This window comes from Benincasa hispida, chromosome 5, assembly GCF_009727055.1.
Source record: "Benincasa hispida cultivar B227 chromosome 5, ASM972705v1, whole genome shotgun sequence".
NCBI lineage: Eukaryota > Viridiplantae > Streptophyta > Magnoliopsida > Cucurbitales > Cucurbitaceae > Benincasa > Benincasa hispida.
Genome location: NC_052353.1, coordinates 4,652,359 through 4,724,447, shown reverse-complemented (window position 1 = coordinate 4,724,447; position 72,089 = coordinate 4,652,359). Strand labels below are relative to the sequence as shown.

The following is a 72,089-nucleotide window of genomic DNA, read 5'->3' as shown; positions in this document are numbered from 1 at the left end:
TGAGGAATGAGTGAATTTCTTCTTGTGTAGCTGAGTTCCCAGCTCCCCAATCAGACGAATCTCCAAAGTGGTAGGTTTGAGTCGACAATCTGGCCACTTTACCCATGCAAATCAAAGGATCGCCCTCATAGGTAGACCTTCCCAACTCACTCAGGATTAAGGTCATGTTACCTATGTTCATCCTAGTGAAACGAAAGTTTCTATCATGAACAGCGTTATATAACGAGACTAAACATTTTGTGATCCAGTATTATACAAAATCCTTTGTATAGGATACCCCCGCTCGCATGTCTCCACATGAATGATCAGGATCAGACCATATGTAACACTTTACAACACTTGTAACATCTACAAAGTGGACCATATCCGTAGTGTCACAAGGATAAAGTTTCCCTCCTTTATCCATATACTACAGACCATTTAGGTTATCACTTAAGGCATGATCCACTTGTATGTCTCCACATACATGCTTAAGTTACAACGATAATCAGGGATCTTAGTTTATTGGGTTCGTGGTTAATGAAACTAAACTATTTCATATTCATAGACAACAGTGAAGAAAATATCTCATATTATTACATCACAAATGTTTGTTCATACACGTGTTTACAAACTACAGGACCGACCCTACGAGATTTAGGGCATCAACCCCACATTACTGAATACAGGTAAGAACTTGCTAGCGATGCAATTTCAAATAAAAGATTTGGGAGAGGTTCAGTTTGTTTTTGGTATTCAGATCTTTCGAGATCGAAAGAACAAAATGCTAGCACTGTCTCAGGCATCGTATATTGACATGATGTTTGTTAAGTATTCGATGCAGAACTCCAAGAAAGGCCTATTGCCTTTTAGACACGAAGTTACTTTGTCTAGGAACAGTGTCTTAAGACACCTCAAGAGGTTGAGGATATGAGACGAAACCCCTATGCATCTGTCGTGGACAGTTTGATGTATGCGATGTTATGTACTAGACCTGACATCTGTTATGCAGTGGAGATAGTTAGTAGATATCAATCTAATCTAGGATTAGATCATTGGACAGCCGTTAAGAACATCCTCAAGTATCTACAGAGAACGGGGGACTACATGCTTGTGTATGGTTCTAAGGATTTGATCCTTACGGGATACACGAACTCTGATTTTTAGACTGATAGGGATTCTCGGAAATCCACATCAGGATCAATGTTCACTCTTAAAAGAGGGGCAGTAATATGGCGAAGCACCAAGCAAGGGTGCATCACGGACTCCACCATGGAGGCTGAATATGTAGTGGCTTGTGAAGCTGCTAAGGAGGTCGTTTGGCTCAAGAAATTTTTTATTGATCTAGAAGTTGTTCCAGACATGTCAAAGCCCATCACACTTTATTGTGATAATATTGGTGTTGTGGCTAATTCAAGAGAGCCTAGGAGTCATAAGCGTGATAAGCAATAGAGTAGAAATATCATCTCATCAGAGAGATTGTGCATCAAAGGGACGTGATTGTCACGAAGATAGATTCGAAGCACAACGTTGCTGATCCATTTACGAAGGCTCTCACAGCTACAGTGTTTGAGGGTCACCTACAGAGTATGGATCTATAGAACAGACCACGATTGGATTAGAGCAAGTGGGAGATCTTGTACTGGTCGTGTTATGCCCTAGTTTATTGTTTTGTGTACTTGTATCTTTATTATCTTTTACACCACACTAGCTTTAGGACAAGTGGGAGATTGTTCGGGTTGATGCCCTAAATCTCGTACGTGAAGGAAATCGGACATGGGGAAATTGAACAACAACAATTACAATTAATGATCAAAAACTAACTGGTCATGCAACAATACGAAATTACAGCATGCTTTCAACAAGATCAAGGGAAAGATTATCATACCTTTGAAGACTTATCTTCAAACTCCCTCGATCACGAATGCTCGTTCAATCTCCAATATTGCAACACACAAATGCTCGAACTCAGCGATCGCAACACAGCACGATCATAGCGACCACCACACGAACACTACGAACACAACGAACGGCCACCAAACACCTCAACCTCAGTTGAGTTGAGTACGATACCACCACAATGGCTACCTTGGTATTCTCAATGTGAGAATCCAAAAGTGTGGGCTCTGTGTGGACTTGATTAGAGGAAGAGATCGGAGGAATAACAATCGTATAAACGATTGAGCAAGTGGGAAAAGACAGAAGTCTATCATATAGACGATGCCCAATCGTTTAACAAATGCTATGCAATAATTTAGCAAAAGATCCGCGATTGTTTAGCTAATGGCCAGCTGGGTGAACTATCATGTAGTGTCACTCCAAGATTGTTTAGTCTCTCTTCAGCAATTGTTTAGTGAATCCTATTCACTTGATAGCATCTACGTGAGATCTTTCCCAGAATGGTAATTCTCACAACAACTCCTAAAAATAGGAAAACATTTTTCCTTTTATCTCACGATCATGAAACCACCAATAACCTCCCACTCAATTTGTTATTAGAGAAAACATATATAATTATCCAATAATTAATATTATTATAAATATATATGATAACCAACTTACCATATTATATTTATAACCTATAGCAAGAAACATATAAACCATAGTTCTTTTTCTATTTCGTGGTACTTAATGTAAATCTCATTTACATAAATCCTCCACTTGATGTATGTCATACATCTCACCGATCATATCATATATAATTGAATTTCCTCTCGTAAATTTGAACATTTCAAATCAACACCAAGAACTGATTCTCAACTTGAATCCATTGAGCTACCAAGGGGACCTTATAGACCTATAGCTCGAAGCTCTAACGGTACGTGAATAACTGACTAAACTCTTTAGTCACAGGATCCACCATCTGTTAACCGCCAGGCACTCCATTAAAGACCAACAGTTGAACTCTCCTTACTATAGATATATTATGTGTCCATATCAACCAATCAACAGTGCGATAACCCTTCAAAGATCGCTCGTAAGTACAATTGGGCCAATAACCATTATGCCCCTGTAGTTACATCTAATTTCTTAAGTACCACTGATCCCTCTAATGAACATAAGTCATAGTCCTACTATGACTGAGTCCTCTCTTCCAAAGAGAAGCTGTGACCACTATGTTCAAGACACAAAATCAGGCTTTAAGGGAGCAATGTGTCTACTTACCCTTGCTTCGGGAAATGAGTGAATTCCATCTTGTGTAACTGAGTTCTCAGCTCCCAAATCAAACAAGTCCCAAAAAAGGTAGGCATATTGAGTAGGTAATCTGACCACTCTCACCCATACTAATCAAAGGACCGCCCTCAAAAGCGGGAGTTCCCAAAACATTCAGGATTAAGTTCATGTCACCTATGGTTGTTTAGGTGAGATGTAAGTCTCCAGTATCAACGGTGTTATATATAGAGACTAGTCATTTCGTGGTCTGGTCTTATACAAACTCTTTGTATAGGACACCTCTGCTCGTATGTCTCCACATGAATGGCCATGATTTACCATCTATAGTAGTTCACAACACTTGTCAACCTCTACAAAATGGGTCGTATCCGTAGTGTCACCAAGATCAGGTATCCCTCCTTGATCCTTATACTACAGACCTATTTAGGTTATCACTTAAGGCATGATCTACTTGTATATCTCATATACATGCTTAAGTTTACATACAATAATCATGGAGCTTTGTTTATTGGATATGATTAAATTCCAGATAAAATAACTCTTATTTTATTCATAACAATATGTACAAATTACAAACTATGAGACTCCGAAAGAATTAGGACACCAATCCCAACAATCTCCCACTTGTCCTAATGCCTCGAGAGACTAATGTACAATACAAGATAAAGATAAATACAATATACAATAAACTAGGGCATGCCCCAGTATCATCTCCCACTCGCCTCAGACAAGATGCCGCATGTCTCGCAGACTCAGACTCTCTAGGTGACCCTCGAACACTTCAGACGTGAGAGCCTGTGTAAATGGATCAGCAACGTTGTGCCCCGATGCGATCTTTGTGACTAACACATCACCGCGATGCACAATCTCTCTGATCAAGTGGTATTTTTATTCTATATGCTTACCTCGACGATGACTCTGAGGTTCCTTCGAATTTGCCACAACCCTGCTGTTATCACAATAAAGAGTGATCGACAAATCCATACTTAGAACAACTTCCACATCTGTAAGGAATTTCCTCAACCAAACAACCTCTTTAGCTACTTCACAAGCGACTACGTGTTCGGCTTCCATAGTGGAGTCTGTGATGCATCCTTGCTTGATGCTTTGCCATACTACAACCCCTCCATTCAGAGTAAACAATAATCCCGATGTCGATTTATAAGAATCTCTATCGATCTAAAAGTCAGAGTTTGTGTATCCTGTGAGGATCAGATCCTTATCTCCATACACGAGCATGTAGTCCCTCGTTCTCCGAAGATACTTGAGGATCGTCTTGACTATCGTCCAGTGATTAAATCCTGAATTGGACTGATAACGACTGACAATCCCTACTTATAGCAAATGTCGGGTCTGATACACATTATTGCATACATTAAGCTCCCCACAGCTAAAGCATAGGGAATCTGTCTCATCTCCTCAACCTCTTGAGGTGTCTTAGAACATTGATCCTTAGACAAAACGATTCCATGCCTAAAGGGTAACAAACCCCTCTTGGAATCCTGCATCTTGTACCTGATCAATATTTTATCGATGTACGATGCTTGAGACAAGGCTAACCTCTTGTTCTTACGATCTCGAATTATTTGGATCCCTAGAACATACTGTGCCTCACCCCAAATCTTTCATTTGGAATTGGGCAACTAGCCACTTTTTAATGTCAGTCAGAAATCCTACATCATTCCTAATGAGTAGGATATCATCTACATACAGTACCAGGAAAGCTACTGAGATGTTGATGATCTTCTTGTAAACGCAAAACTCATCAACGTTATGATCAAAGGTAAATAATTTGACCGCACTGTCAAATCTAATGTTCCACGACCTATGAAGCTTGCAAACACTTTGCTCTTGATCTGGAACTACGAACCCCTCTGGTTGAGCCATATAGATGGTCTCCTCAAGATTACCATTAAGAAAGGCAGTTTTGACGTCCATTTGTCATATCTCATAATCATAAAATGTGGCTATGGACAGGAGCATCCTGATAGACTTGAGCATGACAACAGGTGAGAAAGTTTTCTCATAGTCCACTCCCTTAACCCAGGTATAACCCTTTGCTACGAGTCTAGCCTTAAAGATTTGCACCTTTCCATCTACACCTCGCTTTCGCTTGTAGATCCACTTACACCCTATAGGTCTTACCCCATCAGGCTGATCCACAAGCTCCCAAACTTGATTGAAGTACATAGAATCCATCTTTTGGTTCATGGCCTTAATCCACTCATCCTTATCAACATCCTCCATTACTTGCTTAAAAGACAATGGATCCTCAACCCCATCTTTAAAAATGGCGTTATGGGCTTCAGTTAAATCCATGTAGCGATCCAGTGAGTTTATAACCCTCCCACTACGTTGAGACAGTCTCAACTCTTGAGCGTGTTGACTAGATGTAACGACATCAATAACTCTTGTTGATCTATCAGCTTGTTCAACAACTCTTGTTAAACCCTCAGTAGTCTCAGTCTCACTAGAAATCTCACGTAAAACAAGCTTACTTCGTGGTTTATGATCCTTGATGTGGTCTTCTTCCAAGAAGGTAGTATTTGTAGAAACAAACACTTTGTTTTTACTCAGATCATAGAAGTATCCACCCCTCGTTTCCCTGGGGTAGCCTACAAAAAGGCAAACTTTCGAACGCGGTTCCAACTTCTTCGAGTTAGTCACAAGCACATGGGCTAGACGTCCCCAAATCCTGAAGTGGCGTAAACTACCTTTACGACCTCTCCATAATTCAAAAGGTTTTTCAAAAACACTTTTCGATGGAATGTTGTTCAAAATATAACATGCAATCTCCACTGCAAAACCTCAAAACGAGTCTAGAAGATGAGCATAACTCATCATAGATCGAACCATGTTCAACAAGGTTCTATTTCTCCTTTATGATACGTCATTCTCTTGAGGTGTACCTGGGGCCGAGAGTTAGGTCGCAATCCCATGTTCTAACATATAGTTCTAGAATTGGAGGTTCATATACTCTCCACCACGATCAGATCGTAGTGTTTTTATCTTCTTACCTAACAAGTTTTCAACTTCAGCTTTGTACTCCTTGAACTTGTCAAGGGCTTCAGGTTATGTTGCATTAGGTAGAGATACTCGTACCTTGAATAATCATCTATGAAAGAGATGAAATATTCATACCCACCTCAAGCCCTGACACTCGTCGGACCACAGAGGTCGGAATGTACAAGCTCCAAGGCTTCCTTGGCTCTGTAACCTTTTCCAGTAAAAGGTTTTTTGGTCATCTTGCCTTCGAGGCATGATTCACACACCGGCAAGAAGTTTTCTTCTAAATTCTTTAGAAGTCCACTATTCACCAATTGTTCAATCCTATTGAGGTTGATGTGACCAAACCTTAGATGCCAAAGATGGGCGTTTTCCTTAGGAGAAACCTTTGGTATTTTAGCTATTGTTGTCGTATTGAACATTTCAGTATTAAACAAGGCTTTTATGACTAACAACCTTAGTACATATAAGTTACTTTCCATTGAACCAAAACCAATTTCCATTCCATTCTTGAAAATAAACACTTTACTCTTAGAAAAGAAGATGATATAACCTTGTTTAATGAGACAAGAAACCGAGATTAAGTTCCTCTTGATATGAGAAACTACGAAAACATTATCCAATAACAGATAACATTTCTTGTTCAAAAATAACTTCAGCCTGCCTACACAACAACTGAAACAACCTCACTAGTACCGACTCCAAGAGTCATCTCTCCCTGTGGCAACGTTTGCCATGAACTAAATCCTTGGTAAGAGAAACTGGCGTGATTAGTAGCAACCGAATTAAGGATCCAGACAGAATCATCATTCTCTAAGACCAATAAATCATATTTACTATCTTTAGACATCCTCCTCTTTTGAAGAGTAGTGGGATCAGTATCAGAACCTAAATAAGCTCCAAGTTTCATGTCAGAGAACACTTCTCGTCCATGAACTTCAACAGAGTCAGCAACACTTGCTTTCTCTTCCTGGAGTTTAACTTGGGAACTATCACTACTGGTATTGTCATCCATCCCTTTGTGCTCGAAAAGTAAGAACTAATGTTCAAACAAATCTTGCAATGAGTCCATGATCTTACGTGCAATGACCATGTTCTCAATCCTTTTGGCCAAAGCATCAGGTATGCTAGCCAATATGTGAAGTCAGGCCAATGAATTAGCCTTCATCCACACCTCATATGCATTACGAACACTTCGCGGTGCATCAAAGGTTGGGACTTGAGGACACTCCTCAACCATAACAAACTCGAGATCATTTACCACGAAATACGTTTTACAAGACTCTTTCCACTGTATGTAATCGGTCAAATTAGAGGCATTAAACGGAAAAAAAAACATGTTGTTGAAAACAAAAACACATTAACCTACGTTAGGTTTTAAGCAGATACCCATTGAAAAACATACAACATCCAATACGGTTTAGCAAAACTAACATGAATCTCGTGTGACATCGAGTTTCGCAATAACACTTCAAAGGTTTAGGACAAAAGCCGCCGAAGGGAGGTCAATTTATCCCTCCTTTGAATTGAGACATTCTCAACCAGCCATTAATACCAAAACAACTCTTGTTCCTATAACGACTAGCCATCATTGATTTGATCAAGAAATCATTAACTTACTTAACAATTTTCCATAAGTGTGACCCGCCATTTTAAGCTCTAGAGTTCCACCCCAAGCAGCCAATCCGAAGGGAAAAATCCAATTGGGGCAAAAAATAAAGTGACCCAATCCATTTTTGGAGTTCACCTTGATATTGACCAACTGCACAAAACCCATCCGAAGGGGGACGCTCCCAAGGCGCCACGAGAGAGTACAGAATGATCTTATGGTGTGAACCAATGACAGAGACCGTGGGACGTGTTGACACACACCCTTCACCCACTTACTATAAACACTCTCTCTGTCCACCTTGATATTGACTCATGCAAACACCATCCGAAAGGGAATGCTCCCAGGGCACCACGAGGCCAAGCATGAATCTCACAGTGTGAACATTCAGAGAGAAACATGAGTGGAATCATTGACATATCACATACATCTCTTCCTCCCACTGGGTATTTTATAACCTAGGGTTTAGTTAACTTAGAAAAAACACGGCTAAGAATTTTAAGTGACTTTTTAGGTTTGCCCAAGAGGACTCTTTTACCTTGGATAGTTAAACAACTTTTGATCATTATCCATTTAACTCTTTAGCAGAGTCTTTGACCAACTGTCGCATGTTTGTAGAAAATCTATCTAATTCACCTTTCCAGGTAGGTTCCCAGGTAGGGGTGTTCCATTTCTGTCAGCTTAAGTATCCCATCCTAGACAGAACCCGTCTTAGACAAAAGGTCCCTTATAGATAGATTTAATACAATTTTAATCTTTTATGCCAATCAATTTAATCCTATTAAACCGATTTAAAAAGATTAAACTAGATCGCTAATCCCACTAGAATCTTTGAACTTAGGTTTATCTCAATCCAATTTTAAAACCTTTTTAAAACATGAGTTCACCCTAAGTCCGCAAGCAACTCTTTCTTATTGATTTTAATTCTAATATCTATTATAACTCTTATAACATAAACAACCAAAACCATTCACAATGCTAAGCAAACACATACAAGGCATTCATATTGCTTATAAACAGCCTAAGTGTCATGCTCCATGCACTATTCATTCATTGCTACTTTTTATATAACACTAATACAAACAAGCAACGAACCAAGCAAAACTGCTTCCATTCACCCTTATACTATAACGCTTATAATATAAAGATGATGCATGAAAATGCTTACTACATGCATAAATATAACTCTTATATTTCATAATGCATGTGCATGCTCTCTTGTAATTTCATCATGTCATATTATAACACTTATAATACATGATGCATGAATAATTGCACAACCTAAGATGGGTTTCAAATCTATATGCCATACACTATGCCATATAAACCACAAACATCTCATGTATAATAAGCAAAAGTTGATGAACCGAGAAAAATTGCCTCAAATCTTCAAAAACTAAAGCTAACTATTACAAAAGAAAAAAGTCTCTGATTCAAACAGGCGAACCGGGTCTTAAACTGTCTGGTCAAAGTCTGCATCTCCACTAATCGTGTACCAAACCCCAAGTGATCGTCTACACGAAAAAATAAATGCTTTACTCAATCGTTTACCTACGCTTCCAGAGCTAAATGATCGTGTACCTTTTACTATGAGATGAAGCATGAGGTACATGATCATGCAGTGTGCAATGCCTTACGCAAGCATTATATGATCGTCTAAACAACAATGATGCGGTGAAGCACAATCGTCTAAAAAATCGTTGAGCAAGCGCCTAAGTATCGTATACCGCATGATTGTGTAGGCAATGACTATGCGATGAGCATGCTAACTACACGATCATTTATCGTGCGCCTTTTTCTAAACGATGAGCATCATATACTCTCACTCGATCGTTTACCTCCAGCGTCTACTCGATCGGGCAACCAACACTACGTGATAAACTTTACCCCATCGTTTAGCATTAGCTAAATGACCGTTTAGAAAATGCTATACGATCGCATAGAAAAATCTACACGACCATTTAGCCAAATCCCAACGATCGTTTACCTAAGGCTACATGACATGACCAACCCTTGGTCTTCTTCTTTGTTGAGAACCGCATCTCCATGCTTCGAAACTTCATCATGAACAACTCGACAAACTCAAACACTTTGAATTACAGACTCGATTGCATGTTAATTATGCCTAAAAATACAGAGACCCTTTCAAATTAATACTTTGTAATTTAAAGAAAGCTTTAAACAGAAGCAATTAAACCCATAAACATTCATCAATGCCATCTACAAACGCATTTAACACTTAAACCAAACGCAGAAAAACCACCAAGACTGTAAAACAAGTTCAAAATAGAAGTGAAATTTGGAATATCATAACAAACTGGCTTTGATACCAATTGAAGGAAATCGGACATGAGGATTTCCATGAGCAGCGGAATGATCATTCCAAATTCCATTCGAAATTGAACAACAACAATTACAATCAAGAAACAAAAACTAACTGGTCATGCAACAATACAAAATTATAGCATGCTTTCAATAAGATCAAAGGAAAGATTATCATACCTTTGAAGACTCATCTTCAAACTCCCTCGATCATGAACTCTCGTTCAATCTCCAAGACTGCAACACACGAACTCTCGAACTCAGCGACCGCAACACAGCATGATCACAATGACCACAATGCGAACACAATGAACGGCCTCCAAACACCTCGACCTCAGTGGAGTTGAGTACGACACCACCACAATGGCTATTCTCATGTGAAAATCCAAAAGTGTAGGTTCTGTGTGGACTTGGTTAGAGGAAGAGACCGGAGGAATAACAACCGTGTAAACGATTGAGCAAGTGGGAGATGACAGAAGTCTATCGTATAGACGATGTCCAATCACTTCACAAATGCTATGCAATCGTTTAGCCAAAGCTCCACGATCGTTTAGGTCATGGCCAGCTGAGTGAACTATCGTGTATTGTCACTCCACGATCGTTTAGTCTCTCTTCAGCTATCGTTTAGTGAATCGTATTCACTTGACAGCGTTTGCATGAGATCTTTCCGAGAATGGTAATTCTCACAACAACTCCTAAAAATAGGAAAACATTTTTTCTTTTATCTCATGGTTACTATGAAACCACCAATAAACTCCCACCCAATTGGTTATTAGAGAAAAAGATATAATTATCCAATAATTAATATTATTATAAATATATATGATAACCAACTTACCATATTATATTTATAACCTATAATTTTAATATTTCATCTGAAACATATAAACCATAGTTCTTTTTCTATTTCATGGTACTTAATGTAAATCTTATTTATATTAATCCTCCACTTGATGTATCTCATACATCCCACAAATCATATCATATATAATCGAATTTTCTCTTATTAATTTGAAATTTTCAAATCAACACCAAAAACTAATTCTCAACTTGAATCCATTAAGCTACCAAAGGGACCTTATGGACCTGTAGCTCAAGCTCCAATGGTATGTGAATAACTGACTAAACTCTTTAGTCATGGGATCCATCATCCGTTAACTGCCAGGCACTCCAATAAAGATCGATAGCTAAACTCTCCTTACTACAGATATATTATGTGTCCATATCAACCAATCAATAATGTGATAACTCTTCACAGACCGCTCGTAAGTACAGTTGGACCAATAACCGTTATGCCCCTGCAGTTACATCTAACTCCTTAAGTACCATTGATCCCTCTAATGAACATAATTCATAGTCCTACTATGGCCGAGTCCTCTCTTCCAAAGAGAAGTTGTGGCCACTATGTTCAAGACCCGGAATCAACCCTTAAGGGAGCAATCTATCTACTTACCCTTACTTCGGGGAAGGAGTGAATTTCATCTCGTGTAATTGAGTTCTCAGCTCTCAAATCAGACAAGCCCCCAAAAAGGTAGGCACGTTAAGTTGGCAATCTAGCCACTCTCACCCATACTAATCAAAGGACCGCCCTTAAAAGCAGGAGTTCCCAAAACACTCAGGATTGAGGTCATGTCACCTATGGTCGTTTAGGTGAGATGTAAGTCTCCAGTATCAACGGCGTTATATACAGAGACTAGTCATCTCGTGACCTGGTCATATATAAACTCTTTGTATAGGACACTCTCGCTCGCATCTCTCCACGTGAATGGTCAGGATCTACCATCTGTAGTAGTTCACAACACTTGTAAACCTCTACAAAGCGAGTCGTATCTGTAGTGTCACTAAGATCAGGTATGCTTCCTTAATCCTTATACTATAGACCTATTTAGGTTATAACTTAAGGCATGATCCACTTGTATATCTCATATGCATGTTTAAGTTTACATACAATAACCATGGAGCTTTGTTTATTGGATATGAGTAAATGCCAGATAAAATAACTCTTATTTTATTTATAACAATGTGTACAGATTACAAACTACGACAAGGATACCAATCCCAACAGTAGGGTCCTATAGTTTGTAAACTTTGTATGAACAAACTCTTATGTGATTAATAATATATGATATTTTTATTCACTTTGTCTATAAATTTTGTGATATTTTAGTTGCATTAACCACAAACCAATAAGCTAACATCCAAGGTTATCGTTGTAACTTAAACATGTATATGGAGACATACAGGTGAATCATGTTTAAGTGATAACCTAAATGGTCTGTAGTAGATGGATAAGGCTAGGTACCTTATCCTTGTGACAATACGAGTATGGCCCGCTTTGTAAGTGTTACAATTGTTGTAAAGTACTACAAATGATCTGATCCTGATCATTCATGTATTACACATGCGAGCGGGGATATTCTATACAAAGAAATTTGTATAAGACCGGACCATAAAATCTTTAGTCTCATTTTATAACACCGTTTATAATAGAGATTTTCATTTCACCAGGATGACCATAGGTAACATGACCTTAATCCTAAGTGAGTTGAGAACTGCCTATGAGGGCAATCCTTTGATTTGTATGGGTGAGAGTGGTCAGATCGCCGACTCAACAAGCCTACCATTTTGGGGATTCATCTGATTGAGGAGCTAAGAATACAACTACACAAGATGGAATTCACTCTTTCCCGGAGCAGTGATAAGTAGATAAACTGCTCCCTTAAGGGCTGATTCTGGGTCTTGAACAATGTGGCTCCACACCCTCTCCTGGACCAAGAGGGGTTTAGTCATAGTGTGACTATTATCTGTTGTTCATTAGAGGGATCAGTGGTACTTAAGGAGTTAGATGTAACTACAGAGGTAAAATGGTAATTTGGCCTACGATTGGTTATATCCAATGGACACAGAAATATATCTGTAGTGTGAAGAGTGCAGTTGCCAGTCTTTAGTGGAGTGTCCGACAGTTAACGGATGGTAGATAATGTGATTAAAGAGTTTAATTAATTATTCACGTATCGTTGGAGCTTCAAGCTACAAGTCCATAAGGTCCCTTTGGTAGCTCAAAAAGATTTAGTTGAGAATCAATTTTTAGTTTAATTTGAATTGTTCAAATTAATAAGAGGAAATTTAATTATATATGATATAATTAAATTGATTCATTTATATATGATATAATTGTTATAATGTTTTGATATATTATAGTTTAATTGGAGGAAATAAATATTTCAATAAGATTCAAATATATTTTCTATGAATGTGATTCATAGTTGTAAAATTTAATATAAATATGATTTATATTAAATGTCATAAAATAGAAAAAAAAAACTATAGTTTATATTGTATGACACAATATCAAAACTATATGTTATGTGATATATTCGATATAACATATAGTTTAATATAAATAAGATATGATAAGTTAGTGATCATATTTATTTATATATTTTTTTTTATTTTGGATAATAATTCCTAATTTCTCTCCAACCACCTCAATGGGTGGTTAATTAGTTTTTTTTTATGGGAAAAGGAATAAAAGAAATTTGTTTCTCTTCTTCCTTACAATACTAACGTAGAGAATCTACATGATTGATAATTTTCTATACGATAAAGTAAATAGAAGTGTTCTATATTATCAATCTTCTTCCTCTTTCAAACTCGAACACACCCTCCAAACCAAAATAGTCAGAGCCCACCACTCCTGAACTCTCACCCTGAGAATACCAAAGAATCCCAGTGGTTTTGTCTCTTGTTGGTTCGAGAATTCTTGAAGAGGGTTTTCAAGTTTGTTGTTTTTGAGTTCGTAAGCATTCGAGGGATTTATAAGAAGAAAAGTTGTTCAAAGGTAGAATCTCTTGAATTCTTTTCTTCTTTGAAGCATGTTGTAATTTATATACAGAATGCATATCTTATATGTTTACTGTAAATTTAGTTTTTCAATCAAAATAGAATTTGGACGACCCGCTTCCGCTCAAGGATCTCTACAAAACGAGTTCCTTCAATACTAGTATGAGAGCTGATTTATAACTAACTTTGAATCCCCATATACTTCTATGTATGCTATCCCAATTTCTAAAGCCATTTGTAAGCCAATGATGAGCGCTTGGTACTCAGCAACGTTATTTGAACACATATCATTGAGTGTGAAGCTATACAGCAACACGTACTTTTCAGGAGAAATGGAGACAACACTAATGCCTGCTCCACTTCTTCGTGTTGTGCCATCAAAGTACATAGTCCAAGGTTCCCTGCTTTCAACATGGAATACTTCTTCATCGAGTAAATCTTCGCATAATTTCCAATTTGATGGGATCGGATGGTCAACCAAGAAATCTGTCAATGCTTGACCTTTCACTGCCTTCTTGGGTATATACACAATATCATATTGTTGAAGTATGATTGCCCATTTAGCGAGGCACCCTGTGATGACTGGCCTAGATAATGTATACTGAATAGGATCGGCCCTTGCTACCAAGTGTACGATGAAGGCTTGCATATAGTGTCTAAACTTTTCTATGGAAAAAACAAGGCGAGACACATCTTCTCAATTGGAGAATAATTCAGCACAGCCTCTGTCAAAGTTCTACTTAGATAATAGAGCACACATTCCTTGCCTTTTTCCTTTTCTTGTGCAAGTAGTGCTCCAAGGGATCTTTCTTGAGCGGCAATACATAATATTAATGGTCTTCCAGTTGTAGGCACGCTCAGGATCGGAGGATTGAGCAAATACTTCTTTATGCTATCAAAGGCATTTTGGCATGTTTGATCCCATTCAAAGACCATATCCTTTCTCATCAATCTATGAAATGGTTGGCATCGACCTGCAAGGTTATATATAAACCTTTTGATATAGGCCAAGCGACCATGAAGACTTTTTAACTCATGAGGTTTCTTGGATTTGGCATTTTCTGGATAGAATCGATTTTAGATTAATTGATTTCGATTATGCGGTGCCTTACGACAAACTCGAGAAACTTTCCTAAAATCACACTGAATGCACATTTAAGAGGGTTCACTCTTAATTGATATTTCCTCAGGTGGTCAAAGACAAGCTTTAGGTCCTTTAGGTGGTCATGTCGCTTCTTGGACTTCACTACAAGGTCATCGACGTAACACTGAATGTGTTTATGTACAATACATCGAAGATTTTCTGCATAGCACGCTAGTATGTGGCATCGTTGTTAATCTTCTCTTCAATTTGAGGAATCAGTTCTGGTCGAAAGCGTTGTTGAGCTTGCTTGATTGACCGATACCCTGATTTAGTTGCCAGGCGATGGACCACAACTTTTGGGTCAAGCCCAGGCATTTCTTTATACGATCAAGAAAAGACGTCTTTATATGTCGCATATAAGCTCATATATTCCTTTTCTTCATCACCAGTAAGTTGTGCACTTATGAAGGTTGGACGAGGCTCTTCTATCGTTCCCAGGTTGACTTCCTTCAACTCATCAATCGTTGATTGACCACCATCCTCCAGTGATAAAGAAGCTCCTTCTGCGTCCTCTACAAGCACGTCAAAATCTAATGCTTCCTCTATTGTGACATGGTAACAACTTGTCGCATCCTCTTCATCATTTGGGTCATTCTCTTTCGGTCGAGTGATAACAATATCGTGTCGTTTTACTTTTAACGAGCCCTTTGTATTTACGGAAACAAGCAACCCTTTTCATTCTTGAAGGAATAGCACTACAAAATTTTTCGTCACTTTTCGCCTCGCATGCTTTGCTTCAGAATGCTATGGGAGATCACTTTTGGCTTCATGTTGTGGTCACGCTTAATCTCTCAAAAGCAGATGCTCGGGTTGTTGGAGTCAAACACACACTATTTATCTTATTCAAGTTTGCATTTAACCTCCAAAAGGCTGAAAGTTTGGTGGAGCCAAAGGTTGAATGTTGATTTTCATCTTCAAGTGCAGGTGTGCTTAGTCTTTGAAAAATTGAAGAATGTGCCACCGGAGGGGCAATGCGACTACAGACAGATGGCCTCTGAATTTTGCTTCTCGCGTCGTCTTTAAAATCGTGGCTCTCTTTTATAGTTATGTGACGTGTATACAACTTTTGTTTTCCCTTTTCCAGTTATGCAAATTGGCTCGGTGGACTTATATCCAAGTACAGACCTTGAGATAGGTATAGAATATCCTTGTGTCTGAAGCTTCTTTTGAGTCAGAGAAAGCCCGGGCCTTTCATCAAATATTTTTAGACTTTTAAGCTCGATGCGAGTTGTAAAGTCATACTCTGCCTTTACCAGCAGCTTATATGCCTTTGGATCAAAGCCAGCTTTTGTTCATTTTTCTGGAAGGACTGCCATGACATTTTCTACTTCTCCCTTATCCATCTTTGTAAGTGGTGTGGTGAATTTTCTTTCAAAATTTCAATGTCTCCGATCATCAGACTTTTTGAGCATTCTGCAAATGGTGATTTACCTTTCTTGTGTTGAGAAAGAGGAACTTGTGGGCTAATCGACTTTTCGTTCTTTAACACCTCATATTAGATTTCGACGGTCGGTTCATCATTCCCTTGGTTGCTAAAAGCATCTACTTCATTCAACTTCATCATTGTGATCGCTTGTTGTTCGGGTTATAAGTGCCCTTAGCCATAGGAACCTCCTTCATTATAACTTCGCTGATATTATCACTTTTTAGATAAAATTTTGCATCAGCAAAGTGAGATTCAGCCTCCGAGAATGGCTTCGAGTCAGCGTCAACTTTTTTGATGTCGTATTGATAGAATATAAAACACTGGAGAAACATGGAGGTTACTACTCCGTTTTCATGAATCCAGGGACGCCCTAGCAATAGCTGGAAGGTGGTTCTTGCATCGATCACGTGAAATATGGTGCTTTCTTGCAAATCCTCTCTATGGTGATTTCTAGACAAATTGTGTCTATCGCTCTCTGTGCTCCTTGATTGAAGCCTTGAATTAATAGTTTACTATCCAACAACTCTTCCACCGAAATGCCTAACTGATTAACAGCAATATATTGAAAGCTGAGCCATTATCGATGAGGATTTGACTGAGTTTCTACTCCCAGACATAACCCGACACAAATAGAGGTCTATTGTGGAGCTTTGACCCAAGTAGTAAATCTTCGTCGATGAATGATATTGATATACAACATGAAGCACATGTATTTGTTTGGGATGCAAAAGTAGTTGGAATCTCATTTCTTTTTAATATTTCAGAAAGTGCATCATTGGTCTCTCATAGGAGTGACAGCAGATCATTTATGCTGAAAGAAGGTAGTTTCTCTAGCTTGGTCGTCGCTTCTGCGGATTTTGAAAGGGTTCCGTCATCTTCAGACGTACTAATGACGTGGCACGAAACAGTTTCGACTAGAAAGCTCTTTGGAAAGAAGTCTTTCAAGGTTTTTGGTTGTCAAGGTTGAGGGATCTCTCCTTTTTTTTTGATAACTAAATGAAGTCTTCTCGTATTCTTCCTTGCTTTTCTTTTTTGAGACTTACCCTTCCTTTAATAGTCTCGATACACACACGATTCTTTCTGAGCAAAATTTTATTTGCGCCTCTTTTGACAAGTTAATCATGTCCATCCCTCATCTGCATCTTCCACCTTTTTCTTTTTTTTCTAGGAGTCAACTTTCTAGAAGTCGGTCTTTGTGAGGGCTCTAGTGAAAAATATATAAAGACGGGCTTAAGAGATCCAAATTGGATCAAACTCCCTATCGTAGGTAGTCAAGTACCAGGATGAATCATTACTGCGACGTGATTTGTTTACGCCACATCGTCGAGGACCAACTCAATCTTCTTCTCTTGAGCTAACTTCAAAATCATCTCCTTCAGTACAAAACATTTTTCTACTCGATGACTAACAACTCGATAATACTTGCAGTAATTGGGATCATCTACTCTCCCCATTTCTACAGGTCGTTTACACTCAGGAAGTTCAATGAGTTGATCCTTCAGTAGTTGCTCTAGCATATCAGGTAGATCGGAGTCTGGAAAAGGGTAGACTTTTTCTTGTCTCTCTTTCAACGTCGGACGTTTTTTCTCGCCCCCATCTTGGCCTTTTTCAGTCTTTTTCTCCTTAGAGATGAACTTCAAATGGGTCGTATTAACGATCATGGCTTCTTTAATGGCACCCTTTGATACCTTCAGGATGTTCTTCACTTCTTTCTTTTCTTTCTTTTCTTTCTTTGCCTCTGGGACCAGTAAATCATTGCTTCCTTTATTAGCAATGCTTAGCTCCATAACATGACCTTAGGTCGTTAACTCTTCAAAGGTTGTGGGGTTTTATCCCTTGCAGAATATACAGAAGTCCCCAATGCAATCCTTGAGTGCACATTTCCACTGCTGACAGTTCGGTTAATCTATCTTTGCAATCAAGACTTAATGCTCTCCAGTGGTTGATGTAGTCAAGGATCAGCTCGCCTTTTCGTTGTTTGGTGGCTGTGAGCTCTATCATGCTGATGATACACCTCGTGCTGTAAAAAACGGTTGAGGAATTCTCTTTCAAGCTGCTCCCAGCTATCAATAGTTTCAAGTTCAAGGTCGATGTACCGGTTGAAGGCATTTCCCTTCAGAGTTCGAACGAACTGGTTGATCATCAAATCCCCTCGCATACGAGCATTCTCACATGTTTCGATAAAATGAGCAACTTGTTGTTTTGGGTTGCCTTTCCCATCAAACTATTGGAAATTGGGTGGCTAGTATCCACTTGGCATTCTTAAATTGTCGATCCTCTTCGTATATGGCTTAGAATATAAGAGGGAAGTCTAAGTAGGTCCACCATACTGAGTCATTTCATAATCCCTTTATTGTTTAGAATCCCTTGAGTAGGTCCACCTCTACAGGTGTATGACTTGATTCAGCAGCATCACGACTCTCGATGTGATTCTTGAGGAATGCAATTTCATAATCCCATTCTTCGACAGCCTTCATCAGCATGTTAACTTTCTTTTCGAGTTCGGCCATCCTTTCTTCACTTGTTCCCACGTCGACCATCATAACTGACATTATATTTGGATGCTTCTTTACTTGATTGTTTAGAAGGTGGAGTATGCTTGTTAACTGCAAGGCTTTCTTTAATGACAATTCCACCTTGTGATTATTTAGAAATTTGTTCCCATATATTCCTTGCGATCTTGAAGGGAGGCAACTCTTCAGATTATTGAATCCCCTTAGAGCAGCTGCGAGTAATTGGTCTGTTGTGGACATCGCTTGAAGTTTTGGGAGCATTGTTTTTTGATGCCATGACTTCTTTAGATAGCGATGGTCCCACTGGGTGTGCCAAACTGTTAATCAACTCTTCAAATTTTTTGTTTTCAGCTGCGAGTAATTGGTCTGTTGTGGACTTCTTTAGATAGCGATGGTCCCATTGGGTGTGACAGAGCAATTGTTGAGGACGAGCGCGAAGTGTTCATGCTATGTTCGTTGCTGTGTTGCGGTCGTGTACATCGAGCATTCGAAGTTGCTGTTGTTCGAGCAGTCGTGCGCAAAGGAGTGTGGAGACGCGTCTGCAAATGTTTGTGGAGTTTTCCCTTTGTGCATTTGTAGTTTTTCATGCAGTAATTTCTGTATGATTTGTATAACCGCCTGTTTTGTTTACGACTGTAAATGTATTATTCATTCATGATTGTAATTTGGAATTATCTTTCTTCCGCTGCTCATGGAAATCTCGAATCCGATTTCCTTCAATTGGTATGAGAGTCAGGTTCTCTAATATTCTAAATTACTGATCTGAATTGAACGCATTTTTCAATCGCGGTGGGTTTCTGCATTTGTGGTTAACCATTTTCTGCATCTATGGTTGCATTGATGAAGTTTCAGGTTTAAATTGTGTTTTTGTTAAAGCTTTCAGTATTACAAAGTGTTAATTGTAAGGGCCCCTGTGTTTTTGGGCGAAATTAACATCGCAATCGAGTCTGTAATTCAAAAAGTTTGAGTTCGTCGAGTCATTCGTGATGAAGCTTAAGCGCATGGCGATGTGGTTCTCAACGAAGAAGAAGACTAAGCGTTGGTCGAATCGTGTAGCCTTAGGTAAACGATCGTTAGGATTTAACTAAGCAGTCGTTTAGATTTTTTTTTAGACGCTCGTGTAGTATTTTCTAAATGATCATTTAGCTAATGCTAAGCAATGGGGTAAATTGTTTACCATATCGCGTAGCGTTGGTTGCGCGATCGCATAAGCGCTGGAGGTAAACGATCGTAGTGGGAGCATGCGATACTCGTCGTTTAGTAAAAGGCGCATGCTAGACGATCGTATAGTTAGCAAGCTTCATCGCTTAGTTACTACCTATGCGATCGCGCGTACTGCGATATGGAGGCGCTAGCTAAGTCGATCACTTAGGCGATGGCGTGTTCGCAGCATCGTAGTCGCTTAGACGATTGCGGAAGGCGGGCGCGTCGTCGCGACGTGCGCTAAACGATACGTGTACTTCAAGCTTCATCGCTTAGTAAAGGTACACGATCGTATAGTAATAGCTAAACGATCGTTTGGATTTTTCTAGACAATCGTATAGTAAATGCTAAACGATCGTTTAACTCTGGGAGCGCGGGTAAGCGATAGAGCAAAGCATTTGTTTTATCATGTAGACGATCGCGGGGTGCTTAGTACACGATGGATGGTTGGAAAAGCGATGTTTTGCCCGAGCGATTCAAGACCCGGTTCGCCTGTTTGAACCGGAGACTCCTTGTCTTTGTAATAGTTAGATTTCATTTTGTGTTTTTAAGGCAATTTCACCCGGTTCATCAACTTTTATTGTTTATACATGGGATGTATGGTTCTTATATGCCAAAGTGTTTGTCATATAGTTAAAACCCACCTTAGGTTGTGCAATGTTTCATGCATCATGTATTATAAATGTTATAATCGAGCATGAAGAAATTACTTGAAAGCATGCGCATGCATCATGAAATATAAAAATTATATTTTGCATGCAGTGAGCATTCTCATGCATCATTCTTTTATTATAAATGTTATAGTCTAAGGGTGAATGGAAGCATGTTTTGCTTGTTTCATTGCGGTTTAGTATAAGTGTTATATAAAATAAGTAGCAATGAATGGACAATACATTGAGCATGACACTTAGGCAGTTTATAAGCGTTATGAATGCCTTGCATGTGTTAGCTTCGCATTGTGGTGGTTGTTTCCGTTTATAAGTGTTATAAAGGAAATTAGGCCTAAAATAGATAATTCAGAGTTGCATGCGGACTTAGGGTGAACTCAAGTTTTTTAAAATGGTTTTAAAATTGGATTAAGATAGACTTAAGTTCAAGTGGTTCTAAAGAGTTTAGTAACCTAGATTAATCTTTTAAAATCAGTTAATAGGATTAAATTGGTTCAATAAAAGATTAAATTTATTGTAAACCTACATATAAGGGACCTTTTGTCTAAGGCGGGTTCTAGCTAGGCTGGGGTTCTTAAGTTGACAGAAACGTAACACCCCTACCTGGGAACCTACCTGGAAAAGTGAATTAGATAGAGTTTCAACAAGCATGCGACGATTTGGTCAAAGATTCCGTTAAAGAGTTTAATGGATGATGATCAAAAGTTATTTCACTATCCAAGGTAAAAGTTACTCTTGGGCAAACCTAAAAGTCACTTAGTTAAAATCCTTAGCCGTGTTTTTTCTAAGTAAACTAAACCCTAGGTTATAAAATACTCAGTGGAAGAAAGAGACGTATCAGATATATCTATGATTCCACTCACATTTCTTCTTGTCTGTTCACACCGTGAGATTTATGCTCGGCCTCGTGATGCCCATGCTGCATCCCCCTTCGGATGGTGTTTGCATGAGTCAATATCAAGGTGGACGAAGAGAGTGTTTATAGTAAGTGGGTGAAGGGTGTGTGTCAACACGTCCTATGGTCTCTATTATTGGTTCACACCATGAGATCATTTTGTACACCCTCGTGTCGCCTTCGGAGATTCCCCCTTCGGATGGGTTTTGTGCAGTTTGTCAATATCAAGGTGAACTCCAAAAATGGATAGGGTCACTTTAGGTTTTACCCCAATCGGATTTTTTCCCTTCGGATTGGCCTTTTGGGATGGACCTTTAGGGCTTAAAATGGCAGATCACACTTACGGGAGATTGTTAAGTAAGTTAATGATCTCTTGGCCAAATCAATGATGGCTTGTCGTTATAGGAACAAGAGTTGTTCTGATATTAATGACTGGTTGAGAACTTCTCAATTCAAAGAAAGGATAACTGACCTCCCTTCGGCGGCTTTTGTCCTAAACCTTTAAGCGTCATGATGTCACACGGGGTTCATGTTAGTTTTGCTAAAACCTTATTGGATGTTGTTTTGTTTTACAACGGGTATTTGCTTAAAACCTAACGTAGGTCAATGTATTTTTCTTTTCAACAACACGTTAGTATTTCTGTTTAAAGCTTTTAAAAATGACCGATTATTTACAGTGGAAAGAATCGTGTGAAACGAATTTCGTGGCAAACGACCTCGATCCCACTACTCTCCAAAAGAGGAGACAAGACAGTAAATATGATTTATTGGTCTTGGAGACGTATCTGGTAGAGAATGATGATTCTGTCTGGATCCTGGATTCAGGTGCTACTAATCATGTCAGTTTCTCTTACCAAGGATTCAGTTCCTGGAAAACGTTGTCACAGGGAGAGATGACTCTTCGAATCGATATTGGTGAGGTTGTGTCGGTTGTTGCTATAGGCAGACTAAAGTTATTTGTTGACAAGAAACGTTATCTGTTACTAGATAATGCTTTTGTAGTTCCCATATTAAGAGAAACTTAATCTCAGTTTCTTGTCTCATTAAACAAGGTTATACCATCTCCTTTTCTGAGAATAAAGTGTTTATTTTCAAGAATGGAATGGAGATTGGTTATGGTTCAATAGAAAATAACTTATATGTACTAAGGCCGTTAGTCATAAAAGTCTTGTTTAACACTGAAATGTTCAGTACGGCAACAACAGCTAAAAGACCAAAGGTTTCTCCAAAGGAAAACGTCCATCCTTGGCATCTTAGGTTAGGTCACATCAACCTCAATAGGATTGAGAAGTTAGGACAAAGTGGACTTCTAAAGAGTTTAGAAGATAACTACTTGTCGGTATGTGAATCATGCCTCAAAGGCAAGATTACCAAACGACCTTTTACTGGAAAAGGTTACAGAGCCAAGGAAGCCTTGGAACTTGTACATTCAGACCTCTGTGGTCTGATGAATGTTAGAGCTCGAGGTGGGTATGAATATTTCATCTCTTTCATAGATGATTATTCAAGGTTTGGGTATCTCTTCCTAATGCAACATAAGTCTGAAGCCCTTGACAAGTTTAAGAAGTATAAGAGTGAAGTTGAAAACTTGTTAGGTAAGAAGATAAAAACACTACGATCTGATCGTGGTGGAGAGTATATGGACCTCCAATTCCAAAACTATTTGATAAAATATGGGATTGCGTCCCAACTCTCAACCCCTGATACACCTCAGCAGAATGGTGTATCAGAAAAGAGAAACAAAACCTTGTTGGACATGGTTCGGTCTATGATGAGTTATGCTCATCTTCCAGACTCGTTTTGGGGTTATGCAGTGCAGACTGCATGTTATATCCTGAACAACGTTCCATCGAAAAGTGTTTCTGAAACACCTTTTGAGTTATGGAAAGGCCGTAAAGGTAGTTTACGCCACTTCAGGATTTGGGGCTGTCCGGCACATGTGCTAACAACTAACCCAAAGAAATTATAACCGCGTTCGAAGGTTTGCCTCTTTGTAGGCTACCCCAAGGAAACGAGAGGAAGATACTTCTATGATCCGAGTGAGAACAAAGTGTTTGTTTCTACAAATGCTATCTTCTTGGAAGAAGACCACATCCGGGATCATAAGCTACGAAGTAAGCTTGTTTTACATGAGATTTCTAGTGAGACTGAGACTATTGAGGGTTCAACAAGAGTTGTTAAACAGACTGACAGATCAACAAGAGTTGTTAAGGTCAGTACATCTAATCAACCAGTTCAAGAGTTTAGACTACCTCGACGTAGTGGGAGGGTTATGAACCCACGGGATCGCTACATGGGTGTGACTGAAGCCCAAAACGTCATTACGAATGATGGGGTCAAGGATCCATTGTCTTTTAAGAAAGCAATGGAGGATGTTGACAAAGATGAATGGGTTAAGGCCATGAACCAAGAAATGGAGTCTATGTACTTCAATAATGTCTGAGAATTTGTTGATCCACCTGATGGGGTAAGACCTATTGGGTGTAAGTGGATTTATAAGCGAAAGAGAGGTGTAGATGGAAAGGTGCAAACATTTAAGGGTAGACTCGTGGCAAATGGTTATACCCAGGTTGAGGGAGTTAACTATGAGGAAACTTTCTCACATGTTGTCATGTTAAAGTCTATCCGGATTCTCCTGTCCATAGCCACATTTTATGATTATGAAATATGAAAAATGGACGTCAAGACTGCCTTTCTTAATGATAATCTTAAGGAGACCATCTATATGACACAACCAGAGGGGTTCATAGTCCCAGATCAAGAGCAAAGAGTTTACAAGCTTAATAGGTCCATTTATGGGCTGAAACAAGCATCTAGATCTTGGAACATCAGATTTGACACTGCTGTCAAATCGTTTGGATTTGACCAGAACGTTGATGAGTTTTGTGTTTACAAGAAGATCATCAACAACTCAGTAGCTTTCTTGGTACTGTATGTGGATGAATCCTACTCATTGGGGATGATGTAGAGTATCTGACTGATATTAAGGAGTGGCTAATTGCCCAGTTCCAACTGAAAGATTTGGGTGAGGCACAGTATGGTCTCGAGATCCAGATTATTCGAGATCGCAAGAACAAACGGTTAACCCTGTCTAAGGATCAATGTCCTAAGACACCTCAAGAAGTTGAGGAGATGAGACGGAGTCCCTATGCTTCTGCTGTAGGAAGCTTGATGTATGCAATGTTGTGTACCCGACCCGACATTTGCTATGCAGTAGGGATTGTCAGTCAGTATCAGTCCAATCCAGAATTTGACCACTGGATGGCGGTCAAGACAATCTTCAAGTATCTTCGGAGAACGAGGGACTACATGTTTGTGTATGGAGATAAGGATCTGATCCTTACAGGATACATGGACTCTGACTTTCAGACCGATAAAAATTCTCGCAAATCGACATCGGGGTCAGTGTTTACTCTGAATGGAGGGGCTGTAGTCTGGCAAAGCATCAAGCAAGGATGCATCGTGGACTCCACTATGGAAGCCGAATTCGTAGCGACTTGTGAAGTAGCTAAAGAGGTTGTTTGGTTGAGGAAATTCCTTTCAGATTTGGAAGTTGTTCCAAATATGGATTTTCCGATCACACTGTATTGTGATAACAGCAGGGCTGTGGCAAATTCGAAGGAACCTTGGAGTCATCGTCAGGGTAAGCACATAGAACGGAAATATCACCTAATCAGGGAGATTGTGCATCGCGGTGATGTGATAGTCACGAAGATCGCATCGGAGCACAACGTTGTTGATCCCTTTACAAAGGCCCTTACGGCTAAAGTGTTTGAGGGTCACCTAGATAGTCTGGGTCTTCAGGACATGCAGCATCTTGTCTAGGGCAAGTGGGAGATGATACTGGGGTATGCCCTAGTTTATTGTATATTGTAAATTTTTATATTGTATTGCACATTAGTCTCCCGAGTCATTACGACAAGTGGGAGATTGTTGGGATTGTTGTCCTAATTCTCCCAGAGTCTCGTTGTTTTGTAAAGACACACATTTTTTAATGAATAAAATAAGTGTTATTTATTCTAGCATTTACTCATATCCAATAAACAAAGCTCCTTGGATATCTTATGTGAACTTAAGCATGTATATGTGATATACAAGTGGATCATGCCTTAAGTGATAACCTAAATAGGTATGTAGTATAAGGATTAAGGTGTGATATCTGATCTTGGTGACACTACGGATATGGCCCGCTTTGTAGAAGTTTGCAAGTGTTGTAAACTACTATAGATGGTTGATACTGACCATTCATGCGGAGACATGCGAGCAGGGGTGTCCTATACAAAGAGTTTGTATAAGACCTAGTCCACGAGATGACTAGACTCTGTATATAACCAAGTGAGTGGGTGGTTATTGAATTCATGATAACTGTGAGTTTAAAAGGAAAATGGTTTTCCTATTTTCAAAAGGAAGTTTTACAAAAGGCTGAAAAAAGTTTTTAAGATTTCTCTCGGCGAAAAAAGAGAACTCATGGAGTCGTTAAGTAAATACGGATTTACTAAACAATAGTTGGGCGAGCTAAACGATCGTGCAGTATTTACTAAACGATCACATAGTTTTGTTAGACGATCGTTTGCCCTAAGTAAACGATCGTGTAGAGTCTGTATATAATGTTGTTGATACTAAAGACTTACATCTCACCTAAACGACCATAGGTGACACGACCTCAATCCTGAGTGTTTTGGGAACTCCTACCTTTGAGGGCGGTCCTTTGATTAGTATGGGTGAGAGTGGCCAGATTGCCAACTCAATATGCCTACATTTTTTGGGACTTGTCTGATCTGGGAGCTGGGAACTCAATCCACAATATGGAATTCACTCCTTTCCCGAAGCAGGGATAAGTAGAGAGATTGCTCCCTTAAGAGCTGATTTCAGGGCTTAGTGACCACAGCTTCTCTTTGGAAAAGAAGACTCAGTCATAGTAGGACTATGACTTATGTTCATTAGAGGGATCGGTAGTAATTAAGAAGATAGATGTAACTACAGGGGCATAACAGTTATTGGCCCAGCAGTACTTACGAGCGATCTGTGAAGGGTTGTCGCACTGCTTATTGGTTAAGATGGACACATATATCTGTAGTAAGAAAAGTTCAATTGTCGGTCTTTAGTGGAGTGTCTGGCAGTTAACGGATAGTGGATCCCATGACTAAAGAGTTTAGTCAGTTATTAACGTACCATTGGAGCTTCGAGCTACAGGTCCATAAAGACCCCTTGGTAGCTCAATGGATTCAATTGAGGATCAGTTCTTGGTGTTGATTTGAAATGTTCAAATTGACAAGAGGTATTTTGATTATATATGATATAATCGGTATGATGTATAAAATACATCTAGTGGAGGACTGATGTAAATGAGATTTACATTAAGTACCATGGAATAGAAAAAGAACTATGGTTTATATGTTTCATTAGATGAAATATTAAAACTATAGGTTATAAATATAGTATGATAAGTTGGTAATCATTTATATTTATAATAATAGTAATTATTGGATAATTAATTTTTTTTCTTTAATAACCAAGTGAGTGGATGGTTATTGAATTCATGGTAAATGTGAGTTTAAAAAAAAAATGGTTTTCTTATTTTCAAAAAGAACTTTTACAAAAGGCTGAAAAAAGTTTTTGAGATTTCTCTCGGCGAAAAAAAGGAACTCACAGAGTCGTCAAGTAAATATGGATTTACTAAACGACGGCTGGGTGAGCTAAACGATCATGCAGTATTTACTAAACGATCGCATAGTTTTGCTAGATGATTGCTTGCCTTAAGTAAACGATCGTGTAGAGTCTGTAGGCGACAGACCGAGCTAAACGATCGCATAGCTTTTGCTAGACGATCGCATAGCTTTATCTAAACGATTGGGTATCGACCTATACAATAGGTCTCCGCCATCTCCCACTTGCCCAGTCGTGTACACGATCGGTGTTTCCTCCTTCGTCTGCCTCATACCAAGTCCGAACATAGCCCACCCTATGGATTCTCACACCGAGAATACCAAGGTCGACTTGTTGGTGGTGTCAGACTCAACTCGACACCGTCGAGGTTTTCTAGAGGCCGTTCGTGGTGCTGTGAAGGAGTTCTCGCTGTTGCGGAGGAGTTCGTGACAGAGGCGATCGTTGAGAATGAGCGTGAAGTGTTCGTGTTGTGTTCGTTGCTGTGTTGCAGTCGTGTAGATCGAGTATTCGAAGTTACTATTGTTCGAGCTGTCGTGCGCAAAGAAGCGTGGAGACGCATCTGCAAATGTTTGTAGAGTTTCCCTTTGTGCATTTGTAGTTTTTCATACTGTAATTTCTATATGATTTGTATAACCGCTTGTTTTGTTTTCAACTGTAAATGTATTGTTCATTCATGATTGTGATTTGGAATTATCTTTCTTCCACTGCTCATGGAAATCTCGAATCCGATTTCCTTCATATAAAGGTACAATCTCTAATATATATTCCTTTGATTCTTTCTCTCAAATGTTACAATAAGTATAAATCTTCCAAATCTTCTTGTAAGTTTAGTTTTGAAGTCTTCAAGAGCTTAGAGCCTTAATCTTCCAAGTCTTCAATCTTCAAATCTTTAGGGCTTGGGAGCTTTAGTCTTGAAAGCTTGAGAGTTTAAGACTTTGGTCTTTCGAGCTTGAGAACTTTGGAGCTTCAGTCATTTGGAGCTTGAGAACTTGAGAACTTCAAACTTCAATTCTGCATAATTTCAATCTTCAAAGCTTTCAATCTTCAGACTCCTTTCTTTTAAATGAAAGGGCAAGGCCTCTATTTATAGAGGATTTCTATGGATTTTAGGTGTTCTTGTGTCCCATTTACCTTTGGGCGGGTTTGGGCCCAACTACTTTCTTGGTCTAAGCCTAAGTTGGTTTAGGCCCAACCACTTTTTAGGTCTAAGCCAAAGTTAGGATTGGGCCCAATCACTTTTCTTATGCCCAAACTTTCCATTGTGGGCTTGAATTGAGTCAAATTTTGGATCCGACCAATTTTAAATACTCGATCTGATCCAATTTATGATTTAAAACCCAATCGGTCATCACCCAACCAAAAATATCTGGTCTAAGCTTTACCATCTTTGAAGGTGATGAGTCCATTATTCTAATCAAATGACCAAATGGACGACACATGACATTTTGTGATTGGACGAAATTGCTTCTCCAACATTTTAAAGAATAAAATTGAAAAATTACTGAAGATATTTATTAGGCTAAAATAACTTTTTATCCCCTATACTTTGAGAGTTCTTCCATATTAAATTTTTTTTTACTTTCAAATGTCTAATTAACCTATATACTATCTATAAATCTTAACTTTAATCTCTATTACTAATTTATTATTTGTTTTTTTCAAAAACTTTTTATTATTAATTAACACTTCTACTATACGTATCATATTTTCTTGCTAAAAAATTATTATATTTATTTAATCAACCTCGATAAGAGACTAAATTTAAAGTTTATTAAAAATATAGAAACTAAAATTAATCATATAAAAGTACCGAGAGTAAAATTATAGGTTAAATTACAAATATATTCTTTATAATTTGGATAAAATTAGAATTTAATCCATATAATTTATAATTAGAATTTAGTCTCGTGTATGATGAAACCTTCATAAATAGTCCCAATGACATGATTATTTATGAAGATTTTATCAAATCAAATGGACTATTTATGAAGTTTTATCAAATTATAAGGACCAAATTCTTAGCTTTAAAATCATAGAAACTAAATCCTAAATTTTTCCAAACCACAAGGACCAAATTTTAACTTAACCAAGATTAAACAAACTCTAAAATGCGTGGACCAAAATGATATTTTAACTTATTTATCAATTACGCAGATCCTTCTTACAATTGCCACCGACCCTTGAACCCTTGAAACTTGAAAGTTGGAACAGACATCACTTCTGAAGATATTAAAATCACAACAGTAAACAAACTCCAACTTTTGTTCAATATTCTAATAGATATCTACACCAATAAATGTCAAAGTTAAATTGCATTAAAAAAACAAAAACAAAATGGAGATTTTTTAAACAAATGAGAAAATTCAAGGGTGCTTTTGTAATTCGGCCTAGAGAAGAAAGACAAGTTTTCTCTACTCTTTCTTCAGAACATTCTAGCACAGTTGTGAGCTTCATAGCTTGTTTGAATGGTAATCTGGCTTTAAATCAAATAGAGAATATAGGCAAGGCAGAGATATTAAACTCTCAAGTAACAAACTGGTTTGCTGATTATATATCTCTCCCCATCAATGTCTAGCTGAATGGAGAGCAGCAGATGATATTTGGTTTTCAAACTCATTCAACTTTAATTTGGTACAAGCAAACATATTCACACAAGCATCAACAGAACATCTATGCCAAACTTACTGATAGAACTAGGCAGCAATAGTGATCATTGTCTTCTAGGCAAAGCTCGAGTTCTTTCGATATCCAAATGGGGGAGGATTACCTTGTGAGATAGTACACGATGAAGAAAATTGCCACGAAAAGTGCGACTAGTGAAAACATCTTCGGGCTTGACTTGGGATCAAACACCTAAACAGATCAAAATTAATGTAAAAAACGATGAAAAAAAATGTTGAAAGAGAATATCGAAAGAGTGTGGGAATGATTTGTTCTTGAGAAAATGGTCATACCGTCTTGAATCGATCCATAGTGCCTGACAACACTCCTCTTGATGAATCCATATCATTACCCTAAACCAAAACGTGCAAGAAATTTAGTCTCAGTTGATAATAACAGCGAGAACTACATAACACAGTTGAAGTTGACATACCATCCTATCCAGCATCCGGTTATGACTCTCCACCTCTTCATTTATGTCACCTGTCAACTGTTACAATAACATCTTTCACTTCGTATGCAATCCGGGAAAAAATATATATCTAAGGGCAGTTGCAAATATAGCAATCAGGTCCAAATATATTAACAAATATAGTACAGTGCAAAAAAAAATCGCAAATATAACAAGATTTAGATTCAGCTCTCGGAGTCTTTCAGTGATGGACTATATCGTTTAGAGGAGTCTATCACTGATAGATTTTGCTATATTTGCAATTCTTTATAAATGTTGCTATACACTTAATTATTAACCATAAAAGTACTACCTATTGCAATTACCCTTTCTATCTATTAAAAACACATATTTAGTTAAAAATCCCTCTTCTGCTTTAAACAATATAGTATTTTCATCCTTTACATCGTCCAACAATAAATTGCACCATATTCTAGAAGCAAAAATTTGTCATCAACAATAATTGCAGCATATCATAGGTGCAGAATTCATCCTTGACAATAACTGCAGAGCATATTATAGGTGCAAAATTCATTCTCAACAATAATTGCAGCACATTATGCTTGCAGGATTCGTTCTCATTAATAATTGTAGCATATTATAGGTGTATAGTTTTTTCTTTATTCCTACCCAACACTCGAACATCTAAGATTAATGACTGAGACTGGATAAGAAAGTAATACCCTCTTCAACAGGAGGACTCTGTCTTGCAAGCCATCCAATGCTGCTTCATTATCATGCTCCTCAATTTCATGGGAGGAGTAGGAAGATGAAGCCCTGACACCACCCTCCTCAATGCCATCGAAGAGAGCAACCCTATTGTTGCGCAGTTCCCTACACTCCAATAGATCATATTACAAGAACAACCAGCACTTAGGAAGATCAACCTGAAATTCATTTGCTAAACATTGAATTGCTACTGCAAATATATATTCTTCCGTTGGTGGTTAAATAAAAAGGACTTTCGGAACTTCCATTCAACTTTCAAGGGTGAATTGTACTTGGACTAAAAGTTTAACATAAAAGTTGAAAACTAAAGCCCCGTTTACTAATTATTTCGTTTTTTTTATTTTGGTTTTTGAAAATTAAGCCTATTTTCTCCCAATTTTCTACCATCATTAACATCTTTCTTTAAGTACAATAGTTGAATTCTTAACCAAATTTTAAAAACAAAAACAAGTTTTTAAAAAACTATTTTTTTTAGTTTTCAATTGTTGACTTAGGATTAAAAAATATTGGTAAAAAGTAGATAAAAAAGCAAGAAATTTAGAGGTGAAAGGGTGTTTATATGCTTAATTTTCAAAAACTAAAAGCAAAAACCAAATGGTTTCCAAACAGGGCCTAAAGAATTGAGAATTGAAAACCAGTAAATGTCAATATGCATACCACAGTCACTGCCAGAGATCAATTAAGATATAGGAAATGAAGTTCATTTCCAACATAAACATGTCATTAAGATTAATCTATCCTGATAATTCAGGATTTGTAGCCAATTATCCGAAATGTTACAAGGTGTTAATGTTGAATCACTTAACAGTACGACTTATTCAAGTACAGGCACAGAATGTCATAACATAGCATAAAGGGTTAAAATTAGAGATCTTGAATTTCAAGACAATATCAGAATGAAGCATCACAAACAGAATGAAGAAGTGCTTGAAGACGAAAAAAAAATAGAAATTTTCGCATATAGAAAAAATATCCATCTATTTATAGAAATAGCAAAAGAACACTTTAATGATAGATTTCTATCGATTTCTATCACTAATAGAGGCTGATAGACTCCTATCTGCCTCTATCAAAGAAGATTTATATAAATAGTTACCCTTATTTTTCTATTTTTGAAAAACTCAAAAAAAAAAAAAAAAAAAAAAAAACCGGAGCCCTAAAGAATGTATGTGATTATTCTAAAATCACCTGCTAATATATGAAGTATGAACAAGACAAATGAGCTAGAAAAGTACTCTTCAGATGTTGCAATTTTGTAATGCATCAAAAATTAAGCAAGTCTCTAGACTGAACGCTTCTATTCAGTTCAAGAAACGAAACCCTCCTATACCAAATAGATATTCAAATTCATCGAGTCATCCTCCTATCAAGATCAACTAGCCTGTAATAATGCAACACAACCCTGAATCGTAAATGTAAATTTATCACAAACTAATTAAAAACCCAGTAGAATTTCTGAAAAACAATGGCGAACCATGTGGATTTCTTAAGAGAAAATAAACATAAAAGGGAGTATTGAAAGATTCAAGAAAAACCTTCTCGCGTTCATGACTCTCTCGGGACGAAACAGAATCCACGCCCAGGCCTGAACGTTCTTGGATTCGCAATCAAAGACTTCTCGATCTGTTATACAAACGCTTCTCTGTTGAGGAATTGAACTGTATTAGAGTAGAAGTTGATCGGAGACGAGTGAAATTAAGAAAAAGGGATGCAGTGGCGAAGAATCGAGAAGGAAACGGAAGAGAGAATCGAGAATCCAACTACGAAGATCAAAATTGAAAGGGGAATTTGAATTGGAGAAAGATTTAGGAGGAAGGAGGTGGAAGAGAAACGTACCGGAAGAAGTTGTCAGAGCAGCTGAAGCCTGAAAGTTTGAGAAACGACGGAGGAAGACGATCGGCGAATCCTGACGGGGGAGTAGGGATATATATTGAAATTTTATTTCCAAATGTTTTTTTTTTCTTTTAATATATTTTATTGGAGAATTTTGAAATATATAAAAATAAGAAAAGCTACTCCCACAAGCAAATTTTTAATCTTGAGATTATGAGTGTTTTTTTCTATTTCGGTAAATGATTTCACATTTTTTCTATACGTAAAAATTTTTCTATTTTATTTTATTTTTATTTTTATTTTTATTTTTATTCTTATTCTTATTCGTATTCTTATTTTTATTTTTAACAAACATTAATTATTTTTTGGTTAAATTATAAATTTAAGGTCCGTCTACATTGATTTGAGAAAAAAATGTTGTTCAAAATACTCATTTTTATTTAAATATTTTTGATAAAAATAGATTGAAATACACTTAAAAAATTATTTTGAGTGTATACCCTATACTCTAATTTCTTCTAAAATGACTTATTTTTAAAATTAAACTCTTGAAAATATATTTCAAATACATCTTTAGTCTCTAACTTTGAGGTTAATGGTCAATTTGATTATTGAGCTTTCAAAATTACAAGTCTCTAAAGTTTTTAAATTTTTTAAAATTTATGAAACTATTAGATACAAAATTGAAAGTTTAAGTTCTTAATAAAACATAAATTTTAAAATTTTACAAAATTTGAATTTGTTACAAGCTTATTAAACACAATATTAAATTTTTAAAGATAACATTTATTAAAATTTAATGACCAAATAAACACGAACTTCTAAGATTTTTTTTTTGTTTTTTTTTTTAATACTTTTGACCTTTAAGGAGGAAGGTTATGTCAATCATCATTGAATTAAGTTTACTTTGGCTATAAAATTTGTTTGGTCACTCAAATTTTAAATTTTTATAAACATCGAAATTGAAGAACTAAACTTGTGATTAGGCCTTATTTATTTTATGGTAAATTACAATTTTAGTTGCTAAACTTTCATGTTCGAATTAATTTGATCGCTCAACAATAAAAAGTGTTGAGGGTATTTTATTTGAATTAGAAATGTTTAAAATCCCTTGTGTGTTAATTTCAAAACCACTCCCAAATAGGTTTTTGTTCATTTTAGATCAATTTTGATGGTATAAATATCACATTTAAAAATGTAAAACTAAATATTAAAATCATCGTATGAAAAACACTTCTAATAAATTACTTATGGAAAGATATTTCCATTAATAAAGATGTCTCATAAGCTTTTGAAACTTAATTCTTATGTCAAATGGGTACAAATTTTAAAGAATGTGTTTAATTGATTATTGACCTATTCAATATCTTATAAAAATTTATGTACCTACTAGACACAAAATTAAAAGTATAAGCTCTTGTTAAAACACACAATTTAATTCTATAACCCATAGTTGAGTTACTTTCAAACAAATTTGAAGATATAAAAGATCTACTAAATACAAAGTTGAAAATTTAGGAACTCAAATACTTTTAGAAGTTAAGAATTTATTAAATACATAATAACTAAAGATTTATTAGACATTTTTTAAAAGTTTAAAAACTTTATTAACACAAACTTAAAAGTCTTTTTTTTAATTCAACTATGGGAATCGAATCATCTATATTTAAGATGATAATTGATATTTTTATTTAACTAAACTATGAAGAAATTAGCTTATGGACAAATATTTTAGCAAGTAACTATGTTGACTTCATATTTTCAATTGTAAACACAAAAATAGACTTGACATCAAAATCGTAAATTAAAAGAAAAGAAATTAAAGAAATAAAAAGATCATTTCAATTTCTAAATATTAATACATTGACAAAATGAAGAATGCAAAATGTGACGGAGGATAAATTATGAGATGGGGAGTAAATATTAAAATTAGGTTTAATTGATATAAGTTTGGTAAATGGAAATGGATAAGATCAAAAGAAGTCCCAATATAAATAGTCAGTGGATGGGTTGGTTGGACCTGCACTCAGCTAAGGAACTATCCACATTTTATTTATTTATATTTTTTAAAAATATTTTTAATACGATTGGGATAGGAAGATGCAAACTACGGACGTGGTTTCAAACACACATATTTGAGCTATGCTCAGTTGAATAAATTATGAACATCGACCTAGATCAATCAACATAATAATATTCTAATAAAATATTGTTTTCGTTAAGATCTATCCTGACACAATAAAGTACGTCGAGATAGAAGTCTCTATACTAACATTTTGTGCATCGACGGTTCTTATAAAATAGTCCAATGCTAATATTTTTCAATAGGTGGAAGCTATGCCCTGTAATTTTTTAGAATTGTTGTTTCAAAGGTATTAGAACACATTGAATATAACAAAAGTTGATATATTGAAACGTAATAGTACAAAATTATATTCAACACTTAATACACTATAGTCTTGAAAGTGTTGTGTAAGTACAACCAAAAGGGGAAAAAATTAAATTAATCTTAAAGGCTTTTATGCTTCTATTCGTCCATTTTTCCAACAGTAGCTTTGAAGATAGCATAACTATGGACCTGAAAGAGAGAAAAGAAAAGGTTCAAACATAAACTAAAAGTGAAATAAAGGAAAAAAAATGCACAAGAGTTCCCCAAAAAGAATTTAACGTTCCTGGGCGATTCCAATGCGCCCTTTGAACCTACAGCTTAGCCGAAATGAACATAAAAAGTGTCTAAGTGTCTTTCGAATGCACCCACCAAAGCGAGCCAAATGCACTTAACCCTCCCCTCCTGGACCTACGCAAGTGTCTTAAAGGTGCCTACGTGCCCTTTAACGTCAAAAAGTTTGAAAGAGCTTCGAGCATCTAGCCCGCCCCCCGAAACCTACAACGTAACCCATGCCTAATTGTCTTTTGAATGCAAAAATGGATTTCCACGCACCCAAAGCGAGCCAAAGGCACTTCACCCACCCTCTTAGACCTACGCAAGTATCTTAAAGTGCTGCCTACAACACTTTCTTTTATAGATTCACTACATGCATGCAGGTTAGCCAAAATGAACTTGCAAAGAACACACTTAACCCCCCATGTTGAAGTTACATGCACGAAGGGATAATAACCATAAATAAACACTTATTTTTTGTAGATTCACTGCATACATAAATTGGCTATCATTGTAGGATAGCAAAAATAAATTTAGAAAGAAATTGAAGGGAGGCAAAAACATACCTAAGTGTTTGAATGTCCATCCTTTCCCTGCCCTCGCCCCAACATGTTTTGGATTTCAGCCCATCTACCTTCCCACATTGATAATTGACTAGTTAGTGCCACGTTTGTTTCCTTCATATGCTCATAGTTTGCCTTCATCTGTATCATCTCATCTTCCATCTTCTCCATTTTCTTTTCCAACTCTTTTTTGTCCTGTAGGTAAGACGTGACACTGGATGATGAGCTAGGTTTTGGGTTCAAACCAAGGCCTTTAATGTAGCCTGATCGATGACCCAAAACTTGTTTACAAACCTCTACACTGGACATGGGTGTAGGGTCTTCTTGAAATGATGCTTCCATGAGTCTTTGCATTTCTAACTACATTCATAATGGAACGAGGAGTTAAAAGTATAAAGAAATATATAATTTTACACAGATATGATAGAGATGAACTTACATATGCATCTTTGGCATTATTGTTCACCCAACCATCTTTTTCACAAAAATGACTTTGGCGGAACAAATCCACTTGGTCAACATCACGACCCTCTTTTATTTTCTGTAAATCAAATGCACAAAATATTAGTCATAATAATGAAATAAGGTAAAGAATAATGAGTTTGTAGCTCACCATTTCACTTTGCACTTGGACAAATGATTTCGACCCAGTCCGGTGAAGGTAAGGGATTTTCGATCGACTTTTCTTATTTGTCTCCGTTTTTTTCTACAACACTTTTTTATTAGAACAACTAAGTTATATAAGAATATGAGTACAAGAACAAAAATTTATTCACATACCTTCCATTCAGGAGTCTCCCATCTGTTGCATAGAAGATTCCAATCAGTTGCGTCTGTTATCCTTTTAGGTGGACATGCACGGGCTTCTTTTGGGTCCTTAAATCGACGGTAGTGCTTGTACAAATCCGATCTATATTCCTTGAAAGTATTTTGAACTCTTTGTAGGACGTACTTTTTTACATGCTTCTTTCCCACGTCAAAGTCAAAATATGACTGCATAGTCAATAGTAATTGTGCAATCAAACATTTACAAGTTAAATAGTACCCAAAGGCATAAATAAAGCGTAAAGTTACCAACAACTGATCTACAACGAGGTCTCGAACTTCTTTCGATACATCACTCCAATCCTTACAACGCAATGGAATTGTGTTTCGAGCGATGGTACCAATGGCATTACTGAACTTTGTGGCATTTGCACATACTGGTTTCCCAACTTCCTCGTCGATCTCAATCCTGATCCTCCCATGAATATTGACATGTCGGTCCAACTCGAGGTTTCGACTATGCCCTCTTGTCCGCCTTTTTTCTCCTCTCGAGACTTGTCTCGAACATGATCTAGATCCTAAAACAATGGCAAACTTTTATGATTACATAAGAAAATAAGGTTTCAAAGTGTACATGTTTATATGATATAAATTTTACCTGATGCCATTGTCGCATCTCGCTCCGTGGAGGAACCAATAAATGGAGTGTCATCTGCCTGAAGTAATAAGCATGTCTCCTGCTCCTGACCCGAATGTGCCAAGACTCTAGAATCTCATAAAATGTGAACAAAATAAATCTAAACATATATGAGATTTCAACTATAAAATATGAAATTGGGATACATAAGTCATAGTTATTCATTGTTCCAATCATCAGAATCTACATACTGAAGTGAGCTCGGACTATCTTCAGTAGATGCTTCTACATCTTCAGGTTCATCTTTTATAAATCATTATCATCTGGGTATCATACACCCTTTTCAACTAATCTTGACGTTCTAACACAGTGGTCAACATCACCTCTAAATAATGTAGATTCATCGACCTCAATCACACTAGGTACTTCTATCAGCTCCATTTCGTCAATTACCAAGTCTTCAACTTCTGGAACTTCTCATATGTGCTTATTTTGGACAGTTTAAACAACTTTCCAATTACTATCAAGCTTTGGTTTGTTAATAAAGAAATTTTGTTTAGCTTGAGCAGAAAAGATGCAAGGGTCATTCACATACCAAAAATGGGATATGCTGATTAACTTATATCCTAAATCTACAAGTAATTTATTCTTCTTAGCATGAGTCAAACCATTTGCATTTTAAAAGAACAACATGCCTTTCCCAAGTATATTCTTAGTCCAAAACTTCATGCAAGAGACCGTAGTAATTCATGTCATCTCGTTCGGTTTCTCCAAACACCACACTATAAGAAATTTTCTTTTAATAGCATTAGATTATAACATGTTGCACGTACCACAACAAAAGATTTTGAGAAAACAAAAGGATCAGTCAAATATTTTATTTTAGCACCATTATTTTTCTTTCATCTTGATTTTGTTATTCCTCTTCCCCCTCCTTCCCCGAATCTCGCTAGCCCCTTTTCATTTGAAGTCGTGTTACGTTTCCATCTTCTATCAACCCAAAATATTTTGAAAGCCTTAAGCATTGACTAAACCAAGATGCCCCCTTTGTTATAATCTCCATACCATTCGTATTCACCTGCTTACGAGGCAAGCACAAACCAGCATCAACTCAATTGGCCCCTTCCAATTCGACTCATCAATATTTCTCCTCCTCGATGCAAACTACAAAGCACAAACACTTCTAAAATGGCCAAAGTGTCAGTGTCAGATGCCACTTCCACTAAATTCCTCTGCTATATGGACTTTCAGGCACCATTATTTCTTAGGATTTACTTTTATCAGCTTCATTGTTGGTCATCTTATCTATTGTCTTGTTTATGAATTGTATGGATATTTTTTTATATATTTAAATATAAAATTCATAATATGTCAATATTAGCATGTGAGCACGTATGTTTTAAATAAATAAATGTGTCCCTAATATGTTGTGTTCTACTTCACTGGAAATTGACATGTTGCCAAGCCCGTATTGTGTTGTGTCCATGTCACGTGTCAATATCTGTGCTTCTTAGATGACAAATCTCCCTTTGCTTCCCTCTTTATTTGAGGCTTTGTGGCTTGCAATTCGTTTAAGCAAGTTGAACCCTCTCAAAAATTCAACAGAGAACTAATACGACAATGGCTATGAAGCAGGCTGCTACAATGGCAAGGCAATTTGATCTCTTTCCTCCTCTGTAACCTCTTGGACATCACCTCTGCTCAAGCATCTCTGCTCCAAATTAATTTGTCCCTTTAGTTTTTTATTTAGAAATATTGTACCCTCTTTTCTAGTTCATTTTGAAAAAAATGTGGGATGTTAGTCTATTGGCTTTTTATTCTGTTTTAATTCCCTATTGTAAACAATTTGTATCATTTACTTTAGTATCTAATTTGTTATTGCTGGAATAGAAACCCTAGCCTGTGCATCTGCTTGATTAACATGTTTGATCGGTAGATGTTGAAAGATACAAGGTCAGACTGATAGCTAAAAGATTCACTCAGACATATGGAATTGATTATCAAGAAACATTTGCCCCTGTTGCAAAAATTAACTCTATTAGAGTCCTTTTGTCTCTTGTAGTTAATTTAGATTCGCCGTTTTACTAACTTGATGTGAAAAATGCTTTTCTAAATGGTGATCTTGAGGAAGAGGTCTTTATGAGCTTACCACAAGGTTTTGAGAAGGAGCTTGGCTTTAGTAAATTTTGCAAATTAAAAAAATCTCTCTATGATCTTAAACAGTCCCCAAGAGATTAGTTTGAACGTTTTGGAAAAGTTGTGTCCAATTATAGATTTTTTTCAAAGTCAAGCAGAACATACATTATTTTATAAACATTCAGAGAATAATAAAATCTCAATTTTGATTGTTTATGTAGATGATAGTATTCTCACAGGTGATGATGAAGTAGGCTTAGTTGATGTCAAGAACAAACTAGCTTGTGAATTTCAAATTAAGGACTTGGGAACGTTGAAATATTTCCTAGGAATGGAATTTGCAAGATCAAAGAAGGGGATCTTTGTTAACCAAAGAAAGTATGTCCTTGACTTACTTAAAGAAACAAGCTTGCTTGCTTGCAACGTTGCAGCAACTCCTATTGAACCTAATATAGAGCTTCTAGCAGCAAAAGTAGAAGAAATAAAGGCCAAGGAAAGATACTAGAGGCTTGTTGGTAGATTAATTTATGTCTCATACACGTCCTGATATAGCATTTGTTGTGAGCATGGTTAGTCAATTTATGCATGCTCCTGGACCGACTCATTTTGAAGCTGCCTACATAATTTTGAGATATTTGAAAGGGTCTCCTGGAAAAGGTATTTTATTCAAAAGGAATAATCACTTCCAAATAGAAGTCTACATTGATGCAGATTGGGCTGGTACTACAAATAGAAGATCTACCTCTGGTTATTGTTCCTTCGTTGGAGGAAATTTGGTTACTTGGAGAAGAAAAAAAACAAAATGTGGTGGCCAGAAGTAGTGTTGAAGCAGAGTTTAGAGCCTTGACTCATGGAATTTGTGAGGGCATATGGATCAAAAAGATATTGAAGAGTTGAAGATTTCTTTTACTACACCTATACGAATTTATTATGACAATATAGCTGCAATTTCTATTGTCCATAATCCAGTTCTACACGATAGAACAAAACATATTGAGGTTGATAAGCATTTTATTAAAGAATAAATTGAAACAGGAACAATATGTATTCCTTATCTTCCTACATCAGAGCAAATTGCTGACGTGTTAAGTAAAGGCCTTCCAAAAAAACAATTTAACAGATTGATTGACAAGCTAGCTATGGAAGACATCTTCAAACCAGCTTGAGGGGAAGTGTTGAAATTTCTATATTTATATATGAATATTTATTTTTCCTTTATTGTCTTTATTTTTTCCATATTGGTAAAAGGTCTTTCTCCTATATGAGAAGACCAATTAATATTTTTATTCCTCCAATTTCTACAAAAACTTACCAAATAAACAAATATTTGCGAAAATTCTACTAAAAACCCCCTCGAGTCCTAAATCAACTGAATCAATGCCTGACTACCCTTCCTTTTGACCTTTCCCACTCTATTTATAACCGAAATACCCAAACTACTACTATAACTAATTACTAACATACCTTTCATAACCCAATAAAACTCTGATATCATTCCTACCACAATAATATTTTGAAATCTCCCCTTATCCACGTTCGCACACACCCTTTATCATCTACTGGCAAAACAAATATCAGATCCATAGGAAGACAGCTTAGGGTGCAAAGGAGAAAATAAGGATACCTATTAATTCCAGTTGACAAGTATGACATGTTTAAAGGTGTATCCTGCAAGCCTGAAGATTCGTGCACTGCACTTCTCCCTTCCACATTTACGGTCACCAGGCTGGTGGACTCACCAGTGGCTTCAACTTTGTACCTATCATATGGAAGCTTCTTCTGTTTTCTAAAGCAATCTACCAGATACTCTTCCCAAACTATAGGTATCTTCCTCCTCCTGTCCATTGCATCCAGTAACCAAAAGAGACAGAATCGAGAAATCAACTGATTAAGAAAGATACAACTAACACCACAACTAGAAGGATGCTTTACCTTGCCTTCTTGATTTCTGTATTATTTTCATCCACGTCTCCACTCACAACCAAGCAATTAGTATCTGCACTGAATTTTTGTCATTAAAGAAGACTAACATAACATATCTAAAAGAGTTACATGAATACTAACCAAAGAGGTGATAAAAGACGGTAAAGATGATACCTTTCTTTATCTTGGCATGAACAGCTCCACCTTCACCCTCAATTTTTCTCTTCCAATCTCCCTGCACGATTCAAGAAAATGATTTCAACTACATTCTGCACAATGAAAGTAATTTTAAGTATACAAAAGCTGGAATGAAAGATCTTACCATGGAATCTTTTAATCCAGAGAAGGAAACTCTTAGCTCAGCGAAGCTTTCAGCCCTTGATGATTGTGATTGACTATTGGAAGCTTGATTGCCATTGGCACTACCAGTAGATGGCAGTGGCAATAATCGAATGGGTTTTGCACCTACTTGGAATTTAAACCACTGTAAGAGACCATTAGATGTGAAATCATCATTCGTGTTACTTTCATATAAGATTGGTTTTTGCAGAAACCTTGCTAAGATATTGGTTGCCAGTCTCTTCTGGGACTTTCCACTTCCCTTTAAGGCGCTCTGGTTCACGAGTAAAGTAGCTACACTTGCTCCATGCAGACTGATATCTGTGACATAGATACATGCCTCCAGAGTAACGTAGTGAACCAGAACAGATGGGGCATTTTGCAAGTGCTCCAAACATCATACCATCAGCACTAAAAAGACATATATATCAATTAGGAAATGTGCCAGTATTAAAATCAACAAAGAAAAACCTTTTGGTATAGCAAATAAAACGGCAACTACTAATTTAAATATACCTAAGTATCAACTACCTTTCAACAAAATTTGTTCAAGAATTACCATAAGATGCAAGCACAACTTTCATAAAAGAGTAATGCATAGAAAAAGGGCAAGTCCAATACTAGTCTCTCAATAGCAATCAATTCTAAGAAAAGAAAGGGGCAAGACTTGAAGGCAAGAAACTACCAGCGATCACGCAAATCAAGCTCTGATCCTGTTGAATCTTGATCATTAGATTCAAGCATTTCCCGCAACTCTACAGCTGTCACATGCTTTATCAGATCATCTTTTAGTTTCCTTAGTCCTTTACTTTGTGCCTCCAGTTTACTCACTAAATCAGATGAATTTTGAGGGTCTGCTGAAACAATAGCACTTTTCATGGACCTGCTTACAGAAACATCTCCTACAGCCCTAGTAACTTTAGAATTCTGGTCTTCGGCAGTGCCTTTTTTGCGTTTACCAGCTTTTGAAGTTGTCTGTTTCTCTTCAATGATCCACGCACACACATACACGGATGAGTTAATAAATGAATGAGGTTAGAACATCAAACACACTATTTTGCAGATTTACATGAAGGTCATACCATTTTTTTCAGCAGATGGAGGCTTCTTCACCAAGGCACTAACAGCAGCCGGGTCAGAAGGTGGGAGGTTTTGCCAACCGGCCAACTTCTCGACATGGGTAGATGGACATTGTTCAATGTAGCAGTTTGCATGGTACCTAGCCAGGCCCTTGGCCCCTTTACTATCTACGGCAGAGGACAAACGGACCTAGGAAATGTGCCGCAACTAAATCAACATTTTCTTCAACATGTCCATAGACATGGATGACACAATAGAGAAAGAAAATAATAAAATAAATAAGAGAAGTATGTTATGCAAAGCCCCACTGCCCTTAAAAATCCCATTTGGTTTCAGTTTCTAACATCTAAGACCCCTAAATCCTTAAAACAGTATATAAACCCTCTTTGGTTTAGGTTTGAACTTGAATCTGAAAAATCCAAATAAGAAAGACAAGCTACATAAAGGGTTAAAAGTTAAAAGATGTCTAACTATATTCAGATTCAAAGAATGGGATGTTAAGAGTAGATATGTCCAATTTTCCCACGGGGCCTCGCCCCAAAAGGGGCGGAGATTCCCCGATTAGGCAGGGAATGGGGGGAGGGAGTGGGGAAAAGTTCCCCGTGAACTAAATGGGGATGGGACGGGGAATGCATTCCCCGTCCCCGCCCCGATTAGCTTCTACATATTTATTTAGTATAGTTAATCTAATGTTATGTGTTTTATTATTATTATATAAATATTACTTTTAAATTTCAAATTTGATTATTTATCTTTAAATTCAAATTGTTATATAAAAACTAACCATAATAAACAATTAATAATAAACAACTTAGTGATAAAGTTAATTATTTAATTAAAATTTGTTCACATTAGTTATTTAAATTAATTGATTTTAAAAATAAAAAAAAAAGAAGAAAAAGAAAAAGTAACGGGGAAAAATTCCCCGCGAATACCCACGGGGATCCCCGCCCCGATCCCCGTGGAGAATTTCACGGGGATGGAGAATGAAATGGGGAGCGGGATAGGGATTGGCATCCCCACCCCCCACCCCGTGGACACCTTATTTAAGAGAATATGGATAAAAAGGCTACCTCTCCTTTCATAATCTTCTGTTTGCAGTGCTTGCAATTAGCACGTGAAGTTTGTGAAACTTCAATACCACACTCTACAGGCGTAACAGCAACTGCAGCTACACTGTCTTCCACGTATTGTCTGATCTTCTGCTGATCTTCCCATCTCAATAAGTCAAGCCCTTCAACATCATCAATCCTATCATATGGTAAATTTGAACCAATGAGCAAATTTTCCGGATGTTATATATGTATCCATATCGTAAATTAGCATTAGTACACATACGATTTGATCTGCTTTTCTTTCTTCAATATGCAGGCAGCATGATTCCACATCTGGTTCAGAAAAGAAAAATGACCGTATGAACATTAAGAACGTTCAAACTAAAGGTACACACCCACGAATTTAAAAGAATATGTCAAGGAAGATAAAGGGCGTCTAAGTGAGATAGATTCCAATTAACAATCAAACACTAAAATAGATAAATTAAAAGGCATAAGATATGAGAAGACTTAATTCTGACTAGCCGAAAAGAACTGAAAAGGCATTGTTAACTATAAAAAAAAAGCAGCCAGAACTGATAATTAGAGAATTTTACAACCCACCCAAATTGAAATAACTCCCTTCGGAAATTAATTCTTATCCATTTCAAAATACATATAATTGAAATGTCTCCATAAACAAAGGTTTTGAAAAAGCGAAAGTCAGTGAGAGCCAATTCCAAGTGGAAGCAAATGCATATTGTCCAAACGAACAGTTATTAAAAGATGGTGACGAGAATAACCAATAAACTGATACGAAATGAAGAATACGAAGAACATAAACAGAGTTAACGAAAACCTAAACTTGCTCGTGGAGCTAACAAGAAGGGTTATACGAAGAAACCCAGAAATCCAACAGAGAAGTGACACTCAAAAAAGGGGGAAAATGATGAAAGAGGGAAATGGGTGAGTTACAGGCATGAAGCCGTCGAATTGGGTGGCCTGAACCATCTTGCCAAAGCGGAGATTCTCCTTCTGAATGGGATTTTCGCAGGTCTTGCAGGAGGATCGAGAAGATTTGGCATATTCAACCTTCCATGGCTTCTGGGGGTTCGCCATTTTCACCTGAACTCAACAATTTTCATAAAAATACGCCGAAGAACAATCACCCACAATCACAAACATATGTGTAGTTAAGGGATGTGAACGAAATTGAGAATCTTTGACTTTAAAAATGCAATCTTGGTCAGAGAAGACAAGGGGGAGTGAGTGGTGACACCGAGCTTAAAGGAAAGCAGAGTCGGAAGAAAAGTCAGTTAAAATCACTAATCACTTTCAAATATGTATTATATATAATTTTTTTTCTTTTAGAATGAATTGGGTTCTTGAAAATGATTTTGAAATGATATAGAGTCTATTTGATAACATTTTTCTTGTTTCTGTTTTTCATTTTTCTAAAAATTGAATTATTTGATAAAAGTTTCCGTTTTTCATTTTTAAAATTTGATAAACATTTCTAAAAATAGAACCAGATTTGAGAAAGTTGTTTATCCCCGTTCTGTTTCTATTATATATGCTTTAGCTACCAACAAGAATAAAAAATTGCCTTGACAGAGTGCCAAAGAGGCGCCCCTTCTTTAGGGGCATCATTGTCCTGGGTCAAATCCCTACTAAGATAAATTCTTTTTCATTTTATTTTATTTTTTTAATATTTCTCTCTTTTCTATATTAGTTTGATTATATTTCTATTATTTTTCTCTCTTTCTTTATTATTTTTTTATATTTGTATGTTTAATTTAATTTTCAACTTTAAATTTTCCAATATCTAGTTTTATATATTATTTTGATTTTTAAATTTCAACTTTCTACGTATATTTAAATATTTCTAATTTCATTTCAGAAAAAATATTTTTTAAAAAAATTTTAAATTTTGAAATATGCATGTATATTTATCGTTTCAAATTTAAATTTATTATTTATAGTACATTTGGAACTAGTTAGAATTTTACCATCTATAAATTTTGTTTATTAAGACATTCATTTAGTTTCAATTTAATATTATACAACTGAGACATTTACATAATAATATAATTAATTCGAATTTAAGTCAACATTATTTAAGACAAATAATTTGAGTTAGAAATAATTATTGCGAATCAAATTTTAACACCATATAAATGATAGAAACAATTGTACTATAGTTATTAGTTTTTAGGTCAAAACTTATGTGTATTTAATAATGTAAATGTTTTGTAATTATTTTTTATATTTTAAAGCATGTTATATTTTTTTTATTTTACATAATTAAAATATATTTATACTATAAAATAAGAGAAAATGTTATGGAAAAAATTTAAGAAACGAGAAACAAGAAATGATTATCAAATGAGTTTTTGTGTCTGTTTTGTTTTTCAAAAAAACACGGAAACATAAATAGTTATCGAACATATTCCTATTTCTAATTCCTAAAAAATAAGAAACAAGAAACAAGAAATAAGAAACGATAAACGATAATGTTATCAAATGGCCCCTAAACAGATCACTTCTACCTTATTTAAAATCACCTCAAAATATTTTTAAATGTAATTCTCATCATCAAAATTGATTTTGAACATGTTTAAATGTGATTTTTAAAACGGCAAAAGTGATTTTAACAATTTCAGAATCACTCTCAAACATGTCTTTATCCATGATGTGTAATCTGAGAATAGATATTTGAAAACAATATTTAATAAAAGTAGAATTATATAGCATGTTTCCAAATTCGTGTTCGTAGTGAATTCAAAATTTCAATTTTAATTTTAAAAAAATCAAAATAAGTTTAATAATATATTTATAAATCTCAAGATTAATTAGAGTTACTCAGTAAATCTTAGGTTTCATATAAATTATTATTAATTTATTTATGAATTACGCTAAAAAAAAAAAACTGTGTAGGATTATTATGTGGGTTATTTTCAAATGTAAAAAATGAACCAAAATATTTACAAAACAGCAAAATTTCACTGTCTATCTGTGATGATCGCGATAGACCACAATAGACTATTGTCTATATCTATCTGTGTCATGATAAGACACAAATAATATTCTATCACGGATAGACTGTGATATTTTGCTATTATTTGTAAATATTTTCATCAGTTTTGCTATTTAAAATAATTTGCCTTATTATTTTGTAATATCATATTGTAGATATTTTAATTTAATAAAAATAATTGAATTTATATCCTTTTCAAAAAATAATAATAATTGAATTTATAACATGAAATACTATATTAATGTTTTCGTTTTTAATATAATTCTACATTTTAAAATTTCAAATTCTAAATCTAAATACACTCAAACATAAAAACATTGTTTTCAGAGTTTATACTACTTGAATCACATGATCCCAAAACAGTTTTCAAAAATACAATCTACACCGCCTATCAAATGCATATTTAATTTGAAAACATATAACAGAATATAAGCTGTCTATCAAACAAGCTCTTAGAGTTTGAAAAAAAAATGAATACTAACTTTTTGCTCATGTCACATCTATTAGGGTTGATGTCCTAAATCTCGTAGGGTCTTATAGTTTGTAAACATTTGTATAAACAAACATTTAGTGATTTATAATATATGGTATTTTATTCACATTATCTATTAAATATTTGATATTTTAGTTGCATTAACCACAAATCAATAAACTAAGATCTATGGTTATCATTGTAACTTAAACATGTATATGGAGACGTACAAGTGGATCGTGTTTTAAGTGATAACCTAAATGGTTTGTAGTATATGGATAAGGAGGGATACCTTGTCCTGGTGGCAATACGAATATGACCTGCTTTGTAGGTGTTACAAATGTTGTAAAGTGCTACAAATGATCTGATCCTGATCATTCATGTATTAGACATGCGAGCGGGGATATTCTATACAAAGCGGTTTGTATAATATCGGACCACGAAATGTTTAGTCTCGTTATATAACACCGTTTTGAGACTTTCATTTCACTAGGATGACCATAGGTAACATGACCTTAATCTTGAGTGAGTTGTGAACTTCTGCCTATGAAGGCGGTCATTTGATTTGCATGAGTGAGAGTGGCCAGATCGTTAACTCAACAAGCCTACCATTTTGGGGATTCGTCTGATTAGGGAGCTGGGAACTCAGCTACACAAGATGAAATTCACTCCTTCCTCGAAGCAGGTGTAAGTAGATAAATTGCTCCTTTAAAGACCGATTTCGGGTCTTGAACAATGTAGCGCCATACCCTCTCTTGGCCCGAGAGGGGTTTAGTCATAATAGAACTATGATCTATTGTTCATTAGAGGAATCAGTGGTACTTAAGGAATTAGATGTAACTACAGGGGCAAAACGATAATTTGGTCCAATTGTGCTTACAAGCGATTTATGAAGGGTCATTGTACTGTTGATTGGTTATATCCAATGGACACAAAAATATATCTGTAGTGCAAAGGTTGCAATTGTCGGTCTTTAGTGGAGTGTCTGGTATTAACTGATGGTGGATAATGTGATTAAAGAGTTTAGTCAGTTATTCACATACCGTTGGAGCTTCAAGCTATAGATCCATAAGGTCCCCTTGGTAGCTCAATGGATTCAAGTTGAGAATCAGTTTTTGGATTAGTATGAAATGTTCAAATTAACAAGAGGAAATTTTATTGTATATGATAATTAAATTAATTAAATTATATAATTGATGTAATGTATTTGATACATTATTGTTTGATTGGAGGAACTAGTATTTGAATATGATTCAAATATAAATTCTATGAATAAGATTCATAGTTATTAAATTTAATATAAATATGATTTATCTTAAATGCCATAAAAGAGAAAAAAAAAAAACTATGGTTTATATATTGTATATGATGCAATATTAAAACTATTGGTTATAAATATAATATGATAAGTTGGTTGTTGTATTTATTTATAATTAATTAATTATATGATAATTAAAATTTCTTTTTCTCAATAACTAACCTTAGTGGGTGGTTACACAGTTTTATGGCAATTGTGGGATAAAATGAAATTTGATTTAAAAAATCTCACGGACTTTTAGATTAACTATCGAGTGACTACACGATAGCATTGAGTTTACTAGATGATAGCTTATGAGCCTAAACGATCGAGTATCCAGTCTATGCGATAGACTTCCATCTTCTACACGATAGTTCACTTGCTTACTCGATCGTCTTCCTCCTTCACTCCAATCCTTCCCTCAAACCAAAATAAGTCAGAGTCCACCGCTCCTGGATTCTCACACCAAGAATACCAAGGTAATCTAGTGGTTGTGTCCGGTTGTTCAAGGATCAAGTTTTTACTTACTGGTGTTCGACGGAGATCGAGTTTTTGCTCGTTGCGTTCGTAACTGATCAAGGGATATACTTGAAGAAAGTGTTCTTCAAAGGTATTATCTCTCTAACCTTTGTATTTATTTCAAGAAGCATGTTATAAGTTATGATTTAATGCATAATCTGTTTAGTATGACTATAAATGTATGAGTCCTTTCACTATGGAGTTTGGACAATTCGCTTCCGCTCATAAGTCCTTTATAATTAGAGTTTCTTCAATTGGTATCAGAGCCAGGTTGTTTTGATTTCTAAATTTCATTGTTGTATTGAATGTTATTTACAGTCTTGGTGGGTTTTAAGCATTTTGCAACGCGTTTAAGTGTTAAATGTGTTTGTGGATGTTGTTGATTGATGTTTCGGGATAATTGTCTCTGTTTAACCTTTCTTTACTTTTACAAAAGTTAATTTGTAAGGGCTCCTGTGTTTTTGGGCATATTAACTTGAAATCGAGTTTGTATTCCTTTAAGTTTTTGTTTTTTGAGTAGAAAAGCCTTTTTTAAAATTTTAGAAGCAAAAGATTTTAGGCGAGTTAAGAAACATTTCCACATACCCATTGAATTTAGGTTATCTTACAAATTCGTAATTGAAATTGGTGTAATGATAATAGAATTTCATTGATGGATTGTGAAAAAGCTTCAGATGCAAGGAGTTGCTGTTCGCTTCGAGGAAGAAGACGAATCGTTGGCCGCATCGTGTAGCTCAAGCTAGACGATCGTTTAGATTTGGCTATGTGATCATGTAGAAATGTTCTACTTGATCGTGTAGTATTTGCTAAACGATCGCATAGCTAACACTACACGATTGAGTAAAGAGTTTACTCGATTGTGTTGCGTTGGCTACTCAATCTGTAGATGCTCGGGGTAAACAATCGCAGAGTATATGATACTCGACGCATGGCATGCGCGCTAAACGATCGTGTAGGCCATCATGGTCATCGCATACTAGCTACACGAACACTTGGTATATGATACTTGACGCTTGCTACTCAATCGTGTAGACTATCATGCTCATCGCATAGTTGTTAGCTACACAATCGCATGGCATTTGTTACTCAAAGCGCGCTACATGATCGCGTAGCCTTCATGCTCATCGCATAGTCGTAAGGCACGCGATCATCGCTACACTATTGTTTATACTCGATGTGTGTTACTTGACGATTAGAAGGATTTACTACACGATCAAGCTACGAGGCTTCAAAGCAAGTGGTTCAAGACCCGGTTCACCTGTTCGAACCGGTTGACTCAATTCTTTTGTAATAGTTTAGCTTTTAATTCTGGTTTTGAGGCATATTATCCCAGTCTATCAACTTTTATTTAATGTACATGTGATGTATGTTTAGTTTATATGTCATATTATATTCATATAGTTTTAAAACCCATCATAGGTTATGCATTTTATTCATGCATCATATTTATATTATAAGTGTTATAATATAGTAGTTTGCATGATTAAATTACTTAAAGCATGATCACGCGTCATATAATATAAGAGTTATAATATATGCATACATCTAAGCATATCCATGCATCATCTTTGTTATAAATGTTATAATATAAAAGATGTATGTTAGCATGTATGCTTAGTTCATTACTTGTTATATAAAAGTTATATATTAGTAATGAATGTACATTACATGAAGCATGACACTTAGGTTTATTTATAAAATTTATAAATACCTTGTGAATGTCTAGCTTAGCAATGTGCATGGTTTTAACTGTTTCATTCTTTATAAATGTTATAATTAATGAAATTAGAATCAAAATCAATAAGAAAGAGTTGCATGCAAACTTAGGCTTTAATTATGTTTCAAAAGAGTTTTAAAATTTGATTGAAATAGACCTAAGATCACGGTTCTAATGAGATTAGATACCTAAGTTTAATCTTTTAATTCGGTTTAATAGGATTAAATTGACTAATAAAAGTTTAAATATGTACCAAATATATCTATAAGGGACCTTTTGGCTAAGGTTGGTTCTGGCTAGGCTGGGGCACTTAAGTCGATGGAAACGTCGCACCCCTACATGGGAACCTACCTGGAAAGGTGAATTAGATAGATTTATTACATGCATGCAAATTTGATGATAGTCTGTTAAAATGTTTAATAAGACTTGAGTCAAACTTGTTTAATCATCAAAAGCAAATGTTGTTTTTTAGCAAATTAAACAACCACTTAGTTAAAATCAATAGCCGGGTTTTCTAGATTAATGAATCCTTAGGTAGAACATTCAATGGGAGGTAATTGGGGTATATGATACTTCACGTTACCTCTACACATTTCTTCCTAAAAAGTTCACACTGTGAGATCTATCATCAGGCTCGAGGCACCCTGGGAGTGTCCCTCTAAAGGATGGCATCTGGGTAGGTCAATACCAAGGTGAATGGGGAGAATGTTCATAGTAAGTGGAAGCGGGATGTGTGACAACATATCCCTCAGTCTCTCTCATTAGGTTGGATAAAGTTTTAGTGTATCGCATCGAGACATGTAGGACTGTCCCCCTAAAGGATGCCTGTATTTGCACAACTCTTTATTTGATCTCTAGAAATGGATAGGGTTGCTTTAGTCTCTTGTCCTAATTTACTATTTCCCTACGGTGGGCGTATTAGGGCGGGACTCTATGGCCTAAAATGAGAGGCTACACTTACACTTAATTGTTAAGGATGTTAACAAATTCTGGATCGAACAATGGCGACTGTTAGATTCAGTTACAAGGAGTTGTTTCTGTCTAACGGTTGAGATGTCTCATTTCAGTGAAAGGGCACTTGATCACCCTACGGTGACTTTTATCCTGTCTCATTGGAGTATCGTTGCAAAATAGATGTCACTTAGGGTACAATAGAACTATTTTGCTAAAAACTTAATTGCAGTTAAAAGTGGTTTAATGCAAGTAGACTTATTAAGTTTATTCTTTTTTCAGCAATTTTATTATGGCTACCACTACTCTTGCATTATTAGCCGTCGATAAACTAACTGGTGAGAACTACGCTAGTTGGAAAAACACGATAAACACGATCCTTATCATCGATGACTTAAGGTTTGTCCTTATGGAGGATTGTCCTCCTATTCCACCTCCCAACGCTACTCGAAATGTTCGAGAGGTGTACGAGCACTAGACACGGGCGAACGAAAAGACCCGAGAATATATGGCCAACTTTAATGATGTTTTGGCTAAGAAGCATGAGCCCATGATCACTGCACGCGAGATCATGGAGTCCCTGAGAGGAATGTTTGGACAACCGTCCGCATAGCTCAGACAAGATGCTCTTAAGTTCATCTTCAACTCCAAGATGGAGAGAACATCTGTTCGTGAACATGTTCTGAACATGATGATCTACTTCAACGTGGCAGAGATGAATAGGTCAAGCATCGATGAGGCCAGCCAAGTTAGCATAATTCTGGAGTCGTTACCAGAAAGCTTCTTTCACTTCGTAAGCAACGCTGTTCTGAACATGATTGATTACAATAATACAACTCTACTCAATGAGTCGTAGACTTTTCGATCTTTGCTGAAAAGTAAAGAAAAAAAGATTGGTGAGGTAAATGTTGCTTCATCATCTAAAAAGTTCCATAAAGGTTTGACCTCAGGAACTAAGTCTGCACCTTCTTCTTCTAGCACCAGCAAATGGAAGAAGAAGAAGGGTCGTAAAGGGAAGGCGCTTGCTAACCCACAGCATGCTGCTTTGCGGGGTAGGCAACTAATGCGGGTTGACAAGGGAAAGTGTTTCACTAAAACCAGGACAAACACTAGAAGTGGAACTGCCCACGTTATTTGGCTGAGAAGAAAAAGGCCAAACAAGCTAAATACGATTTACTGATTTGGAGACTTGTTTAATGGCGAATGATGATTCTACCTGGATTATTGGCTATGGGGCCATTAACCATGTTTGTTCTTCATTTCAGGGAAATAGTTTCTAGTAGCAACTTGGTGCTGGTGAGATGACAATGCGAGTTGGAATCGGGCACGTAGTCTCAGTTGTGGTAGTGGGAGGCCTTCGGTTGACTTTACATAATAGGTTTATCATTCTGAATGATGTTTATGTAGTTTCCGAGTTAAAGAGGAACTTAATTTCTGTAAAGTCTTTGCTCGAATGTAATTACACGCTCAATAAAGTGTTTATTATGAAAAATGGTGTTGATATATGTTTGGCTCAACTGGAAAACAATTTGTATATGTTGAGGCAGTTTGCAGCAAATTCCCTCCATAACATAGAGATGTTTAAAACTGCCATAACTCAAAACAAACGACTTAAAGTTTTTTCCTAAAGAAAATGCCCAACTTTAGCACCTACGTGTAAGGCACATTAATCTCAATAGGATTGAGAGATTGATGAAGAATGGACTTCTAAACGAGTTAGAAGAAAATTATTTACCTGTGTGCGAGTCATGTCTTGAAGGCAAAATGACTAAAAGACCTTTTACTGGAAAAGGTTATAAGGGCAAAGAGCTTCTAGAGTTAGAACATTTAGACCTTTGTGGTTCGATGAGTGTACGAGCCAGAGGAGACTATGAATATTTCATCACTTTTACTAATGATTATTCGAGGTATGAGTATGTTTATTTAATGTAACATAAGTCTGAGTCCTTTGAAAAGTTAAAAGAGTTCAAGGCTGAAGTTGAAAACATATTAAGTAAAACGATTAAAACACTTCGATCGAATCGAGGTGAAGAGTTTTTGGATTATGAGTTCCAGAACTATTTGATAGAATATGGAATAGTTTTCCAACTCTCAGCACCTGGTGCACCTCAGAAGAATGGTTTATCGGAGAAGAAAAATCAAACCCTATTGGACATTGTTCGGTCGATGATGAGTTACACTTCCTTATCAGACTCGTTTTGGAGTTTTACAATAGAGACTGCAGCTTACATCCTGAACTATGTTCCCTCCAAGAGTGTTGCCATAACACCTTTGGAGTTGTGGGACAATCGTAAAGCTAGTTTATGTCATTTCTGTATCTAGGGTTTCTCAGTACATGTGCTTGAGGCTAATTCTAAGAAACTGGAACCATGTTCGAGGGTGTGCCTATTTGTAGGCTACCCTAAAGGGACACGAGGGGGTTATTTTTATGATCCTAAGGAAAATAAAGTGTTTATGTCAACAAATTTTACTTTCCTTGAGGAGAGTCATGAAGGAAATCTGACATGAGGATTTCCATGAGCAGTAGAATGATCGTTTCAAATTCCATTCGCAATTGAACACACATAATTAGAGTCAAGAAACGAAAACTTACAGATCATGCACAATACGACATTACAACATTCTTTACAATGAGATCAAGAGATAAAATATACATACCTTTGAAGACTCATTCTTCAAACTCCTTCGATCATGAACGATCATTCAGCTTCAAGACAACAATACACGAATGCTTGAACACAAAGACCATAACATAGCACGATCAACAACAACCACCACATGAATAGCACGAACACACAACGAACGACCTCCAAAACCTCGAACTCAGTTGAGTTGAGTGAGGACACCACCACAATGGTTACCTTGGTATTCTCGGTGTGAGAATCCATAAGTGTGGGCTTTGTATGGACTTGGTTAGAGGAAGAGACTGAAGGAATCACAATCATGTAGACGATTGCGCAAGTGGGAGATGAAAAATGTCTATCTATAGACGAATGCTCAATCGTGTAGAAGAAGACAACCTATCATATAGACAATGCCTTGCAATCGTTTAGCTACGACCAACTGAGTGAATTATCGCATAATAACACTCCATGATCGTTTAGACTCTCTTTTAGCTATCGTTTAGTGAAATAATTCCACTTCACAATAATTGCACGAGTTCTTTCCAAGAATATCAACTATACTAAATTTAGGAAAACATTTTTCCTTTTATCTCACGGTTAACATAAAACCACCAATAATCTCCCACTCAATTGGTTGTTAGAGAAAAATAGATAATTATCCAATAATTAATATTATTATAAATATATATGATAACCAACTTACCATATTATATTTATAACCTACAGTTTTAATATTTCATCTCATGAAATATATAAACCATAGCTCTTTTTCTATTTTATGCTATTTAATGTAAATCACATTTACTTTAATCCTTCATTTGATGTATCTCATACATCACACCGATCATATCATATATAATCGAAAATTCTCTTGTTAATTTGAACATTTCAAATCAACCTCAAGAACTGATTCTCAACTTGAATCCATTAAGCTACCAAGGGAACCTTATAGACCTGTAGCTTGAAGCTCCAACAGTACATGAATAACTGACTAAACTCTTTAGTCATAGGATCCACCATCCGTTAACTGCCAGACACTCTACTAAAGATCGAAAGTTGCACTCTTCTTACTACAGATATATTTTGTGTCCATATCAACCAATCAACAGTGCGATTGTTGGGGTTGATGCCCTAAAGTCTTGTGTCCTGTAGTTTGTAAAATGTTTGTACGAACGCTTGTGATGTATAATATATGATATTTTAATTCACTTCTTGATTTTGCTCATCTAATTGTTTTATTTTCTTTATCACAAACCAATAAACTAAAATCCCTGGTTATCTTTATGTAACTTAAGCATGTATGTGGTGACATACAAGTGGATCATGTCGTAAGTGATAACCAAAATGGTCTGTAGTATATGGATATAAGAGGAAAACCTTATCCTGGTAAAGTTACGGATGCGGCCGGCTTTGTGGAATAGTTACAAATGTTGTAACTTGTCACAGATGGTCTGATCCTAATCATTCGTGTAGGGGACATGTGAGCGGGGGCGTCCTATACAAAGAGTTTGTATAAGACCTGACCACGAAGTGTTAATGTCTCATTATATAACACTGTTCACGACAGAGACTTCACTTCATTAGGATGATCATAGGTAACATGACCTCAATCCTGAGTAAGTTGTGAACTTCTGCCATTGAGGGCGGTCCTTTGATTTGCATGGGTGTGAGTGGCTAGGTCACTGACTCAAACCTACCACTTTAAAGATTCGTCTGATTTGGGAGNCCTTTGATTTGCATGGGTGTGAGTGGCTAGGTCACTGACTCAAACCTACCACTTTAAAGATTCGTCTGATTTGGGAGCTAGGAACTCAGCTACACAAGATAGAATTTACACATTCCCCGAAGTAGAGGTAAGTAGATAGGTAGCTCCCTTAAGGGTTGATTCCAGGGCTTGAACAATGTGGCACCATATACCTTCTCTTGGCCTGAGAGGTGTTCACACATAGTTGGACTATGTTGTATTGTTCATTAGATGGATCAGTGATACTTAAGGAATGAGATGTAACTACAGGGACAAAACGGTAATTTGGTCCAACTGTACTTATGAGCATCTATGAAGGGTTATCGTAGTCATGATTGGTTATATCCAATGGACACAGAAATATATTTGTGGTAAAAAGAGTTTAGCTATCGATCTTTAGTGGAATGCCTGGCAGTTAACGGATGGTGGATCTCGTGGCTAAAGAGTTTAGTCAACTATTCACGTACCGTTGAAGCTTCGAGCCATAGGTCCATAAGGTCCCCTTGGTAGCTTGGATAAAAGTTGATAATAAGTTTTTGGGTCAGTTTGAAATGTTCAAATTAATAAGAGGGAGTTCAATTATATATGGTTAATTATATATGATATAATTGACTAAATGTATGAGATACATTATTTTGAAGGAATTTGGATATAAATATGATTCATATCAGTAGAGGAGAAAACATTATAGTTGATATATGATATCAAACTATAGGTTAAGAATATAATATGATATATTCATTATTTAATTAATTAGGCAGTTATGAGATAATTGGCCGAGTTTTTCTCTGAATTCGTGCAATAGTGGGAAGTTCAATTCAGTTCTTGTAACTGAAGAATAAAATGAAAATAGTTTTCATTTTGCAAAAGATACAGAAAAATCCGTTCACGGTGTGAAAGTATTCGATCGCTTAACGTTAAGAGTCTATACGATAGCGCCTGCCTTCTTAAACGATCGCACGCCCGCGTAGCTAAATGATTGCTCACGATTATCTAAACGATCGCTTACGTTTGCTAGACAATCACTTAGCGTGCCGAGCGGAACTAAATGATCGCTTACCTTTTGATAGACGATCGCTTAGTGTTTACTACTTTATCGTGTGCCCCGACCTAAACGACAAACACCCAACTATACGATAGTCTTCTCCTTTCTCCCACTTGCTTGTTCGTTTTACACGATCACCTTTCCTCATTCCCTCTACCAATTCCATCAGACCACTCTTTGGATTCTCACTCCAAGAATACTAAGAGCTTCGAGTGGTAGTGTCGTCCCCGATTGCTTGTTGTTCGTGCGTTGCTGATCGTATAGACGACCATGGTGCTGCTAGGCAACTGCTTGCTGGACGAGTAGGAACGAGAGGAGTTCATTCACGTTGAACCGAGTTCGATTGAAGAAAGTCTTCAACTGGTACGTTTTCTCAGTCTTTAGTATTTATTGTTAAATCATGCCAGTAATTAGTTGTTCAATACATATTTGTTTGTTAGAATGTATGTGTGGAAATTCTATCACAATGAAATTAAAAAGAACCGCTTCCGCTCATAGGTACTCTTATTTAAGAGTTCCTTCAATTGGTATCAGAGCCAGGTTTCTGATATTCCAATTTCATTGTTGCAAAGAATTGCATATACATTCTCGGTGGGTGCAGCATATCTACTCTCAGTTTAATTGTTAAATTGTTTGTGGATGTGCGGATTAATGGAGTTTTCTAGGATGAAACCTCGGTTTGATTAATTCATTTACATAACTATCGAGTATGTAATTCAAAGTTAGTTTTGAAGGAAATTGAACTCGAGATTTCCATAAGCAGTGGGAAAAAGATCATTCCAAATTACGATCATATATGAACATTACAAATTACAGTCATACACAAAACATACAGTTATGTAATCAATACAGAAATTGCAGCATGAAAACTACAAATGAATAAGGGAAAATCTCTACGAACATTTGTAGACTCGTCTCCACGCTCCTTGCTTACGAACGCTCGAACACAGCAACCTTGAATGCTCGAACAACACGACCGCTATACTGCATGAACACTTTGCACTCGATCTCAGCGATCGCCTTGGTCACGAACACCCCAACTACACAAACGGTCTCCATAGAACCTCGATGGTTCGAGTTGAGTATGACACCACCAAGAAGGTTACTATGGTATTCTCGGTGTGAGAATCTAGAGGGTAGGCTCTGTGTGGGCTTGGAATGAGGCAGACAAAGGAGGAAGGAATAATCGTGTACACGATTGGGCAAGTGGGAGATGGTTGAAACCTATCATATAGGTCGATGCCCAATCGTTTAGCAAAAGCTAAGCGATCGTTTAGCTCATCGCTTAGTACCGTGTTTGTCGCCTACAAACACTATATGATCGTTTACCTTTTGTCAAGCTGTCACTTAGTAAATCAGTATTTACTTGACAAGCTCTGTGAGATGTTTTTTCCGATAGAAAATCTCAAAACAATTTTGACAAAAACTTTTCAAAAACTTACTAAAATTAGGAAAACAATTTTTCTTTTATTCACGGTTATCATGAACCACCAATAACCTCCCACTCAATTGGTTATTAGAGAAAAAGATTTAATTATCCAATAATTAATATTATTATAAATATAATTGATAATCAACTTATCATACTATATTTATAACCTATAGTTTTAATATTTCATCTCATGAAACATATAAACCATAGTTCTTTTTTTATTCCATGGTACTTAATGTAAATCTCATCTACATCAATCCTCCACTAGATGTATCTCATACATCATACCGATTATATCACATATAATGAAATTACCTCTTGTCAATTTGAACATTTCAAATCAACACTAAGAACTGATCCTCAACTGAATCCATTGAGCTACCAAGGGGGCCTTATGAACCTGTAGCTCGAAGCTCCAACAGTACGTGAATAACTGACTAAACTCTTTAGTCATGGGATCCACCATCTGTTAACTACCAAGCATTCTACTAAAGACCGACAGCTGAACTCTCTTTACCACAAATATATTATGTGTCCATTTCAACCAATCAGCAGTGCGACAACCCTTCACAGATCGCTCATAAGTACAACTAGGCTAATAACCGTTATGCCCCTATAGTTACATCTAACTTCTTAAGTACCACTGATCCCTCTAATGAACATAAGTCATAGTCCTACTATGATTGAGTTCTTTACTCCAAAGAGAAGTTATGGCCACTATGTTTAAGCCCTGAAATCAGTCCTTAAGGGAGCAATCTCTCTACTTATCCCTGCTTTGGGAAAGGAGTGAATTCCATCATGTAGATTGAGTTCCCAGCTCCCAGATCAGACAAGTCCCTAAAAAGGTATGAGTTGGCAATCTGGCCACTCTCACCCATACTAATTAAAGGACCGCCCTCAAAGGCAGGAGTTCCCAAAACACTCAGGATTGAGGTCGTGTCACCTATGGTCGTTTAGGTGAGATGTAAGTCTCTAGTATCAACGGTGTTATATACAGAGTCTAGTCATCTTGTGGTCCAGGTCTTATACAAACTCTTTGTATAGGACACCCTCGCTCGTATGTCTCCACATGAATGACCAAGATCTACCATCTGTAGTAGTTTACAACACCTGCAAACCTCTGCAAAGTGGGTAGTATCCATAGTGTCACCTGATCACCAGGATCAGGTATCCCACTTTAATCCTTATACTACAGACATATTTAGGTTATCACTTAAGGCATGATCCACTTGTATATCACATATACATGCTTAAGTTCATATAAGATAACCAAGGAGTTTTGTTTATTGGATATGAGTAAATACCATAATTAAATAACAATTATTTTATTCATCAAACAATGTGTATCTTTACAAAACAACGAGATTCCGGAAGAATTAGGACACCAATCCCAACAAGTTTGAGTTTTGAGTTGTTCGTGAAAGCTAGGGTTGTTGTTCTTCGAGGAAGAAGACAATCAAGGGTTGGTCGGGTCGTGTAGACGATGGGGTAGGCGATCACTAAGTATCGAATGCTCGAGTGTCGTTTAACGTGCGCACGCACTAGATGATCGTATAACTCAGCAAGCCTCATCACTTAGTTACTGACTATAAGATCGTAGAGTTTCGCACGGTAATTGTTTACCTCTTCTATCTTAAGCGGTCATCTAGACGATCAAGCTTTGTAGCCTCGTTGTCATCTAAGCGATCGTTTAGCTTTTTGCGCTATCGTCTAATGTGCGCTAAGCGATCGTTTACCTGAGGCGTTTACTAAACGATAGAGCTTCGCCCGGTAGTTCGAGACTCGATTCGCCTGTGAATCGGTTTGCCCAATGAAAAAATGTAATAGATAAAATTTTTCATTCCGATTTTGTAAAGGTTCATCAAAGGTCCATTAATCTTTGGTTTATACATGAAATGTACGTTTATTTATATGTCATATGTTATGCACATATAGTAAATCCCACCTTAGATTATACATTAGTCATGCATCATCTCTTCATTATAAATGTTATAATTTAGAGAAGCATGATTTAAATTATGTAAAAGCATGCTCATGCATCATATAATGTAAGAGTTATATTTATGCATGCATAAAAAGCATCCACATGTATCATCTTTATATTATAATTGTTGTAGTATAATGGTGTGTGGAACGCATGTTTGCTTGGTTATTAATTGTATATAAAAGTTATGTATAGTAATGACCGAACATTGCATGAAGCATGACACATAGGTTACTTTATAAGCATTATAAATACCTTGTTGTGCGCAATGTGTTTTAGTTGTTTCTTTTTAAAGGTTAAAGAGAAATTAAAACTAAAAGCAATAAGAAAGACATGCATGCTCACTTAGGTTTAATTCATGGTTTTAGAATGTTTAAAACTTAGATGATATAGACCTAAGATCAAGGTTCTAATATGATTAGTAACCCTTAGACTTTAATCTTTTAATCAGTTTAATAGGATTAAATTGACTAATAAAAGGTTATAGTGTAGCAAATCTATCTATAAGGGACCTTTTGTCTAAGGTGGGTTCTGGTTAGGCTGGGGTATTTAAGTTGACGGAAACGTAACACCCTTACCTAGGAACTTACCTGGAAAGGTGAATTAGATAGATCTGATGCATGCATTCAAGTTAAGGACAGTCCATTAAAGTGTTTAAATGTGACTACTTGAACATGTTTATTTCATAGATAAAAGTTGTTTATAAGCAGAATTTAAAAGATGACTTAGACGAAAATTAATAGCTGGATTGTCTAGGTTAATAAACCCTTAGGTAGAACATTCAGTGGGAGGTACTTGGGGCATATGATGCTTCATTTAAATCTTTCACATTTCTCCCATATAGTCCACACCGTGAGATCTACCCTCGGCTTCATGGCATCTTAGAAGTGTCCCCCTAAAGGATTGTGTTTGGGTAGGTCAATATCAAGGTGGATGGAGAGAGTTTTCATAGTAAGTGGGAGCAGAAAGTGCGACAGCATATCTCACAGTCTCCCTCGTTGGTTTGAATAAAGTTTCTGCGCATCCCATATAGGATGGCAGTTTTGCACGTTTCTTTATTTGATCTCCTGTAAAAGGATAAGAGGATAAGGTTACTTAATCTCTTGTCCTAATCTGTTTCTTCCCTATGGTGGGCTCATTAGGGCGGGACATTGGCATCGAAAGCGAGGGGTCACACTTACGCAGAATTGTTAAAGGTTAATAGTTCTAGACCAAATAAATGATGGCTGTTAGGTTTAGTTCCAAGAGTTGGTTCTGTCTCATGGTTGGGAATGTCTCATCCCAGTGACGTTTGTCCTGCCTCACTGGAGCATCATTACAAAATAGAAGTCTTTTTCACTTAGGGTATTTGAAATTGTTTTGCTAAAATTAATTGGTTAAAATGTGGTTTAGAAAAATCTCATAAAAGGTTTGTTCATTTTTTAGCAACAAGTTTTAAAATGGCTACAAACACAATAGCTTTCCTTAACACCGAGAAACTAACTGGCGACAATTTTTCAACATGAAAACACATGATCACGACTATTTTAATCATCGAGGATTTCATGTTTGCCTTTATGGAGGTCTGTCCACCTATTCTAGCTCCCATCGTCGCTCGAAATGTTTGGGAGGCGTATGAGCGATGGACACAGGCAAATGAGAAGGCTCGAGCCTAAATCTTGCCAAGTCTTAATGATGTCTTGGCCAAGAAGCATGAGCCCATGGTCAGCGCGTGAGATCATAGAGTCCCTGCAGGGGATGTTTGGACAACCATCTGAACAACTCAAGCACGAGGCTCTTAAATACATATTCGACTCTAAGATGGAGGAAGACACATCTGTTCGTGAACATGTGCTTAACATGATGGTTCATTTCAATGTGGCAAAGTTGAATGGGTCTACTATCGATGAGGGCAGTCAGGTTAGCTTAATCCTGCATTCTTTTCTAGATAGCTTCTTGCACTTTGTTAGTAATGTGATTCTTAACAAAGTGAAATACACCCTTACAACTCTCCTCAACGAGTTGCAGACATACCAATCCTTACTGAGAAGAAAGGAGAGAAAAAAGACTGAGGCAAATGTTGCTTCATCCTCAAGGACGTTCCATTGAGGTTCGACCTCAGGAATGAAGTTTGCACCTTCTACTTCTAACTCTGCAAAGGAGAAGAAGAAGAAAGATGGTAAGGGAAAAGGGAAAGTGCCTACTAACCTGCCACTTATTGCCCCAAGAAGGCGTCTGCCGCTGGTTGAAAAAGAAAAATGTTTCCACTGCAATCAGGACAGACATTGGAAGAGGAATTGTCCTCGCTGGCTAAAGGAAAGGAAGGCCACCAAGGCTAAGGCCAAGGCATATAAAGGTAAATAAGATTTACTTGTACTAGAAACGTGTTTAGTGGAGAATGATGATTTTGCCTGGATAACTGATTCGGGCGCCACTAATCACATTTGTTCTTCTTTTTAAAGGATTAAATCCTGGAGGCTAGTGAGATGACGATGCGAGTAGGCACCGGGCACATCATCTTAGCTGTGGCAATGGGAGGGATCCAGTTATCTTTACAGAATAGATTTCTTGTTTTAAACGATGTATGTGTTGTTCCTGAACTTAAAAGGAACCTTATTTCTGTAAAGTGCCTGTGGCAATGTAAATATACGCTTTCTTTTAATGTGGATACAGTGTTTATTCATAAAGATGGTGTAATATTTGTACAGTTTATTTGGAAAGTAACTTGTATGTGCTATGACCGTTAACCTTAAGTTCCATCCATACACCGAGTTGTTTAAAACTCTCATAACTCAATCTAAACGTCAACAAATTTCTCCAAAAGAAAATTTCCAATTTTGGCACCTTCGATTAGAGCACATCAATCTCAATAGGATTGAGAGTTTGGTGAAGAATGGACTTCTAAGTGAGTTAGAAGAAAATTCTTTACCGTTGTGCGAATCTTTCCTTGAGGGTAAGATGATTAAAAGACTTTTTACTGGAAAAGGTTATCGAACCAAAGAACCCCTTAAGTTAGTACATTCTGACCTTTGTGGTTCTATGAATGTGCAAGTCCGAGGTGGCTATGAGTATTTTATCAGTTTTTTTATGATTGCTCTAGGTATGGATATGTTTATCTTATGCTATGGAAGTCTGAATCTTTTGAAAAATTCAAAGAGTTCAAGGTTGAAGTTGAAAACCCATTGGATAGATGGATTAAAATACTTCGATCGGATTGAGGTAGAGAGTTTTTGGACTTAACATTCCAGGACTATTTGATAGAACATGGAATCGTTTTCCAACTCTCAGCGCCGAGTACACCTCAGCAGAATGGTGTAGCGGAGAGGAGAAATAGAACCTTGTTGGACATAGTTTGTTCGATGTTGAGTTACACTTTCTTACGAACTTGTTTTGAGGTTTCGCAGTGGAGACTGCGGTATACATACTCAACTGTGTTCCTTCTAAGAGTGTTGCAAGAACACCTTTGGAGTTGTGGAATAGACGTAAAGCTAGTTTACATCACTTCCGAATTTGAGGTTGTTGGGTTTTATGTCCTAAAACTCGCAATTTGTAAAATGATAAACATTTTCTATAATCAATATACTTATTATTGATTTCATAAATTGTATGAAAGTCTAAATCCAATAAACTAGAACCCATGACTATTGCATGAGTACTTGAACTTTATGTGGAGACATAAAAGTGGATTAGGTTCGAGTAAATAGTCAAAATGATCTATGGTACATGAATAAGGTTGGGTACCTTATTCTGGTAACACCATTGGATGTGGCCTACTCAGTAGTTATTACAAATAGTTGTAAGGTGCTACATACGATGTGATCCTAATTTGTACATGTTATGACATGAGGAGTGGGGGCATCATATGCAATGAGTTTGCATAAGAATGGACCAAGAAATAAGTCGCTCTTACTTTATAACGTTGTTTACTGTATAGATTGACTATTTCACCTAGATGACCTAGGTAACTCGATCTTAATCCTGAGCTAACTATGAACTCCTGTTTATTCGGGATTACCCTTAGATTTGCATAGGAGAGGGTTGGCTCAACAGTGCCGGCTCAATAAGACTCCCGTTTCATGGGTAAGACCTAATAGATAGCTGAGGACATAGGATGCAAGACGGAGTTCACACCTACCCGATTTAGGGATAGGAGAAAGGTTGTTCTCTCAAATACTGAATTCAGGTCTTGAACAAGGGGCCCCACCCCCTCACTAGGAGTTTGGTTTAGTAATTGGATCATAAATCAGTTGTTCATTAGAGGATCAGTAAAGACTTAAGGAATAAGACATAATCTCGAGGGTAAAATAGATTTTTGACCCAGCCGTTATTACGAACAACTTGTGAAGGGTCGACTTGCTGATTGTGGTTAAATCATGTGGACATAATATATCTACAGTGAGGGGAGTGCAACTATGGGCCTTAGTGGAGTGACCTATTAGTTAGCGAATAAGGATTAATCTGATCTAATGAATTTAGTCGATTAATTTCAGATCATTGGAGCCCATGATCTGTAGGTCCGCGAGGTCCCCCTACTAGCTCGTAACGGACTAGTTCTAGAATAGTGTGATAAGTTAATTTGAAACGTTCAAATTAGAATTAAGAGAATTAGTAATTATGAGATATAATTACGTGTTTAATTTGAGAATTAAATGGAATAGGAGGGTTTATATTTAAATATGATTTAAATATATAAAGATGGATGTGTGTAAAAATTAATTTAATATTAAATATTAAATTAATTAATTTTTATTTAAAAATTAATTTATGAAATTAATTTTATTTTTTAGTTTTTAAAATCAAAATGGATTTTAAAAAATCAAGTTTTGATTTTTTATAAAATTGGAAAATTGAAAAACAAAACACTAAAATGGAAAATTTGTATTTTCCATTATCCATTTTTTTACTTGCTCACAAAAAAGCCATCATCTTTGCCTTGTCTTACTCCAAGCATGAGCTGCAACTCATGCAATCCTCTCCCTTGCATGTTGATCTGCAATATAATGAAGAGTTTGGAGTAAATTTCGGGAATGCAATCAAAAGAGAATTTTAGAGAAAATTCATGTTGAAGAAAGAGTTCTTCAACCAGATTGCTGTTGTAAGCATTTCTCCTTCATCCCTTGATTCAAGCTTATTTTGAGTCCCACAACTCAATCTAGAGCATCAAGAGAATAGTGGATAAGATCTTGAGGTGGTCTACAACAAGATTTGGAGAAGATTGCAGCTGGAGAATGAGCTTTGAAGAAGTTTTATAAGAGGTATGTCATGAAACTCACTTATTTTCTGCAAGAGCATGCTTTATATTTTGCCAAAATTAATGAATTAGAGTGCTTAAATGATCCTGGTTGCTTCCACTGTTGCTGATACATTCCTAAAATTGGTATCAAAGCATCATATAAGCATTCAATTTGGTTTAATTTTGGTTTGGTGGGTGTCTTATATGAGAAATATGAAATTGATGCACTGATATAGTTTTCTGAGTTTTGGTATTTTAATTCTCTTTAATTTCTCATTTAAATTTGTAATTGGCTCTTATTTGATGAGCTTTTATGTGTTAGCAAGAGTCTGTAATTTATTTGGAGTCATTAGAGTTGAAATTAAGATGTAATTGAAGAAACAAGCTTTGACCAGAACGTTGATGAACCTTGTGTCTACAAGAAGATCGTCAACGCTTCAGTAGTTTTCTTAGTTGTATGTAGACGATATACTACTCATTGGGAATGATGTAGGTCTACTGACTGCAGTTAAGAACTGGCTAGCGACCCAATTCCAAATGAAAGATTTGGGAGATGCTAAGTTTGTTCTGGGAATACAGATCTTTTGGGATCGTAAGAACAAAGTCCTAGCACTGTCTCAGGCATCGTACATTGACAAAATGTTGCTTAAATACTTAATGCAGGACTCCAAGAGGGGCCTACTGCCATTCAGGCATGGAGTCACTTTGTCTAAAGACATGTGTTCTAAGACACCTCAAGAGGTTGAGGAAATGAGACGGATCTCATATGCATCTTTCGTTGGCAGTTTAATGTACGCGATGCTCTGTACTCAACCAGATATCTACTACGCTGTGGCCATAGTTAGTAGGTATCAGTTTAACCCAGGCCAGGGTCATTGGATCGCAGTGAAGAATATCCTCAAGTATCTTTGGAGAACGAGGGACTACATGCTCGTGTATGGATCTAGGGATTTGATCCTTACTGGATACTCAGATTCTGACTTTCAGACTAATAGGGACTTTCGCAAGTCCACGTTAGGGTCAGTATTTACTCTTAACGGAGGAGCTATAGTGTGGCGAAGCACTAAGCAAGGGTGCATCGCTGACTCCACTATGGAGGCGGAGTACGTAGCGGCTTGCAAAGCTGCTAAGGAGGCCGTATGGATCAGGAAGTTCTTGACAGAACTGGAAGTTATTCCAGATATGTTTAAGCCAATCACCCTCTGTTGTGACAATAGTGGTGCTGTGGCAAACTCTGAAGAGCCTAGGTGTCACAGGCGCGACAAACACATAAAGTGGAAGTATCACCTGATCCACGAGATAGTGCATCAAGAGGACGTGATCATCATGAAGATCGCTTCGGAGCACAATGTTGTTGACTCGTTTATGAAGGCTCTCACGACTACAGTGTTTGAGGGACAACTTTAGAGGATGGGTCTAAAGGACTGCTCGCGACTGGACTAGAGCAAGTGGGAGATTTTTTTATACTGGGCTTTTATTCCATAGTTTATTGTTTTGTAGTTGTTTCTCTCCTATATCCATATAAACAGTTTGTACGAACGCTTGTAATGGATAATATATGATATTTTATTTCACTTCTTGATTTTGCTCATCTGATTGTTTTATTTGCTTTACCACAAACCAATAAACTAAAATCCCTGGTTATCTTTATGTAACTTAAGCATGTATGTGGTGACATACAAGTGAATCATGTCTTAAGTGATAACCAAAATGGTCTGTAGTATATGGATATAAAAGGAAAACCTTATCCTGGTAACGCTACGAGTGCGACCCGCTTTGTGGAATAGTGTAACAACCCGACCCCCTAGGACTCAAGTTAGGCCGTTACTAAACACATGCATGCATAGAACTTAAAACGACACCCTTTTATAAAGAATTAAATGCTAAATAAATAAAGCAATTTCAAAAGACATTCATTAAATTCAAATATTAAAACAGACGATAGGGTACTCATAAATCATAAATGATAATAAATACGTCTAAAAACAAATCTTAGTAGTAAGTTTCAAACATCAAAACTGAAGGCTGAAAAACATGAAAAAAAAATCTAAATATCATGAGCGAAAGCATAAAACTGGTCCCAGTGGCTCGATCACGAATTTCGCTCGTCAATCACCAGTGCATCTCTACCATTACCTGAAACAACAACATGAGAAAGAATGAGTATAAAATACTCAGTAAATAACCCCACTACTGAGGTCAGGTTAGACATCTATGTCCTCTAGATGCCTACTTCTGGTGGAACATATAAACTATCCTATTCCTCATGAGACATATACATACATGAAAAACTGATTTATATCCTATTGTAGTTAAATATGCCCACTACCTCTAGTGAATCCCGAAGGAAACACAATCTGGTGAATCTCGAAGGAAACACAAATCTAGTGAATCCCGAAAGAAACACAAACTGGTGAATCCCGAAGGAAACACAAACTGGTGAATCCCAAAGGAAACACGATATCTGGTGAATCCCGAAGGAAACACAAACTGGTGAATCCCAAAGGAAACACAATATCTGGTGAATCCCAAAGGAAACACAATATCTGGTGAATCCCGAAGGAAACACAAACTGGTGAATCCCGAATGAAACACAAACTGGTGAATCCCGAATGAAACACAATATCTGGTGAATTCCGAAGGAAACACAAACTGGTGAATCCCAAAAGAAACATAAATTGGTGGGCATCTAACTAATTAGTGAGGACACTATCACAATCTCAACATCACGAGTATCACAACATGGTTCTATATCATACATATACATCTCATCATCATGATTCTACAACATACATATACCTCTCGTCATCCTAGTCTCATAACACACATATACATTTCATCATCATGGTTCTATAACACACATATAAATTTCTTCATCATAGCTCTACAACATACGTATGCATCTCATCATCCTCAGATTCAGCAAGATCCCCAGTAACAATAATATACAAAAATCATACTAGTATTCAAACATCTCTATGTGCAACTAGTCTTTTAAACCTCGTATCAGCAAGGCATACATAAACATCAAACTATCAATATATCCTCAGTAAATCATATTTATCAATACCTGACTCCAATCCTTTCAAACAGCATAAATATCATGCTAATTAATAATCCTCAATAAATTAGAATTATCATTGTCGAGCATTAGGGCAGTTCCAATAATAACAGCAACTCAAGGTAACGATCCTAAAAAGTCGTCGAAATTTCCCTTTCACGATGCTGGACAGCACCTCAGAAATCTCTCAAAACTTCAATCTAGCTTAGACGTGATGGGTATTAACCAAACCAAAACCAAAAGTAAAAGGAGTAACAATTTAATCTATGAAATTCACCCAAAATGTGAAAATCTTACCAAAACACTCAACTGACAGCAGAGGCACGGCGAAGGGGTGAACGACGGTGGCGGAACGAGCAGGGAGGCACGCGGCTAGAGACGGCGTCTCAGATCTGGCTTTGCCGGCAGGAAATTTTGTTGGGCGCGGTGGACGACTGGAAAACAGCTCGACAGGCGGTGGCTTCAGGCGAGCATCGTTGGCTTTGACGGGAGGCGTGGGGCTACTAGCGAATCGACAAAGCGATGACTCGACTCTCGGGCTGGGACGAACGACACGACGTGCGGTTGGGGGCTTCGTACGACTGGGCACACGAGGGTTTCGACGAGTGAGGGTGTGGCTCGACGGCGAGCTTGATAGAAGACGTGTGGCGCTCGAAGGATCCGGCTACAAGAGATAGCTGAAAATCGGGGGGGTCTTCGGGTAGGGAAGTGAGAGTTGCGCTGGCGGAAAGGTTGGGGTCACTATGTGCGTGAAATCAAAAAATGGGGGGTGGGGTCTGCACGTGTGAACTAAAAGGGAAAGGGAAAGAATAAATAAATAAATTATTAATAAAATAAAATAAAATATTTAGTTTATTTTATTCTATTATATGTTTATTAATGTTTACTAAATTTCTTCCTCGCCGGACAACTTCCAATTCAGAAAAAAGAATGTTATAACCGCCTTAATAAAAATAAATTAATTTTCTGAATTAATTTCATAAACTTATAATTTCCAAACTTTAATTAATTAAATTCCATGCATTAACATCTTAAAAGTCTAAAATTCCAAAAACATCCTCAGTTTAAAGGAAGTGACTGAAATTACATTACAACATTTGGGATGTTACATATCAGTTACAGAGTGTTGGTAACTTGTTATAGATGGTCTGATCCTGATCATTTCGTGTAGGACATTGCGAGTGGGGGCATTCTATACAAAGAAGTGTTGTTATAAGACCTGACCATGAAAAGTGTAAACAATCTCATTTATAAAAACCGTTCAATGACAGAGACTTCATCAGCTTTTAACTAGATTGACCATAGGTAACAAATGACCCTCAATCCTGAGTGAGTTGGGAAACTCCTGCATTGAGCAGTCCTTTGATTTGCATAAGGTGCGAAGTGCCCAGTCGCCGATTCAAACTACGACTTTCGGAATTCGTCTAATTTGGGATCTGGGAACTCAATCTAGCATAAGAATGGAATTCACTTGCTCCCTAAAGCAGAGGTAAGTAAATAAGATAGCTCCCTTAAGAGCTGATTCACAGCTTTAGAACGATGTGGTGACGCACACACCTTCTCTTGAGCGTCAAGGAGCGTGTTCACCACATAGTTTGGATTAATGTTTTGTATTTCATTGGATTAGTAGTACTTAAGAAGTGAGATGTATATAATGGGGCAAAACGATAATTGGCCCAGTATGATCTTACGAGCAATCTGGGAAGGGTTATTGTACTCATGATTGGTTATATCCTATGAACACAGAAATATATTTGTGATAAGAAGAGTTTAGTTGTCGGTCTTTAGTGGAATGTCTGGCAGTTAACAGATGGTTGATCTCGTGGCTAAAGAGTTTAGTCAGCTATTCACGTACCGTTGGAGCTTCGAGCCATAGGTCCATAAAGTCCCCTTGGTAGCTTGGATAAAAGTTAAGAATAAGTTTTTGGGTCAGTTTGAAATGTTCAAATTAACAAGAGGGAGTTCGATTATATATGATATAATTGAACTGGTTAATTATACATGGTATAATTGACTAAATGTATGAGATACATTATTTTGGAGGAATTTGGAAATAAATATGATTTATATCAAGTAGATGAGAAAACACTATAGTTGATATATGATATCAAACTATAGGTTAAAAATATAATATGATATATTCATTATTTAATTAATTAGGCAGTTATGATATAATTGGCCGAGTTTTTCTCTGAATTCGTGCAATAGTAGGAAGTTCAATTTAATTCTTGTAACTGAAGAATAAAATGAAAATAGTTTTCATTTTGCAAAAGATACGGAAAAATCCACTCGTAGTGTGACAATATTCGATTGCTTAGCGTTGAGAGCCTATACGTTAGTGCCCGCCTTCTTAAACGATCGCACACTCGTATAGCTAAATGATCACCCGCGATTATCTAAACGATCGCTTACGTTGGCTAAACGATCGCTTAGCGCCCGAGTGGAACTAAACGATCGCTTACTTGTTGCCCTGCTGAAGTCTATCTGCATCCTCCTATCCATTCTAGGGCTTGAACAATGTGGCGCCACACTCTCTCTTGGCTTGAGAGGGGTTTAGTCATAGTAAGACTATGATCTATTGTTCATTAGAGGAATCAATGGTACTTAAGGAATTAGATGTAACTATAGGGGCAAAACGATAATTTGGCCCAACTGTACTTACGAGCGATTTGTGAAAGGTCATCGTACTATTCATTGGTTATATCCGATGGACACAGAAATATATCTGTAAT

At 36.6% G+C, this 72,089-nt stretch overlaps 2 protein-coding genes and 1 long non-coding RNA gene across 12 annotated transcripts; all 3 read right to left on the bottom strand.

The window, feature by feature from the left end:
- Window positions 1–29,906: 29,906 nt before the first annotated feature.
- On the bottom strand, window positions 29,907–33,280 carry LOC120077483 (bet1-like SNARE 1-1). Of its 2 annotated transcripts, none has more exons than XM_039031366.1 (6): window positions 33,127–33,280; window positions 32,826–32,932; window positions 31,245–31,395; window positions 30,544–30,600; window positions 30,404–30,463; window positions 29,907–30,302 (listed from the first exon to the last, which is right to left on the bottom strand). In XM_039031366.1, the coding sequence occupies exons 2-6, from the start codon at window positions 32,837–32,839 to the stop codon at window positions 30,213–30,215; spliced, it is 372 nt and encodes a 123-aa protein (XP_038887294.1). In that variant the 5' UTR covers window positions 32,840–32,932; window positions 33,127–33,280; the 3' UTR covers window positions 29,907–30,212. The 2 variants fall into 2 exon arrangements, with proteins under 2 accessions (XP_038887294.1, XP_038887295.1); XM_039031367.1 differs by having other exon boundaries at window positions 32,826–32,948; window positions 33,127–33,234.
- Window positions 33,281–35,508: 2,228 nt separating this feature from the next.
- LOC120077557 (poly [ADP-ribose] polymerase 1-like) lies at window positions 35,509–45,595 on the bottom strand. Of its 9 annotated transcripts, none has more exons than XM_039031482.1 (17): window positions 45,238–45,594; window positions 44,567–44,616; window positions 44,302–44,479; window positions 43,231–43,417; window positions 42,834–43,131; window positions 42,364–42,559; window positions 42,132–42,293; window positions 41,984–42,044; window positions 41,819–41,882; window positions 41,511–41,723; window positions 37,772–37,878; window positions 37,129–37,691; window positions 36,962–37,054; window positions 36,788–36,889; window positions 36,643–36,708; window positions 36,352–36,543; window positions 35,509–35,701 (listed from the first exon to the last, which is right to left on the bottom strand). In XM_039031482.1, exons 1-16 carry the CDS (start codon window positions 45,379–45,381, stop codon window positions 36,352–36,354), a joined length of 2,676 nt encoding a protein of 891 aa, XP_038887410.1. In that variant the 5' UTR covers window positions 45,382–45,594; the 3' UTR covers window positions 35,509–35,701. The 9 variants fall into 9 exon arrangements, 7 of the variants coding, with proteins under 7 accessions (XP_038887410.1, XP_038887409.1, XP_038887408.1 ...); XM_039031481.1 differs by having other exon boundaries at window positions 36,352–36,708; window positions 37,129–37,341; window positions 37,423–37,691; window positions 45,238–45,593; XM_039031480.1 differs by having other exon boundaries at window positions 36,352–36,708; window positions 45,238–45,593.
- Window positions 45,596–68,253: 22,658 nt separating this feature from the next.
- LOC120078252 lies at window positions 68,254–70,129 on the bottom strand. Its single transcript, XR_005481961.1, has 2 exons — window positions 69,655–70,129; window positions 68,254–68,432 (listed from the first exon to the last, which is right to left on the bottom strand). It is a non-coding gene; the product is annotated as an uncharacterized LOC120078252 (long non-coding RNA).
- Between the last annotated feature and the right edge of the window lie 1,960 nt (window positions 70,130–72,089).

Excerpts from the sequence above, each read along its gene's own strand:
- LOC120077557 (XM_039031480.1), bottom strand. The coding sequence starts at position 45,381 with ATGGCGAACCCCCAGAAGCCATGGAAGGTTGAATATGCCAAATCTTCT. Across the intron at positions 42,294-42,363 it reads GCAACCAATATCTTAGCAAG|TGGTTTAAATTCCAAGTAGG; the intron begins GTTTCTGCAAAA and ends GGTCTCTTACAG. Across the intron at positions 42,045-42,131 it reads CTGGATTAAAAGATTCCATG|GGAGATTGGAAGAGAAAAAT; the intron begins GTAAGATCTTTC and ends TGAATCGTGCAG.
- LOC120077483 (XM_039031366.1), bottom strand. Across the intron at positions 30,464-30,543 it reads ACCGGATGCTGGATAGGATG|GGTAATGATATGGATTCATC; the intron begins GTATGTCAACTT and ends GTTTTGGTTTAG. Across the intron at positions 30,303-30,403 it reads CTATGGATCGATTCAAGACG|GTGTTTGATCCCAAGTCAAG; the intron begins GTATGACCATTT and ends TGATCTGTTTAG.